The sequence below is a fragment of the Cupressus sempervirens genome, chromosome 11 (genome assembly GCF_028749045.1).
Source record: "Cupressus sempervirens isolate cs-2001-9-10 chromosome 11, ASM2874904v1, whole genome shotgun sequence".
In the NCBI taxonomy this organism is placed as follows: domain Eukaryota; kingdom Viridiplantae; phylum Streptophyta; class Pinopsida; order Cupressales; family Cupressaceae; genus Cupressus; species Cupressus sempervirens.
This window is the reverse complement of record NC_143128.1, coordinates 381968273-382040361: the sequence shown is the minus strand read 5'-3', so window position 1 is coordinate 382040361 and position 72089 is coordinate 381968273. Positions and strand designations below refer to the sequence as shown.

Genomic DNA, 72089 nt, shown 5'->3' with positions numbered 1-72089 from the left:
TTATTCAACCTTTCAAAATAAAGAGATGAGGGTCTCTTAAATAGACTTTCCTGAAATTCATCAACGGTTGAAATCGATTTCAATCAATGGTTAGGATTAAAGGTGAAGTTCAGTCATAAAGGGAGATTTCCAAATTAAAGGGAGTTAACAGATTTAATTTGAGTAAAATAAGGAGTTAACTGATTCAATTTGAGTAGAAAAAGGAGTTAACTGATTTAACTCATTTTTGATCAATAATGAACTGGAAATTTCCCTTTTTGAACTGAAGAGAGATTTTGTTGAGATATTTAATTTAATAAAATCAGATATGCTCTCATAATTACTTTTTCTATTTTATTAAATAATCTTTAATTAATTAGAGACACTTTTCTGATTTAATTAAATAATTTGATTTAATTAATTAGGAATGGTTTCTCATTTAATTAAATAACTTTGTTTAATTAGTTAGAAGTAAGTACTCCATTTTATTAAATAATTTCGTTTAATTATTTCAAAATTCTTTTCAAAACTAGTCAACTCAAGTCAACCGTAGTTAAATCTGGTAAACTTTTAGTAAAACCTGATCTTTGCGCATGTGAATATGAGCAAATGTGAGTATGAATTCCAGCAACAATTCGATGCAAATTCTCATTCAACCTTTCAAAATGAAGAGATGAGGGTCTCTTAAATAGACTTTCCTGGAATTCATCAACGGTTGAGATCGATTTCAATCAACGGTCAGGATTAAAGGTGAAGTTTAGTCATAAAGGGAGATTTCCAAATTAAAGGGAGTTAAAAGATTTAATTTGAGTAAAATAAGGATATAATTGATTCAACTTGAGGAGAAAAAGGACTTAATTGATTTAACTCATTTTTGATCAATAGTAAACTGAAAATTTCCCTTTTTGAACTCAAGAGAGATTTTGTTGAGATATTTAATTTAATAAAATGAGATATGCTCTCATAATTACTTTTTCTATTTAATTAAATAATCTTTAATTAATTAGAGACATTTTTCTTATTTAATTAAATAACTTCATTTAATTAATTAGGAATGGCTTCTCATTTAATTAAATAACTTTGTTCAATTAATTACAAGTAAGTACTCCATTTAATTAAATAATTTCGTTTAATTATTTTAAAATTCTTTTCGAAACTAGTCAACTCAAGTCAACCGTGGTTAAATCTGGTCAGCTTTTGGTCAAACTTGATCTTTGCGTATGTGAATATGAGAAAATGTGAGTATGAATTCTAGCAACAATTTGATGCAAATTCTCATTCAACTTTTAAAAATGAAGAGATGAGGGTCTCTTAAATAGACTTTCCTGGAACTCATCAATGGTTGAAATCGATTTCAATCAACGGTCAGGATTAAAGATGAAGTTCAGTCATAAAGGGAGATTTCCAAATTAAAGGGAGTTAAAAGATTTAATTTGAGTAAAATAAGGAGTTAACTGATTCAATTTGAGTAGAAAAAAGAGTTAACTCATTTAACTCATTTTTGATCAATAGTGAACTATAAATTTCCCTTTTTTAACCGAAGAAAGATTTTGTTCAGATATTTAATTTAATAAAATGAGATATGCTCTCATAATTACTTTTTCTATTTAGTTAAATAATCTTTAATTAATTAGAGGCACTTTTCTTATTTAATTAAATAATTTCGTTTAATTATTTTAAAATTCTTTTCGAAACTAGTCAACTCAAGTCAACCGTGGTTAAATCTGGTCAACTTTTGGTCAAACTTGATTTTTGCGTATATGAGTATGAATTCTAGCAACAATTCAATGCAAATTCTCATTCAACCTTTCAAAATGAAGAGATGAGGGTCTCTTAAATAGAATTTCCTGGAATTCATCAACGATTGAGATCGATTTCAGTTAGCGGTCAGAATTAAAAGTGGGGTTTAGTCATAAAGGGAGATTTCCAAATTAAAGGGAGTTAACAGATTTAATTTGAGTAAAATAAGGAGTTAACTGATTCAATTTGATTAAAAAAAGGAGTTAACTGATTTAAGTCATTTTTGATCAATAGTGAACTAGAAATTTCCCTTTTCGAACTGAAGAGAGATTTTGTTGAGATATTTAATTTAATAAAATGAGATATGCTCTCATATTTACTTTTTCTATTGAATTAAATAATCTTTAATTAATTAGAGACAATTTTCTTATTTAATTAAATAACTTCATTTAATTAATTAGGAATGGCTTCTCATTTAATTAAATAACTTTGTTTAATTAATTAGAAGTAAGTGCTCTATTTAATTAAATAATTTTGTTTAATTATTTCAAAAAAAAATTCCAAACTAGTCAACCGTGGTTAAATCTGGTCAACTTTTGGTCAAGCTTGATCTTTGCGTATGTGAATATGAGCAAAAGTGACTACGAATTCCAGCAACAATTCGATGCAAATTCTCATTCAACCTTTCAAAATGAAGAGATGAGGGCCCCTTAAATAGACTTTCTTGGAATTCATCAACGGTTGAGATCGATTTCAATCAATGGTTAGGATTAAAGGTGAACTTCAGTCATAAAGGAAGATTTCCAAATTAAAACGAGTTAACAAATTTAATTTGAGTAAAATAAGAAGTTAACTGATTCAATTTGAGTAGAAAAAGGAGTTAACTGATTTAACACTTTTTTTTATCAATAGTGAACTGGAAATTTCTCTTTTTGAACTGAAGAGAGATTTTGTTGAGATATTTAATTGAATAAAATGAGATATGCTCTCGTAATTACATTTTTTATTTAATTAAATAATCTATAATTAATTACAGACACTTTTTTTATTTAATAAAATAACTTCATTTAATTAATTAGGAATGGCTTCTCATTTAATTAAATAACTTTGTTTAATTAATTAGAAGTAAGTACTCCATTTAATTAAATAATTTCGTTTAATTATTTCAAAATTCTTTTCAAAACTAGTCAACTCAAGTCAACCTTCGTTAAATCTGGTCAACTTTTGGTCAAACTTAATCTTTGCATGTGTGAATATGAGCAAATATGAGTATGAATTTCAGCAACAATTCGATGCAAATTCTCATTCAACCTTTCAAAATGAAGAGATGAGGGTCTCTTAAATAGACTTTCCTAGAATTCATCAATGGTTGAGATCAATTTCAATCAACGGTTAGGATTAAAGGTGAAGTTTAGTCATAAAGGGAGATTTCCAAATTAAATGGAGTTAACAAATTTAATTTGAGTAAAATAAGGAGTTAACTGATTCAATTTGAGTAGAAAAAGGAGTTAACTGATTTAACTCATTTTTTATCAATAGTGAACAAGAAATTTTCCTTTTTGAACTGAAGAGAGATTTTGTTGAGATATTTAATTTAATAAAATGAGATATGCTCTCATAATTACTTTTTCTATTTAATTAAATAATCTTTAATTAATTAGAGACATTTTTCTTATTTAATTAAATAACTTCATTTAATTAATTAAGAATGGCTTCTTATTTAATTAAATAACTTTGTTTAATTAATTAGAAGTAAGTACTCCATTTAATTAAATAATTTCGTTTAACTATTTTAAAAAAAAATTGAAACTAGTCAACTCAAGTCAACCGTGGTTAAATCTGGTCAACTTTTGGTCAAACTTGATCTTTGCGTATGTGAATATGAGCAAACGTTAGTATGAATTTCAACAACAATTCGATGCAAATTCTAATTCAACCTTTCAAAATGAAGAGATGAGGGTCTCTTAAATAGACTTTCCTGGAATTCATCAACAGTTGAGATCGATTTCAATCAACGGTCATGATTAAAGGTGAAGTTCGGTCATACAGGGAGATTTCCAAATTAAAGGGAGTAAACAGATTTAATTTGAGTAAAATAAGGAGTTAACAGATTCAATTTGAATAGAAATGTAACGCCCCGCCAAGGGATCCAAAAGAATTAACCTAAAGTTTCACTAAGTTTGATAAACATTTTTTTTTTTTTTTTTAAAGTAAGAAAGTATGACAAACACATCAAACACATAGTAGCGGAAGCAACAACATGAAATCATCGACAAACATACATTGTAAGTTACATTTCTTAAAGGTCCCAAGACGTTGAGTCACGTTTAAATTTAATTAATTCTAAGTCTAACAACTATCACATACATATGAAAGAATAATCAAAAATTTCAATGTCCATAATATACATTTGTTCCGAATGCTCCTTGGCAAATTAATTCGGAATGCTCAATCATCCACTGTACATGTCACAGGGTATGAAAGGCTTAAAAGAATATACATATGTAAAGATCAAGATACAACATCCTCAAATCCATGATACAAAGTACAGTAAAAATATATGAAACTAACTATTCACCATACATGATACATCCATACATCCATAATGATAAAACATCTATCATAAAATCTAACCATCCACCATAATAATCCAAGAACATAGTGAAGGTAAATGCCAATCACGAAATCTCCAGCCACGGTCCCCATGGAACGGATCTCAATGGTAAGAGTAAAAGCACTACCACCCGACCGCGTGGAACCTAAATGGTCCACTCCCACCGCGCTGAGGAGATAGTCTCAAGTCCCAAATAGGATAACAAAACCTATAATCATAAATACTCTCTAAGTCCAGGAAATCCTATAAGTATGCTAACTCAAGGGTTCCTAAAAAGATTGACATCTAAATCCCAGAGGTACTACAAGACACGTAGGAAACCTAATATGCAAGCGGGAAAGTGTCATCGCAAAAGTCATGTAGAAGTTACCCGAGCAATCCCTTAAGAATCCCGGGTCCCTACTGATCCTGCGGCCACTAGTATCCTCTCGTACTGACGAGGCATACTATGGAATGCAAGGTCGTAACCAAGCGTTCTCTCTACCCCATCCTAGTCTGTACTAGCACTCATGGCATGGGAGAGAACATACAATTATCTTGTTAGGTTCATTTTCTCTCATTTATTGTAAATGTTTTCACTTATTAAAAACAACTTACAATGGGTTTCTCAAGGCAGCCTCTTAGGGCTCCGACCCCCATTGCAAGCCACTTCCCGACTCTACACATAGATAACCTACCCTAGCTCATGAACTCGTAAATCAAAGAATCATAATAAAACCACCTCAGTCCTATACGAGCAACTAAAAAACATCATAAAAAGATAATCCACAAAATTACATTAGTTCTTCATGAGCAACAGATAACATCAAATAGTAATCATGTAATCACAACAGTTCTCTATCAGCAACTGAAGGCATCAATGATAAGTCACAAAATCCAATGGTTCTCTAATGAGCAACCAGACAGAAATACAAGTATAACTGATCGAGACTCAGAAATGGTTAAGTTAGGTATTCTCAAATACATACACCTCAGCTTCACACAAGGAAACTAGAAAGCAACAACAAACAGTAACACAATCATGTCATAGAGCACTTCATCACATTACCATGGTCAGGTTAAGAAAGATCGAGACCAAATCATCATGACATCACATTCACAACCCCCGAGCCTCTGGTAACAACCTAAACTGGTCAACGCTAAACCAACCCCAAAACATTCAAAGTACAAAGACAACATCAAAGTCTCAGAGATTGGATCTGAAAGTATATTGTTTGAGTTAAGGTAAGGTTTATGTTTCAGTTTAATGTCAAATTCAAGTAACTAAGTTTTCTCAACTACCCTTTACAATTATCCTTTTCTATAATAACTTTCATTAAATCAATATCCAAATTTATAATTTAGTCAAATAAAATTCATTATTAATTAACTTAATTAAACTAATTTTTAATTAAATTAATCAATAATCATTTGATCTAATTACTTATTTTAATCTAACCATTAATTGTTAATTTATTAATATTTAAGCAAAATTATTAATAAATTAAAATTTACAAACTATATCTATGCATTTAATATTTATTTATTAAATATTAACAAAGTTTAAACTATTATAAAATTAAATATATTATAATTTTATTATTTAATAATTTTAAATAAATAACATTTTTTTTTAATAAATTATAAAAATTATAAAAAAAATAAAAACGAAAACAAAGTTTTTATATTTTTTTTTTATCACACAACGTTTATAGCCCGTCGGCTTGGCCGCAGGCCTGCGGTCGCAGGGCCTGCGGCAGCAGGTACTCTGTACCTGCCGTCGTAGTACCTGCAACGTAGGTACTGTCAGCCTCCGACAGTGGGGGGCGGGTACGGGGTGATTCCCTCCCCCCCACTATATATTATTATATTTTTTTTTATATATTTTTTTTTTATATTTTATTTTATTTTATTTTAATATAAATAAAATAAGTTTTATTTTAAAAATTAATTTTGTTTAATTTTTAATAAAAACAATTTCTTCCAAAGGATAAATATGTAATATATAAATATATATATTTATATATATATATTTATTTTTTTATTTTTTTATCTAGAACTTTTCAATTTTAAAAAAATCAAAACCCCTACTAAATTAAATTTTAATTTCTAAATCAAGAAAACAAGGGTTCTAATAATTCATCCAGTCTCCATGGATACAGAAATTATTGAAGAGTAATTAATAAATTCACAATATTGAACTGTTAAAACTTTCATCACAGAGAATTTAGATCTACAAACCCCAGACACGAAGAAGACAGGAAGGGATAGTTGCATATTTAATGGATAGTCAAAACACAAGACCCTACCTGATCCTGAAGCTATTGTGCAATCTCCAGGAACTGTATGCGAATTCGCTCCTCTCAATAACCTTCCCCTCGAAGACTTTCTTCGTATCAGCCTTCTGAAATTTGCTTCCAAAAATTGTCTCCCCAAAAATTCCCATCCAAATTCGTCTCCCTCAAAAATGAACCCCCAAAGTTGTGATAAACGATTTCTCCTCAATTTGGGGCACTAATTGTGCGTTTACCCGAGAAGACTCTTTGCACAACTCAGTTAACTCCAATTTAACTTTTATTATCTTTTCTTATTCTTTTGCATTCAACTTTCATGCACATTAAGTTGAATTATTAAATAACTTTATTTAAAATTTCACTTGACTTCTATTCTTAATTGATTTATTACTTTAAATCTTATGTGTACTTTTAAGAAATTAAAATAACATTATTAATTTTTATAATTTAATCTTTTAATTTAATTCTTAAATTTTAACTCATGTTTAGATCATGCGATCTAGAATTCTTAATAAATTAATATCTTTCAACTTTTAATTTATTTTAGAACTTAATTGATAACATATTTAATTAATTTAAATAACAATAATATTTAACATTTATTTAAAAATGAACTCCAAATATATTATTATTAAATTAAATAAATATTATCCTATTCTAAATATATCTTGAACTTTAACCTCCAACTTTAATTCTTTTATTTAATTAATTAATTAATTAAATATAAAGATATCATAATAATTCTTTATTAAATTAAATCATTAATTAGTCTTTTTAATTAGACTTAATTAATAAAAAATACACCAAGGACTCATAAAGCAACATACGAAAATCCATCATAGAAAAATACATACCAAATCAAACAAAAGGGTTATAATCACAAAATTACATCATTTGATGCATTTGGAAGGTACTTAACTCAGATACTTGTCCTAATTATCAATTAGGACAATTGGCTAAAGGGTTTAGGATTTGGACTTAAGAGTTTATCTCCCCTCTCTTACCATTGAGACAGTGTGATAGGGTACGCTCATCCTGACAATTCAGGGAAGTCGATACCCGGTACCTGCAACCTGCATAAAATTCACGCATGTACAAACACAATATTCTAAGCTAAACAGACAATGGCAGGAAGTGGTGCATCGTGTAGATCCCGACTAGCAGGTGACTACGACTCCCTTCCTTAACCATATCAGAAACACCATACATAAATAAAACAACACGCACACCATACACATGCAGTATGGGGTAAGTATCCATAAGAAGCACATAAAATATTAAGCCATCTAACTAATCATCATCGATAACTGAAACCATTGAATAATCATCATACATGCATGAAATATAGAGTACCAAGTAATCTCATCATATAATAAACTGAGTGTAAACATCATCTGATAATATCTAAAATAATAATACTACTCATCAAACATAAATTAGCCTAAAAGAGTTTGGCAATCATATCATAAATGTAGCTCGAAAATGTAAACTAGGGGCAGGCACTACAAGAAACAAGAGTTAACTGATTTAACTCATTTTTTATCAATAGTGAACTGGAAATTTCTCTTTTTGAACTGAAGAGAGATTTTGTTGAGATATTTAATTTAATAAAATGAGATATGCTCTCATAATTACTTTTTCTATTTAATTAAATAATCTTTAATTAATTAGAGACACTTTTCTTATTTAATTAAATAACTTCATTTAATTAATTAGGAATGACTTCTCATTTAATTAACTAACTTTGTTTAATTAATTAGAAGTAAGTACTCCATTTAATTAAATAATTTTGTTTAATTATTTCAAAATTCTTTTCGAAACTAGTCAACTCAAGTCAAACATGGTTAAATCTGGTCAACTTTTGGTCAATCTTGATCTCTACGTATGTGAATATGAGAAAATGTGAGTATGAATTCCAGCAACAATTCGATGCAAATTCTCATTCAACCTTTCAAAATGAAGAGATGAGGGTCTCTTAAACAGACTTTCTTAGAATTCATCAACGGTTGAGATCGATTTCAATCAACAGTCAGGAGTAAAGGTGAAGTTCAGTCATAAAGGGAGATTTCCAAATTAAAGGGAGTTAACAGATTTGATTTGAGTAAAATAAGGAGTTAACTGATTGAATTTGAGTAGAAAAAGGAGTTAACTCATTTAACTCATTTTTTATCAATAGTGAATTGGAAATTTTCTTTTTTGAACTGAAGAGAGATTTTGTTGAGATATTTAATTTAATAAAATAAGATTTGCTCTCGTAATTACTTTTTCTATTTAATTAAATAATCTTTAATTAATTAGAGACACTTTTCTTATTTAATTATATAACTTTATTTAATTAATTAGGAATGGCTTCTCATTTAATTAAATAACTTTTATTAATTAATTAGAAGTAAGAACTCCATTTAATAAAATAATTTCGTTTAATTATTTTTTAAAAAAAAATTCGAAACTAGTCAATTAAAGTCAACCGTGGTTAAATCTGATCAACTTTTGGTCAAACTTGATCTTTGCGTATGTGAATATGAGCAAATTTGAGTATTAATTCCAGCAACAATTTGATGCGAATTCTCATTCAACTTTTCAAAATGAAGAGATGAGGGTCTCTTAAATAGACTTTCTTGGAATTCATCAACGGTTGAGATCGATTTCAATCAACGGTCAGGATTAAAGGTGAAGTTCAGTCATAAAGGTAGATTTCCAAATTAAAAGGAGTTAACAGATTTAATTTGAGTAAAATAAGGAGTTAACTAATTCAATTTGAATGGAAAAAAGAGTTAGCTCATTTAACTCATTTTTTTATCAATAGTGAACTGGAAATTTCTCTTTTTGAACTGAAAAGAGATTTTGTTGAGATATTTAATTTAATAAAATGAGATATGCTCTCATAATTACTTTTTCTATTTAATTAAGTAATCTTTAATTAATTAGAGACACTTTTCTTATTTAATTAAATAACTTCATTTAATTAATTAATAATGGCTTCTTATTTAATTAAATAACTTTCTTCAATTAATTAGAAGTAAGTACTCCATTTAATTAAATAATTTCGTTTAATTGTTTCAAAAAAATTTTCGAAACTAGTCAACTCAAGTCACCAGTGGTTAAATCTGGTCAACTTTTGGTCAAACTTAATCATTGCGTATGTGAATATGAGCAAATGTGAGTATGAATTCCAGCAACAATTCGATGCAAATTCTCATTCAACATATCAAAATTTTGAGATGAGAGTCTCTTAAATAGACATTCCTGGAGTTCATCAACAGTTGCGATCGATTTCAATCAACATTCAGGAGTAAAGGTGAAGTTCATTCATAAAGGGAGTTAACAGATTTACTTTGAGTAAAATAAGGAGTTAACTGATTCAATTTGAGTAGAAGGAGTTAACTCATTTAACTCATTTTTTATCAATATTGAACTGGAAATTTCCCTTTTTAAACTGAAGAGAGATTTTTTTAAGATATTTAATTTAATAAAATGAGATATCCTCTCATGATTAATTTTTCGATTTAATTAAATAATTTTTAATTAATTAGAGACACTTTTCTTATTTAATTAAATAACTTCATTTAATTAATTAGGAATGGCTTCTCATTTAATTAAATAACTTTTTTTAATTAATTAGAAGTAAGTACTCCATTTAATTGAATAATTCCATTTAATTATTTCAAAATTCTTTTTGAAACTAGTCAACTCAAGTCAACAGTGGTTAAATCTGGTCAACTTTTGGTCAAACTTAATATTTGCGTATGTGAATATAAGCTAATGTGAGTATGAATTCCAGCAGCAATTTGATGCAAATTCTCATTCAACTTTTCAAAATTAAGAGACGAGGGTCTTTTATATAGACTTTCCTGGAATTCATCAACGGTTGAGATCGATTTCAATCAACGGTCAAGATTAAAGGTGAAGTTCAGTCAAAAAGGGAGATTTCCAAATTAGAGGGAGATAACAGATTTAATTTAGTAAAATAAGGAGTTAACTGATTCAATTTGAGTAGAATAAGGAGTTAACTTATTTAACTCATTTTTTATCAATAGTGAACTGAAAATTTCCCTTTTTCAATTGAAGACAGATTTTGTTGAGAAATTTAATTTAATAAAATGAGATATGCTCTTGTAATTACTTTTTCTATATAATTTAATAATCTTTAATTAATTAGAGACACTTTTCTTATTTAGTTAAATAACTTCATTTAATTAATTAGGAATGGCTTCTCATTTAATTAAATAACTTTGCTTAATTAATTAGAAGTAAGTACTTCATTTAATTAAATAATTTTGTTTAATTATTTCAAAATTCTTTTCGAAACTAATCAACTCAAGTCAACTGTGGTTAAGTCTGGTCAACTTTTGGTCAAACTTGACCTTTGCATATGTGAATATGAGCAAATGTGAGTATGAATTCCAGCAACAATTCGAAACAAATTCTCATTCAACCTTTCAAAATTAAGAGATGAGGGTCTCCTAAATAGACTTTCTTGGAATTCATCAACGGTTGAGATCGATTTCAATCAACGGTCAGGATTAAAGGTAAAGTTCAGTCATAAAGGGAGATTTCCAAATTAAAGGGAGTTAACAGATTTAATTTGAGTATAATAAGGAGTTAACTGATTCAATTTGAGTAGAAAAAAGAGTTAACTGATTTAATTGATTTTTTATCAATAATGAATTGAAAATATCCCTTTTTGAACTGAAGAGAGATTTTGTTGATATATTTAATTTAATAAAATGAGATTTTCTCTCGTAATTACTTTTTCTATTTAATTAAATAATCTTTACTTAATTAGAGACACTTTTCTTATTTAATTAAATAACTTCATTTAATTAATTAGGAATGGCTTCTCATTTAATTAAATAACTTTGTTTAATTAATTAGAAGTACTCCATTTAATTAAATAATTTCGTTTAATTATTTTTAAAAAAATTTGAAACTAGTCAACTCAAGTCAACCGTGGTTAAATCTGGTCAACTTTTGGTCAAACTTGATCTTTGCGTATGTGAATATGAGCAAATGTGAGTATGAATTCCAGCAACAATTCAATGCAAATTCTCATTCAACCTTTCAAAATGAAGAGATGAGGGTCTCTTAAATAGACTTTCTTGGAATTCATCAACGGTTGAGATCGATTTCAATCAACGGTCAGGATTAAAGGTGAAGTTCAATCACAAAGGTAGATTTCCAAATTAAAAGGGGTTAACATATTTAATTTGAGTAAAATAAGGAGTTAACTAATTCAATTTGAGTATAAAAAGGAGTTAGCTCATTTAACTCATTTTTGATCAATAGTGAACTGGAAATTTCCTTTTTTGAACTAAAGAGAGATTTTGTTGAGATATTTAATTTAATAAAATGAGATATGCTCTAATAATTACTTTTTCTATTTAATTAAGTAATATTTAATTAATTAGAGACACTTTTCTTATTTAATTAAATAACTTCATTTAATTAATTAGGAATGGCTTCTCATTTAATTAAATAACTTTCTTCAAGTAATTAGAACTAACTACCCCAATTAATTAGATAATTTCGTTTAATTGTTTCAAAATTTTTTCGAAACTAGTCAACTCAAGTCAACCGTGGTTAAATCTGGTCAACTTTTGGTCAAACTTGATCTTTGCGTATGTGAATATGAGCAAATGTGAGTATGAATTCTAGCAACAATTCGATGAAAATTCTCATTTAACCTTTCAAAATGAAGAGATGAGGATCTCTTAAATAGACTTTCTTAGAATTCATCAACGGTTGAGATCGATTTCAATCAACGGTCAGAATTAAAGGTGAAGTTCAGTCATAAAGAGAGATTTACAAATTAAAGGTAGTTAACGGATTTAATTGTAGTAAAATAAAGAGTTGACCGATTCAATTTGAGTATAAAAAGGAGTTAACTGATTTAACTCATTTTTTATCAATAGTGAACTGAAAATTTCCCTGTTTGAACTGAAGAGAGATTTTGTTGAGATATTTAATTTAATAAAATCAGATATGTTGTCATAATTACTTTTTCTATTTAATTAAATAATCTTTAATAAATAGAGACACTTTTCTTATTTAATTAAATAACTTCATTTAATTAATTAGGAATGGCTTCTCATTTAATTAAATAACTTTGTTTAATTAATTAGAAGTAAGTACTCCATTTAATTAAATAATTTCATTTAATTATTTCAAAATTCTTTTCGAAACTAGTCAACTCAAGTCAACCGTGGTTAACTTTGGTCAACTTTTGCTCAAACTTGATCTTTGCATATGTGAATATGAATAAATGTGAGTATGAATTCCAACGACAATTCGATACAAATTCTTATTCAACCTTTCAAAATGAAGAGATGAGGGTCTCTTAAATAGACTTTCTTGGAATTCATCAACGGTTGAGATCGATTTCAATCAGCGGTCAGGATTAAAGATGAAATTCAGTCATAAAGGAAGATTTTCAAATTAAAGGGAGTTAACGGATTTAATTTGAGTAAAATAAGGAGTTAACCAATTCAATTTGAGTAGAAAAAGGAGTTAGCTGATTTAACTCATTTTTTATCAATAGTAAATTGGAAATTTCTCTTTTTGAACTGAAGAGATATTTAATTTAATAAAATGAGATATGCTCTCATAATTACTTTTTCTATTTAATTAAATAATCTTTAACTAATTAGAGACACTTTTCTTATTTAATTAAATAACTTCATTTAATTAATTAAGAATGGCTTCTCATTTAATTAAATAACTTTGTTTAATTAATTAGAAGTAAGTACTCCATTTAATTAAATAATTTTGTTTAATTATTTCAAAATTCTTTTTGAAACTAGTGAACTCAAGTCAACCTTAGTTAAATCTGGTCATCTTTTGGTCAAACTTGATCTTTGCGTATGTGAATGTGAATAAATGTGAGTATGAATTCCAGCAACAATTCGATGCAAATTCTCATTCAACCTTTCAAAATGAAGAGATGAGGGTCTCTTAAATAGAATTTCCTGAAATTCATCCATGGTTGAGATCGATTTCAATCAACGGTCAGAATTAAAGGTGAAATTCAGTCATAAAGGGAGATTTCTAAATTAAAGGGAGTAAACGGATTTAATTTGAGTAAAATAAGAAATTAACTGATTCAATTTGAGTAGAAAAAAGAGTTATTTGATTTAACTCATTTTTTATCAATAGTGAATTGGAAATTTCTATTTTTGAACTGAAGAGAGATTTTGTTAAGATATTTAATTTAATAAAATGAGATATGCTCTCATAATTATTTTTTCTATTTAATTAAGTAATCTTTAATTAATTAGAGACACTTTTTTTATTTAATTAAATAACTTCATTTAATTAATTAGGAATGGCTTCTCATTTAATTAAATAACTTTCTTCAATTAATTAAAAGTAAGTACTCCATTTAATTAAATAATTTTGTTTAATTGTTTCAAAATTTTTTTCGAAACTAGTCAACTCAAGTCAACCATGGTTAAATTTGGTCAATTTTTTGTCAAACTTGATATTTGCGTATGTGAATATGAGCAAATGTGAGTATGAATTCCAGCAACAATTCGATACAAATTCTCATTCAACATTTCAAAATTAAGAGATGAGAGTCTCTTATATAGACATTCCTAGAGTTCATCAACGGTTGAGATTGATTTCAATCAACGTTCAGGATTAAAGGTGAAGTTCAGTCATAAAGCGAGTTAACAGATTTAATTTGAGTAAAATAAAGAGTTGACTGATTCAATTTGAGTAGAAGGAGTTAACTGATTTAACTCATTTTTTATCAATATTGAACTGAAAATTTCTCTTTTTAAACTGAAGAGAGATTTTTTTGAGATATTTAATTTAATAAAATGACATATGCTCTCATGATTACTTTTTCTATTTAATTAAATAATCTTTAATTAATTAGAGACACTTTTCTTCTTTAATTAAATAAATTCATTTAATTAATTACGAATGGCTTCTCATTTAATTAAATAACTTTGTTTAATTAATTAGAAGTAAGTAATCCATTTAATTAAAAAATTTCATTTAATTATTTCAAAAAAAAAATCAAAACTAGTCAACTCAAGTCAACCGTGGTTAAATTTGGTCAACTTTTGGTCAAACTTGATCTTTGCGTATGTGAATATGAGCAAATGTGAGTATGAATTCTAGCAACAATTCGATGCAAATTTTCATTCAACCTTTCAAAATGAAGAGATGAGGGTCTCTTAAATAGATTTTCTTGGAATTCATCAACGGTTGAGATCGATTTCAATCAGCGGTCAGCATTAAAGGTGAAGTTCAGTCATAAAGGGAGATTTTAAAATTTAATGGAGTTAATAGATTTAATTTGAGTAAAATAAGGAGTTAACTGATTCAATTTGAGTAGAAAAAGGAGTTAACTGATTTAACTCATTTTTTATCAATAGTGAACTGAAAATTTCTCTTTTTGAACTGAAGAGAGATTTTGTTGAAAAATTTAATTTAATAAAATGAGATATGCTCTCGTAATTACTTTTTCTATTCAATTAAATAATCTTTAATTAATTAAAGACACTTTTCTTATTTAATTAAATAACTTCATTTAATTAATTAAAAATGGCTTCTCATTTAATTAAATAACTTTGTTTAATTAATTAGAAGTACTCTATTTAATTATATAATTTTGTTTAATTGTTTCAAAAAAAAATTCGAAACTAGTCAACTCAAGTCAACCGTGGTTAAATCTGATCAACTTTTGATCAACTTTGATCTTTGCATATGTGAATATGAGCAAATGTGAGTATGAATTCCAACAACAATTCGATGCAATTTCTCATTCAACCTTTCAAAATTAAGAGATGAGGCTCTCTTAAATACACTTTCTTAAAATTCATCAACGGTTGAGATCGATTTCAATCAACGGTCAAGATTAAAGGTGAAGTTTAGTCATAAAGGGAGATTTCCAAATTAAAGGGAGTTAATAGATTTAATTTGAGTAAAATAAAGAGTTAACTAATTCAATTTGAGTAGAAAAAGGAGTTAAGTGATTTAACTTATTTTTTATCAATAGTGAATTGGAAATTTCCCTTTTTGAACTGAAGAGATATTTTGTTGAGATATTTAATTTAATAAAATGAGATTTGCTCTCGTAATTACTTTTTCTATTTAATTAAATAATCTTTAATTAATTAAAGACACTTTTCTTATTTAATTAAATAACTTCATTTAATTAATTAGGAATGGCTTCTCATTTAATTAAATAACATTGTTTAATTAATTAGAAGTACTCCATTTAATAAAATAATTTTGTTTAATTATTTCTAAAAAAAATTTGAAACTAGTCAACTCAAGTCAACCGTGGTTAAATCTGGTCAACTTTTGGTCAAACTTGATCTTTGCGTATGTGAATATGAGCAAATGTGAGTATGAATTCCAGCAACAATTCCATGCAAATTCTCATTCAACCTTTCAAAATAAAGAGATGAGGGTCTCCTAAATATACTTTCCTGGAATTCATCAACGGTTGAGATCGATTTCAATCAATGGTTAGGATTAAAGGTGAAGTTTAGTCATAAAGGTAGATTTCCAAATTAAAAGGAGTTAACATATTTAATTTGAGTAAAATAAGGAGTTAACTGATTCAATTTGAGTAGAAAAAGGAGTTAGCTCATTTAACTCATTTTTGATGAATAGTGAACTGGAAATTTCCCTTTTTGAACTGAAGAGAGATTTTGTGGAGATATTTAATTTAATAAAATGAGATATGCTCTCATAATTACTTTTTCTATTTAATTAAGTAATCTTTAATTAATTAGAGACACTTTTCTTATTTAATTAAATAATTTCATTTAATTAATTAGGAAGGACTTCTCATTTAATTAAGTAACTTTCTTCAATTAATTAGAAGTAAGTACTCCATTTAATTAAATAATTTCGTTTAATTGTTTCAAAATTCTTTTCGAAACTAGTCAACTCAAGTCAACCGTGGTTAAATCTGATTAATTTCTGGTCAAACTTGATCTTTGCGTATGTGAATATAAGCAAATGTGAGAATGAATTATAGCAACAATTCGATGAAAATTCTTATTCAACCTTTCAAAATGAAGAGATCAGGGTCTCTTAAGTAGACTTTCCTAAAATTCATCAACGGTTGAGATCGATTTCAATCAACGGTCAGGATTAAAGGTGAAGTTCAGTCATAAAGAGAGATTTCCAAATTAAAGTGAGTTAATGGATTTAATTTGAGTAAAATAAGGAGTTAACCAATTCAATTTGAGTATAAAAAGGAGTTAACTGATTTAACTCATTTTTTATTAATAGTGAACTGGAAATTTTCCTTTTTGAATTGAAGAGAGATTTTGTTGAAATATTTAATTTAATAAAATGAGATATGTTGTCATAATTACTTTTTCTATTTAATTAAATAATCTTTAATTAATTAGAGACACTTTTCTTATTTAATTAAATAACTTCATTTAATTAATTAGGAATGGCTTCGCATTTAATTAAATAATTTTTTTTAATTAATTAGATGTAAGTACTCCATTTAATTAAATAATTTCGTTTAATGATTTCAAAATTCTTTTCGAAACAAGTCAACTCAAGTCAACCGTGGTTAACTCTGGTCAACTTTTGGTCAAACTTGATCTTTGCATATGTGAATATGAATAAATGTGAGTATGAATTCCAGCGAAAATTCGATGCAAATTCTTATTCAACCTTTCAAAATGAAGAGATGAGGGTCTCTTAAATAGACTTTCTTGAAATTCATCAACGGTTGAGATCGATTTCAATCAGCGGTCAGGATTTAAGGTGAAGTTCAGTCATAAAGGGAGATTTCCAAACTAAACGGAATTAACGGATTTAATTTGAGTAAAATAAGGACTTAACCAATTCAATTTGAGTAGAAAAAGGAGTTAACTGATTTAACTCATTTTTTTATCAATAGTGAATTTAAAATTTCCCTTTTTGAACTAAAGAGAGATTTTGTTAAGATATTTAATTTAATAAAATGAGATATGCTCTCATAATTACTTTTTCTATTTAATTAAATAATCTTTAATTAATTAGAGATATTTTTCTTATTTAATTAAATAACTTCATTTAATTAATTAGGAATGACTTCTCATTTAATTAAATAACTTTGTTTAATTAATTAAAAGTAAATACTCCATTTAATTAAATAATTTTGTTTAATTATTTCAAAATTCTTTTCGAAATTAGTTAACTCAAATCAACCGTGGTCATATTTGTTCAGCGTTTGGTCAAACTTGATCTTTGAGTATGTGAATGTGAGTAAATGTGAGTATGAATTCCAACAACAATTCGATGCAAATTCTCATTCAACCTTTCAAAATGAAGAGATGAGTGTCTCTTAAATAGACTTTTCTAGAATTCATCAACGGTTGAGACCCACTTCAATCAGCACTCAGGATTAAAGGTGAAGTTCAGTCATAAACAGAGATTTCCAAATTAAAGGGAGTTAACAGATTTAATTTGAGTAAAATAAGGAGTTAACTGATTCAATTTGAGTAGAAAAAGGAGTTAACTGATTTAACTCATTTTTTATCAATAGTGAACTGGAAATTTCCCTTTTTGTACTAAAGAGATATTTTGTTGAGATATTTAATTTAATAAAATTTGATATGCTCTCATAATTACTTTTTCTATTTAATTAAATAATCTTTAATTAATTAGAGACACTTTTCTTATTTAATTAAATAACTTCATTTAATTAATTAAGAATGGCTTCTCATTTAATTAAATAATTTTGTTCAATTAATTAGAAGTAAGTATTACATTAAATTAAATAATTTCGTTTAATTATTTCAAAAAAAATCTAAACTAGTCAACTCAAGTCAACCGTAGTTAAATCTGGTCAACTTTTGGTCAAACTTAATCTTTGCGTATGTGAATATGAGCAAATGTGAGTATGAATTCTAGCAACAATTTGATGCAAATTTTCATTCAACCATTCAAAATGAAGAGATGATGGTCTCTTAAATAGACTTTCCTCGAATTCATCAATGGTTGAGATCGATTTCAATCAACGATCAGAATTAAAGGTGTAGTTCAGTCATAAAGGAAGATTTCCAAATTTAATGGAGTTAACAGATTTAATTTGAGTAAAATAAGGAGTTAACTGATTCAATTTGAGTAGAAAAAGGAGTTAACTGATTTAACTCATTTTTTATCAATAGTGAAGTAAAAATTTCCTTTTTTGAACTGAAGAGAAATTTTGTTAAGAAATTTAATTTAATAAAATGAGATATGCTCTCATAATTACTCTTTCTATTTAATTAAATAATCTTTAATTAATTAGAGACACTTTTTCTATTTAATTAAATAACTTCATTTAATTAATTAGGAATGGCTTCTCATTTAATTAAATAACTTTGTTTAATTAATTAGAAGTAAGTACTCCATTTACGTAAATAATTTCATTTAATTATTTCAAAATTCTTTTCGAAACTAGTCAACTCAAGTCAACCGTGGTTAACTTTGGTCAACTTTTGCTCAAACTTGATCTTTGCATATGTGAATATGAATAAATGTGAGTATGAATTCCAACGACAATTCGATACAAATTCTTATTTAACCTTTCAAAATGAAGAGATGAGGGTCTCTTAAATAGACTTTCTTGGAATTCATCATCGGTTGAGATCGATTTCAATCAGCGGTCAGGATTAAAGTTAAAATTCAGTCGTAAAGGGAGATTTCCAAATTAAAGGGAGTTAACGGATTTAATTTGAGTAAAATAAGGAGTTAACCAATTCAATTTGATTAGAAAAAGGAGTTAACTGATTTAACTCATTTTTTATCAATAATGAACTTGAAATTTCCCTTTTTGAACTGAAGATAGATTTTGTTGAGATATTTAATTTAATAAAATTTGATATGCTGTCATAATTACTTTTTTTATTTAATTGAATAATCTTTAATTAATTAGAGACACTTTTCTTATTTAATTAAATAACTTCATTTAATTAATTAGGAATAGCTTCTCATTTAATTAAATAACTTTGTTTAATTAATTAGAAGTAAGTGCTCCATTTAATTAAATAATTTCGTTTAATTATTTTAAAACTCTTTTCAAAACTAATCAACTCAAATCAACCGTTGTTAAATCTGGTCAATTTTTGGTCAAACTTGATCTTTGCGTATGTGAATATGAGCAAATGTGAGTATGAATTCCAACAACAATTCGATGCAAATTCTCATTCACCCTTTCAAAATTAAGAGATGAGGGTTTCTTAAATATACTTTCCTGGAATTCATCAACGGTTGAGATCGATTTCAATAAACGATCAAGATTAAAGGTGAAGTTTAGTCATAAAAGGAGATTTTCAAATTAAAGGGAGTTAATAGATTTAATTTGAGAAAAATAAAAAGTTAACTGATTCAATTTGAGTAGAAAAAGGAATTAATTGATTTAACTCATTTTTTATCAATAATGAACTGCAAATTTTCCTTTTTGAACTGAAGAGAGATTTTGTTGAGATATTTAATTTATTAAAATGAGATATTCTCTCATAATTACTTTTTTTATTTAATTAATTAATCTTTAATTAATTAGAAACACTTTTTTTATTTAATTAAATAACTTTATTAATTAATTAGGGATTGCGTTTCATTTAATTAAATAACTTTATTCAATTAATTAGAAGTAAGTAGTCCATTTAATTAAATAATTTCATTTAATTATTCCAAAATTCTTTTTGAAACTAGTCAACTCAAGTCAACTGTGGTTAAATCTGATCAACTTTTGGTCAAACTTGATCTTTGCGTATGTGAATATGAGCAAATGTGAGTATGAATTCCAGCAACAATTCGATGCAAATTCTCATTCAACTTTTCAAAATGAAGAGATGAGGGTCTCTTAAATAGACTTTCCTCAAATTCATCAATGGTTGAGATCGATTTCAATCAACAGTCAGAATTAAAGGTGAAGTTCAGTCATAAAGGAAGATTTCCAAATTAAAAGGAGTTAACAGATTTAATTTGAGTAAAATAAGGAGTTAACTGATTCAATTTGAGTAGAAAAAGGAGTTAACTAATTTAACTCATTTTTTATCAATATTGAACAGAAAATTTCCCTTTTTGAACTGAAGAGAGATTTTGTTGAGATATTTAATTTAATAAAATGAGATATGCTCTTATAATTATTTTTTCTATTTAATTAAATAATCTTTAATTAATTAGAGACACTTTTCTTATTTAATTAAATAACTTCATTTAATTAATTAGGAATGGCTTCTTATTTAATTAAATAATTTTATTCAATTAATTAGAAGTAAGTACTCCATTTAATTAAATAATTTCGTTTAATTATTTCAAAATTCTTTTTGAAAGTAGTCAACTCAAGTCAACTGTGGTTAAATCTGGTCAACTTTTGGTCAAACTTGATCTTTGCATATGTGAATATGAACAAATGTGAGTATGAATTCCAGCAACAATTCAATCCAAATTCTCTTTCAACCTTTCAAAATGAAGAGATGAGGGTCTCTTAAATAGATTTTCTTGGAATTCATCAACGGTTGAGATCGATTTCAATCAACGGTCAGAATTAAATTCAGTCATAAAGCAAGATTTTCAAATTAAAGGGAGTTAACTGATTTAATTTGAGTAAAATAAGGAGTTAACCGATTCAATTTGAGTAGAAAAAAGAGTTAACTCATTTAACTCATTTTTTATCAATAGTGAACTGGAAATTTCCCTTTTTGAACTGAAGAGAGATTTTGTTGAGATATTTAATTTAATAAAATGAGATATGCTCTTATAATTACTTTTTCTATTTAATTAAATAATTTTTAATTAATTAGAAATACTTTTCTTATTTAATTAAATAACTTCATTTAATTAATTAGGAATGGCTTCTCATTTAATTAAATAATTTTATTTAATTAATTAGAAGTAAGTACTCCATTTAATTAAATAATTTTGTTTAATTATTTCAAAATTCTTTTCGAAACTAGTCAACTCAAGTTAACCGTGGTTAAATTTGGTCAACTTTTGGTCGAACTTGATCTTTGAGTATGTGAATATGAGCAAATGTGAGTATGAATTCTAGCAACAATTCGATGCAAATTCTCTTTCAACCTTTCAAAATGAAGAAATGAGGGTCTCTTAAACAGACTTTCATGAAATTCATCAACGGTTGAGATCGATTTCAATCAACGGTCAGGATTAAAGGTGGAGTTCAGTCATAAAGGGAGATTTTCAAATTAAAGGGAGTTAACAGATTTAAATTTAGTAAAATAAAAAGTTAACTGATTCAATTTGAGTAAAAAAAAGAGTTCACTGATTTAACTCGGTTTTGATCAATAGTGAACTGAAATTTTTCTTTTTTGAACTGAAGAGAGATTTTGTTGAGATATTTAATTTTAAAAAATGAGATATGCTCTCATAATTACTTTTTCTATTTATTTAAATAATATTTAATTAATTAGAGACACTTTTCTTATTTAATTAAATAACTTCATTTAATTAATTAGGAATGGCTTCTCATTTAATTAAATAACTTTGTTTAATTAATTATAAGTAAGTACTCCATTTAATTAAATAATTTTGTTTAATTATTTCAAAATTATTTTCGAAACTAGTCAACTCAAGTCAACCGTAGTTAAATCTGGTCAACTTTTGGTCAAACTTGATCTTTGCGTATGTGAATATGAGCAAATGTGAGTATGAATTTCAGCAACAATTCGATGCAAATTATCATTCAACCTTTCAAAATGAAGAGATGAAGGTCTCTTAAATAAACTTTTCTGAAATTCATCAATTATTGAGATCGATTTCAATCAACGGTCAGGATTAAAGGTGAAGTTCAGTCATAAAGAAAGATTTCTAGATTAAAGGGAGTTAACAGATTTAATTTGAGTAAAATAATGAGTTAATTGATTCAATTTGAGTAGGAAAAGGAGTTCACTGATTTAACTCATTTTTTATCAATAGTGAACTGAAAATTTTCCTTTTTGAACTGAAGAGAGATTTTGTTGAGATATTTAATTTAATAAAATGAGATATGCTCTCATAATTACTTTTTCTATTTAATTAAATAATCTTTAATTAATTAGAGACACTTTTCTTATTTAATTAAATAACTTCATTTAATTAATTAGGAATGGCTTCTCATTTAATTAAATAACTTTTTTTAATTAATTAGAAGTAAGTACTCTATTTAATTAAATAATTTCTTTTAATTATTTCAAATGTAGTGTCTGCCTCTAGTTCGCATTTAGTATTCGTTGCTGAACTCTTTTAGAGCTAGTTTTATGTTGTTGATTAGTAGCATTTTTTTGAGACTATAAGATATTGTGCTATGGATTCAGTTGATATGTAATGAGATTACTTAAATTTTGCATTTCATGTATGCATGATGATTATTTTCAATATTTGCAGTTATTAATGATGATTAGTAAGATGATTTATTATCATGTGTTTTCTTATGGATACTTACCCTATACTTGCATGTGTATGGTGTGCGTGTTTGCTTTTGTATGTCGTGTCTGATATGGTGAAGGAAGGGAGTCGTAGTCACCTGCTAGTCGGGATCTACATGATGCACCACTTCTTGCCACTGCCTGTTTAGTTTAGTATATTGTATTTGTACATGCATGATTTTTATGTAGATTGTAGGTACCGGGTATCGACTTCCCTGAATTGCCAAGATGAGCGTACCCTATCACACTATCTCAATGATAAGAGAGGGGAGATAAATTCTCAAGTCCAAATTCCAACCCTTTAAGCCATTTGTTCTAATTGAAAAATTAGGACAAGTATATGAGTTGAGTACCCTCCGAATACGTTGGATGACATAATTCGTGATTTAAACCCTTGGTTTGATTTTTTATGTATTTTGGCTATGAGGGGTTTTCATATTTTTACTTTATGAGTCTTTGATGTATTTTTTATTAATTAAGCCTAATTAAAAAATAATAATTAATGGTTTAATTAAATGAAAAATTAATATGATATTTTAATATTTATTTTATTTAATTAATTGAAAAATTAATTAAATAAAATAATTAACTTTGAAAATAAAAAGTTTAAAGTTTAAATTTGGAATGTGACAATATTTATTTTAATAATAATATATTTGGAGTTCATTTTTAAATAAATGACTAAATAATATTATTATTAAAGGTAACAAATATTTTAGCAATTAAGTTTTGAAAATGAAATTTAAAAGTGGAAAATATATTTAAAATTATTAAAAGATTCTAGATTTCATGTGATTAAAATATAAATATATTAAGATTGAAAAGTGGAATTATTAAAGTAAGTGCATGAGATTTAATACATAAATAAATTAAATTGGAAAGAGTAAAAGTAAATATTAAATTAATTAATGTGCATTATATTAATATTTGCTCACATAGGAGTTAGCAAATTCTCGAAAGATGTCATATAGACAACATAGGAGTTTGCACTCTAAGAATGCATAAATTGTCTACACTTAGGAGTTAGCATTTTATTTGAGCACATGTTGTCTACAACCTTATGACTCATTTAGAAGGTTGGAGAAGACTCATGCTTGGTTGTCATGCTTATCTTCTAATTGTTTCTAGAGACACTCTAGATGTATCTTAGAGGCTTTTAAATAGAGGTTCTCCTAGTGTGTTTGGACAAGCTGAATGGAAGCTACAAGCTACAAGCTTCAAGCTAAAATGGAAGCTTCAAAGCTTACATTCATTGAGAAGATCATATGCTTCTACATGCTCATATATTTTCTACATGCTTCTATGCTTCTTTTAGCACTTTTAGTCACTTGGAGGATTCGGTTAGCTTGAATCATGGAGGAATTGCGAATGATGGAGAAGGAAGGGATTTTCTATAGACTTCTGAGGCATGGCGGATTAGCATCAGTGTCCAAGTGCACTCGTGATATTCACATATTCTCTTTGCACTATTTATCTTCTTGTCTTCATCATGTCTGTTATATGTGTCTGTATATTCTTGTGAATGAATCTACAATTAAATTAGAATCTAGATATGTAGAGTTGCAAAGAAAATATTAAAAAACCCTAGATCCAATTAAGGAAGAAATTAGATCTAAATGGGTTTGGGTTCGAATTAGAATCAAATTGATTAATAGATTTGAAAAAAGGATTTCTTAATCTATAGTCAAACCTATTTAGAAATTAATGAACAATTATTTTAAAAAGAAATTCTTAATTCGTCACAAATTGTCTTGTCACTTCCCCTTGAATAGATCTGAACTCAGTCATTCATAACTTTTTATTGTGATCAAATTTAGTGGATCGCTCCGGTCAAAAGTGGCGCAACTTGGCCCTCTCCAATATATTTCAATTTCAGCCCAATCCAACGGTTCATTAGAGAGATATGACCGTTGTACTGAGACTATTTTATTCAAAGACAGATATTTCTCCATTTCTCATAACCAAGAGTTCTTTATGCTTAAACTTCACAAAAATAATGTATCAAAGCATGGAATAAATTAAGATATTATTGCAATCTTCCCTTATTAGAATCTTATTAATATGCATTAGTTTTATATGGTTTATTATCTAATCTAATTAAATCAAATTTAATTAAGATTGGTTAATAGTAGAAGAAGTGTAATTAATTATTAGTCAGTCTAAGTAAATAGATTTTTTAATGAGAGAAAATTAAAAGAAAAGAGATTTTAATATAGTTTATATAGTGGACTTTTTATAATGTATATTGAATACTATTTAATATATATTAAACAATTTTAGAATTGTTTAATGAAGATGATAATGTTAAGAATTTGGAGATTATTCATGTTAAAATCTACAATGAGTCTTATTGGTTTGTGATAGGGATCTTTTTCAAACAACGTTTATATAGACAAAATATTATTAGAACAATTAGAAAATGGAGTCTAATGGTTGATTTTAATATTGATTAAATAATTGTAAGATGATAATTTATATTATGTTGATTTAAATTTAGAAACTCTAAATGATATTGAATTAAGACTGAATTATTATGTTATTGGTTAATACGTTTGAATACCTTAATGAAGTTAACAGTTAGCCAAATATTAACTAATGAGTTTATGGAAGGATTCTATAGATCGAGTATTTATAGTTTGAGGAGTTTATTATTTATTAATGTTTGTAAGGACTAGCAAACTATTAATAAATAATGGTTTAAATAGATATCAACAAATTTGATTAGAATTAATCTAGTGGAGATTATTTATTGATTGAAGTTTTGTAAAAGATAATAATTTTTGGAGTTGGATTATAATTGATTTTAATCAATTGATATTTATTGAGTTGTCAATATAATTATATTATGCGATAGAGTTTTAACTTGAAATGATTATCATTAATACGAAATCGTTAAGAAAGATGAATGTAGTCATTATGGATAAGATTTCCAAAATAACTTATTAATATTATTATTATTAAAATATTAATATTTTTTTATTGGATTGAAGTTGACTTTGACGTACAAACTATTGTTAGTCAACTAATACTCATTGGGTTGATGGTTTGGTTGTGAAATTATTAATTAAATCAATTAACTAGAGCTAATTGGATTTTAATTAATAATTAAGTTATGTAATAGAGATTTAATTGATATAATTCTTTTAATAAGATTGTAGAAATACTGATATCAAAGTTGATAAGTCATATTCCGATGACTTGAATAATGACTTTAGATATTTTAATGGTGTAGACTTAGTACTATATAATTGAGAATTATTAGGATGATAAAAGGTCGATGATTGTGAACCGATATTAATTGATTGTTCTAATAAAGTTATAATCTCTTATTCGAAGAATGATAACTGGTCCTCTTATAATATAACGAATAATGATCTTTGATTATGTTAAAAAGTTGAAGTAACATTAAAGAAGAGTTAATCAATCAGAATATGGATCATAGTTAAATATAGAGGGCAATTTAATTAAAAATCAATGATGATCAGTTTAGTGAATATTTATCTTTAATTTATTCTTAGAATGTAATTCTTAATAATGGAAGGATAATGCTATCGGAGAACAATTGGGTTGACTTGTAGGTCAAATGATGAAACTTAAGACACTAGAAAGTATACTTGTAAACAGAAAATTGGAAACCCCTACACATTATTCAACTATGTGAATTTAGTAAACCAAAACATGTGTTTGCATCGTGTATTCTATATGCTTCTTGTTTTGGATTTTGGGTTGACTAGTGTTTACCAGTCCTAGGTTGTGACCAAAGGCTCAGGGGTTATGAGATGTGTTGGCATGTTGATCTTAATTGATCTTGATCTTTGTAAGCCCAACCATGATAATGTGATCGTATGCTCTATGAAATGTTTGTATTTACTGATTATTATTGTTCATCAGTCTTCATGTGTGAAACTGAGATGTATGTGTATGAGACACCTGAGCTAATTATTTTTGAGTCATCAATCAGTTATCCTTGGATTATTTTTTAGTCACCATGATGGGACTGAAATTTGGATTTATTTCTTGATGATGTGATGTTGTGAATGTTTTGACTCAACCATTTTGGAGTCTTCGATCAGTATGATTTTGAGATATTCTTGGTTGTTGGTTGAGAACCAATGAATATTGTGATTTATCTTGAGATATATTTTGGTTATTGAGAACCAATGATTATTATGATTATCAGTGATGCCTTCAGTTGCCAATAGAGAACTGTTGTGGTCATGATTTTCTATGGATGCTTTTTAGATACTCATGAAGATTTGATGATTCTTATCTTGGAGATTTGATGATTCTTATTATGGATATTTGATGCTTATATTGTGGATATTTGATGATTCTTTTTATATTATCTTTTAGATTTTCTTTACAGTCGCTTGTACAGGACTGTGGTGATATTATGATTCCATGAGCTTAGGGTAGGTAATCTACTTGTAGTGTTGGAAAGTGGCTTGCAATGGGGGTCGGGGCCCTAAGTGGCTGCCAGGGTAACTCATTGTAAGTTTGGTTAATAAGTGATAACATTTACACACTAAATGAGGATTAAATGAACCTAAAAAGATAATTGTTTTGATGTTTTCGCCCATGCCTTGAGTGCTTGTACAGGCTAGGATGGGAGTAGTGAGAACGCATGGTTGCGACCTTGCATTCTGTAGTATGCCTCGCCAGTATGAGAGGATACTAGTGGCCGCATGAGATCAGCATGGACCCGTGGAGTTTAGCTAACTGCCAGGATAACTTGTACGTGATAATTGCGATGACACTTTCCCGCTTGCATAGTAGGTTTCCTACATGTCTTTGTGTGCCTCTAGGATTAGATGTCAATTTTTTGCTTGGAACCTTTGAGTTAGTATACTTTTAAGATTCCTAGACTTATATAGATTTATACTTTGTGGTTTTGATAACCTGTTTGGGACTTGAGATTGTCTCCTCAACACAGTGGAAGTGGACCACTTAGGTTCCACGCGGTCGAGTGGTAGTGTTTTATCACTCTTATCATTTGAGATCCGTCGGAGACACCGTGGTTGATGCTTTCTTGGTTGGTATTTATCTTCATTATGTTCTTGGATCATTATGATAGATGATATACCTTATGATGGATGTATTTATTAGTATGTTTCTTATATTGATGATTTGCATATGTTAGATGATGTTATCTTATGCTTTACTTTGCATGTTGGTAGGATGTTTTTAGGAGTGACATTCCTACTATGTTAATACCGATGATTTCTTTGGTGCTTTGGAATGTTAAGCACGGAGGGATGGCTAGGATCCACGATAGTCTAATGATGCTATTAACGGTTGGGAGGAACCGTGCACTTAGTTATTATGTTTGTGATTTATGGTTATCTTTTATGATGGATGTTTATATCTTTTGTAATGATGTAACATGTATAATATGTGGTTTCATTTACTTTAATTGCATCATGGATTAATATTGGATGATGATGTACTTTACTTACAAGTATGTTTATTCTTTTAAGCTTTTCATACCTTGTAACATGTACAGTGGATGATTGAGCAATCTAAAATGGGATTACTAAAAATGACACTTGTAATATTATTTAAGAACATTGGATGTATCATTGTTATTTCATAAGGATGTGATGTTAGATGAATAGTTAATTTAGATGTGAATCAACATTAAGAGATCCTTAAAGAATGTAATCTGTTATTTTATTTTCAGTTGAATGTTACTATTGCTTCCACAAATGTTATGAATAGTTTTGCTTTTATGTTTTCAAAAAAAAAATTGTTTAGCAAACTTAGTCAAAAAAAATTTGGATCCCTTACCGGGGCATTACATCAAAATTCTTTTCGAAACTAGTCAACTCAAGTCAACCAATGTTAACTCTGGTCAACTTTTGGTCAAACTTGATCTTTGCGTATGTGAATATGAGCAAATGTGAGTATGAATTCTAACAACAATTTGATGCAAATTCTCATTCAACCTTTCAAAATGAAGAGATGAGGGTCTCTTAAATAGACTTTCCTAGAATTCATCAACGGTTGAGATCGATTTCAATCAACAGTCAGGATTAAAGGTCAAGTTCAGTCATAAAGGGAGATTTCCAAATTAAAGGGAGTTAACAGATTTAATTTCAGTAAAATAAGGAGTTAATTGATTCAATTTGAGTAAAAAAATGAGTTAACTGATTTAACTCATTTTTTATCAATAGTGAACTGGAAATTTCCCTTTTTGAACTGAATAGAGATTTTGTTGAGATATTTAATTTAATAATATGAGATACCCTCTCATAATTACTTTTTCTATTTAATTAAATAATCTTTAATTAATTAGAGACACTTTTCTTATATAATTAAATAACTTCATTTAATTAATTAGGAATGGCTTTTCATTTAATTAAATAACTTTGTTTAATTAATTAGAAGTAAGTACTCCATTTAATTAAATAATTTCGTTTAATTATTTCAAAATTCTTTTTGAAACTAGTCAACTCAAGTCAACCGTAGTTAAATTTGGTCAACTTTTGGTCAAACTTGATCTTTGCGCATGTGAATATGAGCAAACATGAGTATGAATTCCAGTAACAATTTGATGCAAATTCTCATTCGACCTTTCAAAATGAAGAGATGAGGGTCTCTTAAATACACTTTCCTGGAATTCATCAACAGTTGAGATTGATTTCAATCAACGGTCAGGATTAAAGGTGAAGTTCAGTCATAAAGGGAGATCTCCAAATTAAAGGGAGTTAACAAATTTAATTTGAGTAAAATAAGGAGTTAACTGATTCAATTTGAGTAGAAAAAGGAGTTAACTGATTTAACTCATTTTTTATCAATAGTGAACTGAAAATTTCCCCTTTTGAACTGAAGAGAGATTTTGTTGAGATATTTAATTTAATAAAATCAGATATGCTCTCATAATTACTTTTTCTATTTAATTAAATAATCTTTAATTAATTAGAAACACTTTTCTTATTTAATTAAATAACTTCATTTAATTAATTAGGAATGGCTTCTAATTTAATTAAATAACTTTGTTTAATTAATTTGAAGTAAGTACTCCATTTAATTAAATAATTTCATTTAATTATTTCAAAATTCTTTTCAAAACTAGTCAACTCAAGTCAACCATGGTTAAATTTGGTCAACTTTTAGTCAAACTTGATCTTTGCATATGTGAATATGAGCAAATGTGAGTATAAATTCCAGTAACAATTCGATGCAAATTCTCATTCAACCTTTTGAAAAGAAGAGATGAGGGTTTCTTAAATAGACTTTCTTGGAATTCATCAACGGTTGAGATCGATTTCAATCAACGGTCAAGATTAAAGGTGAAGTTCAGTCATAAAGGGATATTTTCAAATTAAAGGGAGTTAACAGATTTAATTTGAGTAAAATAAGGAGTTAACTGATTCAATTTGAGTAGAAAAAGGAGTTAACTCATTTAACTCATCTTTTATCAATAGTGAATTTAAAATTTCCCTTTTTGAACTGAACAGAGATTTTGTTGAGATATTTAATTTAATAAAATGAGATATGCTCTCACAATTATGTTTTCTATTTAATTAAATCATCTTTTATTAATTAGAGACACTTTTCTTATTTAATTAAATAACTTCATTTAATTAATTAGGAATGGCTTCTCATTTAGTTAAATAACTTTGATTAATTAATTAGAAGTAAGTACTTCATTTAATAAAATAATTTTGTTTAATTATTTTTAAAAAAAATTTGAAACTAGTCAACCATGGTTAAATCTGGTCAACTTTTGATCAAACTTGATCTTTGCATATGTGAATATGAGCAAATGTGAGTATGAATTCCAGCAACAATTCGATGCAAATTCTCATTCAACCTTTCAAAATGAAGAGATGAGGGTCTCTTAAATAGACTTTCTTGGAACTCATCAAAGGTTGAGATCGATTTCAATCAACGGTCAGGATTAAAGGTGAAGTTCAGTCATAAAGGGAGATTTTCAAATTAAAGGGAGTTAACAAATTTAATTTGAGTAAAATAAGGAGTTAACTGATTCAATTTGAGTAGAAAAAGGAGTTAACTGATTTAACTCATTTTTTATCAATAGTGAACTGGAAATATCTCTTTTTGAACTGAAGAGAGATTTTGTTGAGATATTTAATTTAATAAAATGAGATATGCTCTCATAATTACTTTTTCTATTTAGTTCAATAATCTTTAATTAATTAGAGACACTTTTCTTATTTAATTAAATAACTTCATTTAATTAATTAGGAATAGCTTCTCATTTAATTAAATAACTTTGTTTAATTAATTAGAAGTAAGTACTCCATTTAATTAAATAATTTCGTTTAATTATTTTAAAATTCTTTTCGAAACTAGTCAACCGTGGTTAAATTTGGTCAACTTTTGGTCAAACTTGATCTTTGCGTATGTGAATATGAGCAAATGTGAGTATGAATTCCAGCAACAATTTGATGCAATTTCTCATTCAAACTTTCAAAATAAAGAGTTGAGGGTCTCTTAAATAAACTTTCCTGGAACTCATCAATGGTTGAGATCGATTTCAATCAACGGTCAGGATTAAAGGTGAAGTTCAGTCATAAAGGAAGATTTTTAAATTAAAAGGAGTTAAACAGATTTAATTTGAGTAAAATAAGGAGTTAATTGATTCAATTTGAGTAGAAAAATGAGTTAACTCATTAAACTCATTTTTGATCAATAGTGAACTGGAAATTTCCCTTTTTGAACTGAAGAGAGGTTTTGTTGAGATATTTAATTTAATAAAATGAGATATGCTATCATAATTACTTTTTCTATTTAATTAAATAATCTTTAATTAATTAGAGACAGTTTTCTTATTTAATTAAATAACTTCATTTAATTAATTAGGAATGGCTTCTCATTTAATTAAATAACTTTGTTTAATTAATTAGAAGTAAGTACTCCATTTAATTAAATAATTTTATTTAATTATTTATAAATTCTTTTCGAAACTAGTCAACTCAAGACAACCGTGGTTAAATCTGGTCAACTTTTGATCAAACTTGACCTTTGTGTATGTGAATATGATCAAATGTGAGTATGAATTCCAGCAACAATTCGATGCAAATTCTCATTCAACCTTTCAAAATGAAGAGATGAGGGTCTCTTAAGTAGACTTTCCTGGAATTCATCAACGGTTGAGATCAATTTCAATCAACGATCAGGATTAAAGGTGAAGTTCAGTCATAAAGGGAGACTTTCAAATTAAAAGGAGTTAACAGAATTAATTTCAGTAAAATAAGGAGTTAACTGATTCAATTTGAGTAGAAAAAGGAGTTAACTCATTTAACTCATTTTTGATCAATAGTGAACTTAAAATTTCCCTTTTTGAACTGAAGAGAGATTTTGTTGAGATATTTAATTTAATAAAATGAGAGATGCTCTCATAATTACTTTTTGTATTTAATTAAATAATCTTTAATTAATTAGAGGCACTTTTCTTATTTAATTAAATAACTTTATTTAATTAATTAGGAATGGCTTCTCATTTAATTAAATAACTTTGTTTAATTAATTAGAAGTAATTACTCCATTTAATTAAATAATTTCAATTAATTATTTCAAAAAAAAAATTGAAACTAGTCAACTCAAGTCAACCATGGTTCAATCTGGTCAACTTTTGGTCAAACTTGATCTTTGCGTATGTGAATATGAGCAAATGTGAGTATGAATTCCAGCAACGGGGATCTTTTTGTTGAGGAACATCATTTTAACATCGTGTCCGTCATCTAGAATGCAACTCGTCTGGGACAGGAGGAAAGACGCACCAAGTTCCTATCCCAGAGTTGGAAGTAGGCTTGGGGACCCAAAATGAAGTTGAATTGGGGAACGAGGATGCGCGATTGAAAATGGGCTCCAAGAACTAAAAGAGTAGTGCAAATATAATGACGATACGGTCTAAGAAGTAAAAGAAGGGTGCAACAACGGGACTTCTCGGGAGGTCACCCATCCCAGTATTTCTCCGGCCCACGCGCACTTAACTACGGAGTTCTGATGGAATCTGGTGCACTAATGCTAGTATGATCGCACCTGGCATGAAATTGTTGCGTCCTCACCTTAGGGCATGCATCAAGTTGCACCTCATCTGGGATGCACCTTATCCAGCACTCCAAACGTGCCTTATGGGGCACCTAGAATGCACGAGCAAGTAAAGAGCACTCCGACATGAAGAATGCACCTTATGGGGCACTCAGAAGGCACCAATAGGAAGAAAGGCGCAAGTTTCCATGGGGATAACATCTCCTAATGAATCCACGTTGTTGAGAATTTCAAGAAGAACAGAGGTGGGGGGTGAAAAGTTACGACCCTCGGAAGTTTTCGAATACCATGAGTTGTAACGTATAAGCTTCTGTCCATCATAAGAATGCATTGTTATTGTATCGACTGTTTCAGCCACACGGGGATCACTTTGTTGAGGAACATCATTTTAACATCATGTCCGTCATCTAGAATGCAACTTGTCCGGGATAGGAAGAAAGACACAACAAGTTCCTATCCCGGAGTCGGAAGTAGGCTTTGGGACCCAAAATAAAGTTGAATTGGGGAATGGGGACGTGTGATGGAAAATGGGCTTCGAGAACTAATAGAGTAGTGCAAATATAACGACAACATGGTCTAAGAAGTAAAAGAAGAGTGCAACACCGAAACTTCCCGAGAGGTCACCCATCCCAGTACTACTCCGGCCCAGGCGCGCTTAATTGCGGAGTGCTAATGGGATCCGGTGCACTAACGCTGGTATGATTGCACCCGACATGAAACTGTTGCGTCCTCACCTTAGGGCATGCATGGGGTTGCACCTCATCTGGGATACACCTTATCCAGCACTCCGAACGTGCTTTATGGGGCACTCAGAATGCACAAGCAAGTAAAGAGCACTCCGACATTAAGAATGCACCTGATGGGGCACTTAAAAGGCACCAATAGGAAGAAAGGCGCGAGTTTCCATGGAGATAACATCTCCTAATGAATCCACGTTGTCGAGAATTTCAAGAAGAAGGGAGCAGGGAGGTGAAAAGTTACGACCCTCGAAAGTTTTCGAATACCATGAGTTGTAACGTATAAGCTTCTGTCCATCATAAGAATGCATTGTTATTGTATCGATTGTTTTAGCCACACGGGGATCACTTTGTTCAGGAACATCGTGTTAACATCGTGTCCATCATCTAGAATGTAACTCGTCTGGGACAGGAAGAAAGATGCAGCAAGTTCCTATCTCGAAGTCGAAAGTAGGCTTGGGGACCCAAAATGAAGTTGAATTGGGGAACGAGGACGCGCGATCGAAAATGGGCTCCAAGAACTAAAAGAGTTGAGCAAATATAAAGACGAGACGGTCTAACAAGTAAAAGAAGGGTGCAACACTGGGACTTCCCAGGAGGTCACCCATCATAGTACTATTCTGGCCCAAGCGTGCTTAACTATGGAGTTCTAATGGGATTCGGTGCACTAACGCTGGTATGATCGCACCCGACATGAAACTGTTGCGTCCTCACCTTAGGGCATGGATCGGGTTGCATCTCATCTGGGATGCACCTTATCTAGTACTCCGAACGTGCCTTGTGGGGCACCCAGAATGCACAAGAAAGTAAAGAGCACTCTGACATTAAGAATGCGCCTTGTGGGGCACTCAGAAGGCACCAATAGGAAGAAAGGCACGAGTTTCCACGGGGATAACATCTCCTAATGAATCCACATTGTCGAGAATTTCAAGAAGAACGAAGGTGAGGGGTGAAAAGTTACGACCCTCAGAAGTTTTTGAATACCATGAGTTGTAACGTATAAGCTTCTGTCCATCATCAGAACGCATTGTTATTGTATCGACTGTTTTAGCCACACGGGGATCACTTTGTTGAGGAACATCGTTTTAACATCGTGTCCGTCATCTAGAATGCAACTCGTCCGAGACAGGAAGAAAGACGCAACAAGTTCCTATCTCGGAGTCGAAAGTACGCTTTGGGACCCAAAATGAAGTTGAATTGGGGAACGGGGACGCGCGATCGAAAATGGGCTCCGAGAACTAAAAGAGTAGTGCAAATATAACGACGACACGATCTAAGAAGTAAAAGAAGGGTGCAACACAAGGACTTCCCGGGAGGTCACCCATCCCAGTACTACTCTGGCCCAAGCACGCTTAACTGCGGAGTTCTAATGGGATCCAGTGCACTAACACTAGTATGATCGCACTCGACATGAAACTGTTGCATCCTCACCTTAGGGCATGCATCGGGTTGCACCTCATCTGGGATGCACCTTATCCAGCACTCCGAATGTGCCTTATGGGGCACCCAGAATGCACGAGCAAGTAAAGAGCACTCCGACAATAAGAATGCACCTTATGGGGCACTCAGAAGGCACCAATGGGAACGAAGGCGCGAGTTTCCACGGGGATAACATCTCCTAATGAATCCAGGTTGTCAAGAATTTCAAGAAGAACGGAGGTGGGGGGTGAAAAGTTACGACCCTCGAAAGTTTTCGAATACCATGAGTTGTAACGAATAAGCTTTTGTCCATCATAAAAATGCATTGTTATTGTATCGACTGTTTTAGCCACACGTGGATCACTTTGTTGAGGAACATCGTTTTAACATCGTGTCCGTCATCTAGAATGCAACTCGTCTGGGACAGGAAGAAAGACGCAGCAAGTTCCTATCCCAGATTTGAAAGTAGGCTTGGGGACCAAAAATGAAGTTGAATTGGGGAACGGGGATGTGCGATCGAGAATGGACTCCGAGAACTAAAAGAGTAGTGCAAATATAACGACGACACGGTCTAAGAAGTAAAAGAAGGGTGCAACACCGGGACTTCTTAGGAGGTCACCCATCCCAGTACTACTACGGCCCAAGCGCGCTTAACTGCGGAGTTCTGATGGGATCTGGTGCACTAACGCTAGTATGATCGCACCCGACATGAAACTGTTGCGTCCTCACCTTAGGGCATGCATCGGGTTGCACCTCATCTGGGATGCACCTTATCTAGCACACCGAACATGCCTTATGGGGCACCCAGAATGCACGAGCAAGTAAAGAGCACTCCGACATTAAGAATGCGCCTTATGGGGCACTCAGAAGGCACCAATGGGAAGAAAGGCGTGAGTTTCAACAGGGATAACATCTCCTAATGAATCCACATTGTCGAGAATTTCAAGAAGAACGGAGGTGGGGGGTTAAAAGTTACGACCCTCAGAAGTTTTCGAATACCATGAGTTGTAACGTATAAGCTTCTGTCCATCATAAGAACGCATTGTTATTGTATCGACTGTTTCAGCCACACGGGGATCACTTTGTTGAGGAACATCGTTTTAACATCGTGTCTGTCATCTAGAATGCAACTCGTCTGGGATAGGAAGAAAGACACAGCAAGTTCCTATCCCGGAGTTGAAAGTAGGCTTGGGGACCCAAAATGAAGTTGAATTGGGGAACGGGGACACGAGATCGAAAATGGGCTCCGAGAACTAAAAGAGTAGTGCAAATATAACCACGACATGGTCTAAGAAGTAAAAGAAGGGTGCGACACCGCTACTTCTCGGGAGGTCACCCATCCGAGTACTACTCCGGCCCAAGAGCGCTTAACTACGAAGTTCTGATGGGATCCGGTGCACTAACGCTAGTATGATCGCACCCGACATTAAACTGTTGCGTCCTCACCTTAGGGCATGCATCGGGTTGCACCTCATCTGGGATGCACCTTATCCAGCACTCCGAGCGTGCCTTATGGGGCACCCAGAATGCATGAGCAAGTAAAGAGCACTCCGACATTAAGAATGTGCCTTATGGGGCACTCAGAAGGCACCAATAGGAAGAAAGGCGCGAGTTTCCACGGGGATAACGTGTCCTAATAAATCCACGTTGTCGAAAATTTCAAGAAGAACGGAGGTGGGGGGTGAAAATTTATGACCCTCGAAAGTTTTCGAATACCATGAGTTGTAACGTATAAGCTTATGTCCATCATAAGAACGCATTGTTATTGTATCGACTATTTCAACCACATAGGGATCACTTTGTTGAGGAACATCGTTTTAACATCGTGGCTGTCAGCTAGAATGCAACTCGTCTGGGACAGGAAGAAAGATGCAGCAAGTTCCTATCCCGGAGTTGGAAGTAGGCTTGGGGACCCAAAATGAAGTTGAAAATGGGAACGGGGATGCACGATCGAAAATGGGCTCAGAGAACTAAATGAGTATTGCAAATATAACGATGACACGGTCTAAGAAGTAAAAGAGGGGTGCAACAGCGAGACTTCCCGAGAGGTCACCCATCCCAGTACTACTCCGGCCCAAGCACGCTTAACTGTGGAGTTCTGATTAGATCCAGTGCACTAACGCTGGTATGATCGCACCCGACATGAAACTGTTGCGTCCTCACCTTAGGGCATGCATCGGGTTGCACCTCATTTGGGATGCACCTTATCCAGCACTATGAACGTGCCTTATGGAGCACCCAGAATGCACGAGCAAGTAAAGAGCACTCTGACATTAAGAATGCGCCTTATGGGGCACTCAGAAGGCACCAATAGGAAGAAAGGCGCAAGTTTCCACGGGGATAACATCTCCTAATGAATCCACGTTGTTGAGAATTTCAAGAAGAATGGAGGTGGGGGGTGAAAAGTCATGACCCTCGAAAGTTTTTGAATACCATGAGTTGTAACGTATAGGCTTTTGTCCATCATAAGAACGCATTGTTATTGTATCGACTGTTTCAGCCACACGGGGATCACTTTGTTGAGGAACATTGTTTTAACATCATGTCCGTCATCTAGAATGCAACTCGTCCGGGACAGGAAGAAAGATGCAACAAGTTCCTATCCCGGAGTCGGAAGTAGGCTTGGGGACCCAAAATGAAGTTGAATTGGGGAACGGGGATGCTCAATCGAAAATGTGCTCTGAGAACTAAAAGAGTAGTGCAAATATAATGAGGACACAATCTAAGAAGTAAAAGAAGTGTGCAACACCGAGACTTCTCGGGAGGTCACCCATCCCAGTACTACTTCGGCCCAAGCGCGCTTAACTGCGGAATTCTGATGGGATCCGGTGCACTAATGCTTGTATGATCGCACCCGACATGAAACTGTTGCTTCCTCGCCTTAGGGCATGCATCAGGTTGCACCTCATTTGGGATGCACCTTATTCAGCACTCCGAACGTTTCTTATGGGGCACCCTGAATGCACAAGCAAGTAAAGAGCACTCCAACATTAAGAATGCGCCTTATGGGGCACTCAGAAGGCACCAATAGGAAGAAAGGCACGAGTTTCCAGGGGGATAACATCTCCTAATGAATGCACGTTGTCGAGAATTTCAAGAAGAACGCAGTTGGGGGGTGAAAAGTGATGGAGCTCGAAAGTTTTCAAATACCATGAGTTGTAACGTATAAGCTTCTATCCATCATAAGAACGAATTGTTATTGTATCGACTATTTCAACCACACAGGGATCACTTTGTTGAGGAACATCGTTTTAACATCATGTCCGTCATCTAGAATGCAACTCGTCCAGGACAGGAAGAAAGACGCAGCAAGTTCCTATCCCGGAGTCAGAAGTAGGCTTGGGGACCCAAAATGAAGTTGAATTGGGGAACAGGGACGCGCAATCGAAAATGGGCTCCGAGAACTAAAAGAGTAGTGCAAATATAACGATGACACGGTCTAAGAAGTAAAATAAGGGTACAACACCGGGACTTTTCGGGAGGTCACCCATCCCAATACTCCTCCGGCCCAAGCGTGCTTAACTGCGGAGTTCTGATGGGATCTGGTGCACTAAAGCTGGTATGATCGCACCCGACATGAAACTGTTGCGTCCTCACCTTAGGGCATGCATCAGGTTGCACCTCATCTGGGATGCACCTTATCCAACACTCTGAACATGCCTTATGGGGCACCCAGAATGCATGAGCAAGTAAAGAGCACTCTAACATTAAGAATGCACCTTATGGGGCATTCAGAAGGCACCAATAGGAAGAAAGGCGCAAGTTTCCACGGGGATAACATCTCCTAATGAATCCACGTTGTCGAGAATTTCAAGAAGAACGGAGGTGGGGGGTGAAAAGTTACGACCCTTGGAAGTTTTCGAATACCATGAGTTGTAACGTATAAGCTTCTGTCCATCATAAGAATGCATTGTTATTGTATCGATGGTTTCAGCCACACGGGGATCACTTTGTTGAGGAACATCGTTTTAACATCGTGTCCGTCATCTAGAATGCAACTTGTCCGGGACAGGAAGAAAGACGTAGCAAGTTCCTATCCCGGAGTCGGAAGTAGGCTTGGGGACCCAAAATGAAGTTGAATTGGGGAACAGGGACGCGTGATCGAAAATGGGCTCTGAGAACTAAGAGAGTAGTGGAAATATAACGACTACACGGTCTAAGAAGTAAAAGAAGGGTGCAACAGCGAGACTTCCCGAGAGGTCACCCATCCCAGTACTACTCTGGCCCAAGCACGCTTAACTGTGGAGTTCTGATTAGATCCAGTGCACTAACGCTGGTATGATCGCACCCGACATGAAACTGTTGCGTCCTCACCTTAGGGCATGCATCGGGTTGCACCTCATTTGGGATGCACCTTATCCAGCACTATGAACGTGCCTTATGGAGCACCCAGAATGCACGAGCAAGTAAAGAGCACTCTGACATTAAGAATGCGCCTTATGGGGCACTCAGAAGGCACCAATAGGAAGAAAGGTGCGAGTTTCCACGGGGATAACATCTCCTAATGAATCCACGTTGTCGAGAATTTCAAGAAGAACGGAGGTGGGGGGTGAAAAGTTACGACCCTCGAAATTTTTCGAATACCATGAGTGTAATGCCCCGCCAAGGGACCCAAAAGAATTAACCTAAAGTTTGTCAAACATTTTTTTTTTAAAACATGAAAGTAAAACCTTTCATAACGTCTGCGAAAGCAATAGTAACATCCAACTTAAAGTAAACATAACATAATAGATTACATTCTTTAAAGATCCCCTAACGTTGAATTACATCTAAACTAACTATTCATCTATCATTACATCCTCATGAAATAAAAATGATACTTCCAACATTCTTAAACCATATACAAGTGTCCTTTTTGTAAGTACATTTTAGTTTAGCTCAATCATCCACTATACATGATACAAGGTATGAAAGGCTTAAAAGAATAAATATCCATGTAAAGAAAGTACATCATCATACTAACTCTAAACCATGGTGCAATAACATAAATGAAACCACATGTCATACATGATACATCATCTCAAAAGATATAAACATCCATCATAAAAGATAACCATATATCACAAACATAAATAACTAAGTGCACGGTCCCTCCTAACCGTAAATAGCATCATTAGACCATCGTGGATCCTAGCCATCCCTCCGTGCGTAACATTCCAAAGCATCGAAGAGATCATCGGTATTAACATAGTAGGAATTTCACTCCTAAAACATCCTACTAACATGCAAAGTAAAACATAAGATAACATCATCTAACATATGCAAATCATCAATATAAGAAACATACCAGTAAATACATCCATCATAAGGTATATCATCTATCATAATGATCCAAGAATAGAATGAAGATAAATACCAACCAAGAATGCATTAGCCACGGTGTCTCAGATGGATCTCAAATGATAAGAGTGGAAATACACTACCACCCGACCACGTGGTACCTAAGTGGTCCACTCCCACCGTGCTGAGGAGATAATCTCAAGTCCCAAACAAGCTATCCATAACACATAGAACATATCTCTATAAGTCCAGGAATCCTAAAGGTATACTAAGTCAAAGGTTCCAATCACAAAATTGACATCTAATCCCAGAGGCACAATAATAAGTACACCACTAGAGGTACATAAAATCTATAGAGGAGACTTAGGCTACATACTAGGGAGTGTCATCACATGGCTACTTGAGTTACCCTGGACTGGTCTCTCATTAGACCCCGGACCCTCAAGCGTTGAGTTACCCTGGACTAGTTACTCTGAACCCCGGACCCTCAACGTGGCACATGTGGAAACCAAGAAGCCCTCTCAAGAAGATGAGGCACTTCTCTCATGCATGGGTGGTTTAAATATCTCTAACTTATCTTTTTAGTGTGTTTTCCCCCCATAAATTTTAATTACTAGATTATCACTTATTACATAACTTGCATTAGGTTACCCTGGTACTGACCACTTTGGGCCCCAGACCCCTATGCAAGCCACTCCCATAGTCATGTACCTAGACAACCTCTTCTAAGCACATAAATCCATAGTTGTGTCCCATACCACAACACTCATAAAGATCAAACTTGGTTCCTTAATAGGCAACCTGATAATAAGATGGTTCTCCCATCCAAGAACACATAAAAGCTCCACAAAATAAATCTCATAAATATAATCTCCAATATAAATTACAATATCCATTGGTTCTTAACAAGCAACCAAGAATATCTCAAAGCAATACTGATCAAAGACTCCAAAATGGTTGAGTCAAACATGTCACAACATGACATCATCAAGAAATAAATCAACATCTTAGTCCCATCATGGCGACTGAAAAATAATCCAAGGATAACTGATCGATGACTCAAAAATGATTAAGTCCAATGTCTTAGATACAAATAACTCAACTTCACTCAAGAAGACTGATAAGCAATAATAATCAGTAATACAATCATCTCATAGAGCATACCATCACATAACCATGGTTGGGTTTATAAAGATTAGAATTAAGACATCATCATGACATCACAATCATAACCCCTGAGCCTCTCGTAGACATCCTATAACTGGTCAACACTAGTCAACCCAAAACCCAAAACAAGAAGCATATAGAATACACAATGCAAACACATGTTTTGGTTTATTAAAATCACATAGCTGAATAATGTGTAGAGCTTCAGTTTTCGTTTCAAATATAAATGTGTAAGGTTCTTCATTTGACCTACACGTCAACCTATTTGTTTCCCCGATAACATAATCCTTCCATTATTTAAAATTACATTCTAAGAATAACTTAAGGGTAAATACTTTACTCATTAAACTGATCATCATTGACCCTTAATTAACTTGTTCTCTTTATTTAACTAAGATCCAAATTCTTATTGATTAACTCTTCTTTAATGTTACTTCCACTTTTCAACATAATTAGAGGATCATTATTCATTAAATTATAAGAGAGCCAATTATCAATCTTCGAATAGAAGATTATAACTTTAATACAATGATCAATTAAATCAATCAATTAACATAGGTACACAATCCATGACTCTTTAACATTCTAATGGTTAAAACTCAATTAAATATCTCTAACACTTAAGCTTCTTAATTATAATCATTATAATAATTAAATCGTCACTAATATCCGTTAAAATATCTAAGTCATTATTCAAGTCATTAGAATAAGACTTATCAACTTTGATATCAATATTTTTTTAACAATCTCGTTAAAAGAATTATATCAATTAAATCTCTATTACATAATTATTAATTAAATCCAATTGATTTAATTAATAATTACACAACCATACCATCAACCTAAATAATATCAGTTGACTATTAACTAACAATAGTTTGTACGTAAAAGTCAACTTCAATCCAATACACAAATATTAATATTTCAATAATAATAATAAGTTATCTTGGAAATCTTATCCATAATGACCACATTCGTCATACTAATATTTTCCTAACAATTTCGTATTAATGATAATCATTTCAAGTTAAAACTCTATCGCATAATATAATTATATTGACAACTCAATGAATATCAATTGATTAAAATCAATTATAATCTAAATCCAAAATTTAATATCTTTTACAAAACTTCAATCATTAAGTAATCTCTACTAGATTAAATCTAATCAAATTTATTGATAACTATCTACACCATTATTTATTAATAGTTTGTTAGACCCAACAAACATTAATAAATAACAAACTCATCAAAACTATTATTGATTGATCTTAAAGAAGCCCTTCAAACTTCATTGGTTAATATTTAACTAATTATAATTTATAAGTTATAAGTCAACTACTATTTTCAAATTTAAAGTATTTTCTAGGTAGAAGAGATTCCTGATTCCACCCATTTTTATATTTAAATGATAGGTGCAATTACTCGTAGTGATTGATTATTTTAAACTATCAAAATAATGCTTATCAATTTTCAATTAATCAATCTATTGCATAACTTAATTGATAACTCAATGATTATTATCAAGCAAGAAGACTTCCTTTAACCCTATAGTTATCCCGTTTAAATAGTATAATCTTCGTAATATTTTGAAATCAACCTTTCTAAACTCAACTAAGGGTAAATATTTGAATTATTATAATTTAATGTTCTCTCAAGAGATGATTCTGATTTAATCATAATATAATGAATTTCCTTTCCTCTATCTCGACCAATTAGTCTCGTTAAAACTATTTATACCATCACTCATTAATAATCTTATCCATTAAATAATGATCTCATTAATAATTCAATTATTTAATTCCACTTATTAATATATCTTTTCTTTTAATTTTCTCTCATTTAAAAATCCATTTACTTAAATTAACTAATAATTAATTACACTTCTTCTACTATTAACTAATCTTAATTAAATTTGATTTAATTAGATTAGATAATAAATCATATAAAACTAATGCATATTAATAAGATTTCACTAAGGGAAGATTGCAATAATATCTTTAAATCATTCCATGCTTTGATATATTATTTTTGTGAAGTTTAAGCATAAAGAACTCTTGGTTATGGGAAATGGAGAAATATCTGTCCTTAAATAAAACAGTCCCAGTACAAGGGCCATATCTCCTAAATGAACTATTGAATCGGGCTAAAATTGAAATATGTTAGAGAGGGCCAAGTTGCGCCGATTCTAACTAGAGTGATCAAATAAATTTGATCACGATAAAAAGTTATCAATGACTGAGTTCGAGTCTATCCAAGGGGCAGTGATAGGACAGTTTGTAATGAATTAAGAATTTCTCCTAAAAAGTAATTGTTCTCTAAATTTACCCATTCATCCATCTAATAGGTTTGTCCGTACACATCTGAAAATATAATTGATAGAAAGATTACATCTAACCACTCAAATTTTCAACTTAGAATTTTTATTTTAATTTCAAATCTTGTCTATCTAATTTCACAATATAAATTCGAACCCAAACCCGATTCAGATCTAATTTCTTCCTTAATTGGATCTAGGATTTTTATATTGTTTTCTTCTCAACCAAATAAAATATCTAGATTCCAATTTCAAATTGCAAATTCAATCACAAAGTGTATTCAGACACATATAACAAGCACGATGAAGACAGGAAGAGAAATAGTGCAAAGAGAATATGCGAATATCACGAGTGCACCTGGACACTGATGCTAATTTTTCCATACCTCAGAAGTCCATAGAAAATCCCTTCCTTCTCCATCATTCGCAATTCCTCCAAGATCCAAGCCAACCAAATCCTCCAAGTGACTAGAAGTGCTAGAAGAAGCATGGAAGCATATAGAAGCATATGAGCATGTAAAAATATATGAGCATGTAGAATCATATGAGCATGAAGAAGCATATGAGCATGAAGAAGAATATAAGCATGTAAGCTTGAAGCTTCCATTTTTAGCTTAAAGTTTGTAGCTTGTAGCTTGTAGCTTCCATTAAGCTTGTCCAAACACACTAGGAGAGCCTCTATTTAAAGGCCTCTAAGATGCATCTAGAGTGTCTCTAGAAACAACTAGAAGATAAGCATGACAACCAAGCATGAGTCTTCTCCAACCTTCTAGATAAGTCTTAAGGTTGTAGACACCATGTGCTCAAATAAAATGCTAACTCCTAAGTGTAGACAACTTATGCATTCTTAGAGTGCAAACCCCTGTGTTGTCTACATGACAACTCTCAAGAATTTGCCAACTCCTATGTGATCAAACATTAAAATAATGCACAATATTTAATTTACTCTTTCCAATTTAAATTATTTATTTATTAAATCTCATGCACTAACTTTAATAATTTCACTTTTCAATCTTAATATATTTATATTTTAATCACATGAGATTTAGAATCTTTTAATAAATTTTAAATATATTTTCCACTTTTAAATTTCATTTTCCAAATCTTAATTTGCTAAAATATTTATTAGCTTTAATAATAATATTATTTAGTCATTCATTTAAAAATGAACTCCAAATATATTATTATTAAAATAAATATTGTCACATTCCAAATTTAAACTTTAAACTTTTATTTTCAAATTTAATTATTTTATTTAATTAATTTTTCAATTAATTAAATAAAATAAATATTAAAATATCATATTAATTTTCCATTTAATTAAACTATTAATTAAATCTTTAATTAGGCTTAATTAATAGAAAATACTCCAAAGACTCACAAGGTAAAAATATGAAAACCCATCATAGCCAAAATACATACAAAATCAAACCAAGGGTTAATATCACGAATTACGTCATTCGACGTATTCAGAGGGTACTCAACTTGGATACTTGTCCTAATTTTCAATTAGAATAAATGGCTTAAAGGGTTGGGATTTAGACTTGAGAATTTATCTCCCCTCTCTTATCATTGAGATAATGTGATAGGGTACGCTCATCCTGGCAATTCAGGGAAGTCGATACCCGGTACCTGCAACCTGCATAAAAACCATGCATGTACAAGCACAATATATACTAAACTAAATAGGCAATGGCAGGAAGTGGTGCATCGTGTAGATCCCGACTAGCAGGTGATTACGACTCCCTTCCTTAACCACATCAAACATGTCATACATAAGAACAAACACACACACCATACACATGCAAGTATGGGGTAAGTATCCATAAGAAAACACATATGATAATAAATCATCTTACTAATCATCATTAATAACTGCAAACACTGAAAATAATCATCATGCATACATGAAATGTAAAGCCTAAGTAATCTCATCACATATCAACTGAATCCATCGCACAATATCTGATAGTCTCAAAACAATGCTGCTAACCATCAACATAATACTAGCTCTAAAAGAGTTCAACAATGTTAGCAAAAATGTGAACTAGGGGTAGGCACTACATCCACCCCCCCCCCCCCCCCCCCCTGGGATTAGGCTTACTCCTGGAAGCCTATAAGAATGACAAAATCAAGATACCCACTATGCGGGTCCCATTGAACCCTTTTCCTCGATAGGGAAATATGATTCCATTGAGGTTATTACAACACACTTAGAGCAATATGATTCTGGTTTAATAGTAAACCAAAAATCACATTGATCCAACATCCATTCTATTATCAACTACTAAAATAGATTCCCTAATACATTCTAAACAAGAGCAACTTAATGCTTGCAAAGATAATCAAGGGCACTCAAAAGGCACAAATAGGAAGAAAGGCGCGAGTTTCCACGAGGATAACATCTCCTAATGAATCCACGTTGTCGAGAATTTCAAGAAGAACGGAGGTGGGGGGTGAAAAGTTATGACCCTCGGAAGTTTTCGAATGCCATGAGTTGTAACGTATAAGCTTCTGTCCATCATAAGAACACATTGTTATTGTATCGACTATTTCAGCCACACAGGGATCACTTTGTTGAGGAACATTGTTTTAACATTGTGTCCATCATCTAGAATGCAACTCATCCGGGACAGGAAGAAAGACGCACCAAGTTCCTATCTCGGAGTCAGAAGTAGGCCTTGGGACCCAAAATGAAGTTGAATTGGGGAACGGGGACACATGATCGAAAATGGGCTCCGGGAACTAAAAGAGTAGTGCAAATATAACGATGACATAGTCTAAGAAGTAAAAGAAGGGTGCAACACCGAGACTTCCCGGGAGGTCACCCATCCCAGTACTACTCCAGCCCAAGCGCGCTTAACTGTAGAGTTCTGATGGGATCCGGTGCACTAACGCTGGTATGATCGCACCCGACATGAAACTGTTGCGTCCTCACCTTAGGGCATGCATCGGGTTGCACCTCATCTGGGATGCACCTTATCCAGCACTCTGAACGTGCCTTATGGGGCACCCAGAATGCACGAGAAAGTAAAGAGCACTTCGACATTAAGAATGCGCCTTATGGGGCACTCAGAAGGCACCAATAAGAAGAAAGGTGCGAGTTTCCATGGGGATAACATATCCTAATGAATCCACGTTGTCGAGAATTTCAAGAAGAACGGAGGTGGGGGGTGAAAAGTTACGACCCTCGGAAGTTTTTGAATACTATGAGTTGTAACGTATAAGCTTCTGTCCATCATAAGAACGCATTGCTATTGTATCGACTATTTCAGCCACACAGGGATCACTTTGTTGAGGAACATCGTTTTAACATTGTGTCCGTCATCTAGAATGCAACTCATCCGGGACAGGAAGAAAGACGCACCAAGTTCCTATCTCGGAGTTAGAAGTAGGCTTGGGGACCCAAAATGAAGTTGAATTGGGGAACGGGGACGCACGATCGAAAATGGGCTCCGAGAACTAAAAGAGTAGTGCAAATATAACGACGACACGGTCTAAGAAGTAAAAGAAGGGTGCAACACCGAGACTTCCCGAGAGGTCACCCATCCCAGTACTACTCCGGCCCAAGCGCGCTTAACTGCGGAGTTCTGATGGGATCCGGTGCACTAACGCTGGTATGATCGCATCCGACATGAAACTGTTGCATCCTCACCTTAGGGCATGCATCGGGTTGCACCTCATCTGGGATGCACCTTATCCAGCACTCTGAATGTTCCTTATGGGGCACCGAGAATGCACGAGCAAGTAAAGAGCACTCCGACATGAAGAATACGCCTTATGGGACACTCAGAAGGCACAAATAGGAAGAAAGGCACGAGTTTCTACGGGGATAATATCTCCTAATGAATCCACGTTGTCAAGAATTTCAAGAAGAACAGAGGTGGGGGGTGAAAAGTTACGACCCTCGAAAGTTTTCGAAAACCATGAGTTGTAACGTATAAGCTTTTGTCCATCATAAGAATGCATTGTTATTTTATCGACTGTTTCAGCCACACGGGGATCACTTTGTTGAGGAACATCATTTTAACATCGTGTCCGTCATCTAGAATGCAACTCGTCTGGGACAGGAAGAAAGATGCAGCAAGTTCCTATCCCGGAGTCAGAAGTAGGCTTGGGGACCCAAAATGAAGTTGAATTGGGGAACAGGGATGTGCGATCAAAAATGGTCTCTGAGAACTAAAAGAGTAGTGCAAATATAATGACGACACGATCTAAGAAGTAAAAGAAGGGTGCAACACCGGGACTTCCCGAGAGGTCACCCATCCCAGTACTACTCCGACCCAAGCGCACTTAACTGCGGAGTTCTGATGGGATCTAGTGCACTAACGCTGGTATGATCGCATCCGACATGAAACTATTCCATCCTCACCTTAGTGCATGCATCGGGTTGCACCTCATCTGGGATGCACCTTATCCAGCACTCCGAACGTTCCTTATGGGGCACCGAGAATGCACGAGCAAGTAAAGAGCACTCCGACATGAAGAATGCACCTTATGGGGCACTCAGAAGGAACAAATAGGAAGAAAGGTGAGAGTTTCCATAGGGATAACATCTCCTAATGAATCCACGTTGTTGAGAATTTCAAGAAGAACGGAGGTGGGGGGTGAAAAGTTATGACCCTCGGAAGCTTTCGAATACCATGAGTTGTAACGTATAAGCTTCTATCCATCATAAGAACACATTGTTATTTTATCGACTGTTTTAGCCACACAGGGATCACTTTGTTGAGGAACATCATTTTAACATCGTGTCCGTCATCTAGAATGCATCTTGTCTGGGACAGGAAGAAAGACACAGCAAGTTCCTATCCTAGAGTCAGAAGTAGGCTTGGGGACCCAAAATGAAGTTGAATTGGGGAACGGGGACGCGCGATCAAAATTGGGCTCCGAGAACTAAAAGAGTAGTGCAAATATAACGACGACACGGTCTAGGAATTAAAAGAAGGGTGCAAACACCGAGACTTCCCAGGAGGTCACCCATCCGAGTACTACTCCGGCCCAAGCGTGCTTAACTGCGGAGTTCTGATGGGATCCGATGCACTAACGTTGGTATGATCGCACCTGACATGAAACTGTTGCGTCCTCACCTTAGGGCATGCATCGGGTTGCACCTCATACGGGATGCACCTTATCTAGCACTCCGAACATGCCTTATGGGGCACCCAAAATGCACGAGCAAGTAAAGAGCACTCTGACATTAAGAATGCGCCTTGTGGGGCACTCAGAAGGCACCAATAAGAAGAAAGGCGTGAGTTTCCACGGGGATAACATCTCCTAATGAATCCACATTGTCGAGAATTTCAAGAAGAATGGAGGTGGAGGGTGAAAAGTTACGACCCTCGAAAGTTTTCGAATACCATGAGTTGTAACGTATAAGCTTTTGTCCATCATAGGAACGCATTGTTATTGTATCGACTGTTTCAGCCACACGGGGATCACTTTGTTGAGGAACATCATTTTAACATCGTGTCCATCATCTAGAATGCAACTCATCCGAGATAGGAAGAAAGATGCAGCAAGTTCCTATCCTGGAGTCCGTAGTAGGCTTGGGGACCCAAAATGAAGTTGAATTGGGGAACGGGGATGCGCGATCGAAAATGGGCTCCGAGAACTAAAAGAGTAGTGCAAATATAACGACAACACGGTCTAAGAAGTAAAAGAAGGGTGCAACACTGGGACTTCTCGGGAGGTCACCCATCCCAGTACTACTCCGACCCGAGCGCGCTTAACTGCGAAGTTCTGATGGGATCCGGTGCACTAACGTTGGTATGATCGCACCCGACATGAAACTATTGCGTCCTCACCTTAGGGCATGCATCTGGTTGCGCCTCATCTGGGATGCACCTTATCCAGTACTCTGAATGTGCCTTATGGGGCACCCAAAATGCACGAGCAAGTAAAGAGCACTCCGACATTAAGAATGCGCCTTATGGGGCACTCAGAAGGCACCAATAGGAAGAAAGGCGCGAGTTTCCACGGGGATAACATCTCCTAATGAATCCACGTTGTCGAGAATTTCAAGAAGAACGGAGGTGGGGGGTGAAAAGTTACGACCCTCGAAAGTTTTCGAATACCATGAGTTGTAACGTATAAGCTTCTGTCCATCATAAGAACGCATTATTATTGTATCGACTGTTTTAGCCACACGGGGATCACTTTGTTGAGGAACATCATTTTAACATCGTGTCCGTCATCTAGAATGCAACTCATCCAGGACAGGAAGAAAGACACACCAAGTTTCGATCCCGGAGTCGGAAGTAGGCTTGGGGACCCAAAATGAAGTTGAATTGGGGAACGAGGACGCGCGATCGAAAATGGGCTTCGAGAACTAAAAGAGTAGTGCAAATATAACGACGACACGATCTAAGAAGTAAAAGAAGGGTGCAACACCGGGACTTCCCGAGAGGTCACCCATCCCAGTACTACTTCGGCCTAAGCGCGCTTAACTGCGGAGTTCTGATGGGATCCGGTGCACTAACGCTGGTATGATCACACTCGACATGAAACTGTTGCGTCCTGACCTTAGGGCATGGATCAGGTTGCACCTCATTTGGGATGCACCTTATCCAGCACTCCGAACGTGCCTTATGGAGCACCCAGAATGCACGAGCAAGTAAAGAGCACTCTGACATTAAGAATGCGCCTTATGGGGCACTCAAAAGGCACCAATAGGAAGAAAGGAGCGAGTTTCCACGGGGATAACATTTCCTCATGAATCCACGTTGTCGAGAATTTCAAGAAGAACGAAGGTGGGGGGTGAAAAGTTACGACCCTCGGAAGTTTTGGTGATGTAAGACTCATTATTACTTGACAATACCTATTATGTGCTAGTAAACATATGAATACCTATTACAACCTATAACAGATGTGATGACCTAGTAGGAGTCCCTAGGTCCCCTTAACATATATATGGATAAAAATACCTAGAAATGTATCATGAGGTCGTTATGTGTCATTTGGTAATGTAAGAATCATCATTACCTAATAAGACCTATTATATCCTAATAATACATATTAAGACTTATTATAACCTATAAAAAATAGTATGACCTATTACGACTCCTATGTCCCCTTAAGACACACATGTATGGATAACGTATTGAAAAACACAGTTGACATAAGTGATCTTAATGTGTTGTTTGGTAATGTAAGACTCATTATTACCTGACAATACCTATTATGTGCTAGTAAACATATGAATACCTATTACAACCTATAATAGACGTAATGACCTAGTAGGAGTCCCTAGGTCCCCTTAACATATATATGGATAAAAATACCTAGAAATGTATCATGAGGTCGTTATGTGTCGTTTGGTAATGTAAGAATCATCATTACCTAATAAGACCTATTATATCCTAATAATACATATTAAGACTTATTAGAACCTATAAAAAATAGTATGACCTATTACGACTCCTATGTCCCATTAAGACACACATGTATGGATAACGTATTGAAAAACGCAGTTGACATAAGTGATCTTAATGTGTTGTTTGGTAATGTAAGACTCATTATTACCTAAAAATAATTAGTTGTTAAAATGAACATTATCAATATCTAAGTGTGGTTCATTCGGTTAGTAGAGGGCCTATGTTATGGTTAGAATGTGGTATGGGTTATGATTGTAGTTAATACAGGGTTATGTTAGAATGTGTATTTAATGTCAAAATTAATTTCACCATAAGATATTATTGTTTCACCTCTAGATCCATCAGATTATGTTAGAAACTGAATAATGTCCCCTAAAGGTTTGCTAAAGTTTTTAGTAATATTTTTCTACATGTTCACCTCATAACCTAATATTTTTCTATATTTTAACCTAATGTTTTTCCTAATGTTTTTCTATATTTTAACCTAATATTTTTCTTAATGTTTTTCTATATTTTAACCTAATGTTTTTTCTAATGTTTTTCTACACTTTTAACTAATATTTTTCTATATTTTAACCTAATATTTTTCCTAATATTTTTCTATATTTTAACTTAATGTTTTTCTACACTTTTAATTACTGTTTTTCTACGTTTTTATCTCATGTTTAACTACATTTTTGCTAACAAATTAATTTAAATATCATTCTAAAATAATCTAAAATAATTAAAATAATTTAAACTATTAAAAAATAAACAATTTTAAGCATTTCACTCACAAAATAGGTCAAAAATAACTATTTTAAGTACGATTAACATCTATTAATCAAAAAATACGTTTAAAAACTATTAAAAAATGGGGAGGGAAAAACCACTAACCAGTTACGGCCGAAACCCTTAACCCGCTCTCCAAACATCCAAGAATCGCAACAATAACAATGATAGCCGCTAGAGGTTTGTGGCAGTTTTTATTTCAGCTCGGAGTTTCGGCTGGAACCCTTTCGACCGAACGAGTTTCAGCCGAAACAGTATGCGCCACGTAGGCTTGCAAAACTGCCACGTGTGTACGACCAGAGCCATTACAGCCGAAAGAGTTTCGGTCGAAACGGTACAAGATATCACAAACGGTGACAGAGCTTTGTGCTTTTACCCTCCAACGACATAAATACCTTTAAAAAAGAACATATACATGAGGAAAGAGTACTACCTAAAAGGTTTGCCTACTTTACCCTTGTTGATGCCAATTAAACCATTGTGTATTTGTTCGGCTAAATAGGAAGCAAAATCAAATATGTAGCTCATTCCATATTGCAAAATTTGGGCCATCATGAAAACTATGGATGCTAGGACATGTTCTTGTTCATCCATGCCAAATATTTTACAGAGAGAAATATATAAAGCATGTGTCCTAGTGTTTGTTAGGATTAACCTCAGATAGAAATAACAGTTACATGAAAATCTAACCAATATTACAAAAGAGTAGATCACATAAAAGAGAACAAAAGACACAAAGATTTAACGTGTTCACCCAATCCCTAGGTTATGTCCACCAACAACACGTCCAATATTATTATTATCTAGTGATTACAACTTGATTACAATCCATAATCCCTTACAACTCAATACCACTGCAAGAAGCTACAATATCAACATTAGATCATGAAATCCCTAACCCTAAGCCTTTTTATACAAGCTTTACAACTTACAAAATTAGGGCTAGAATAAGTTGTCCAATAGGAAAAATAGCAGCCGACACCTTTTACAATATAAGGGCATTTTTGGCTTCGAGGGTGGTACCCCCGAAATAAAAAAGAGACCAAACAACATCAAAAGTGCAAATAAACTACACCATCACAATGAGCTCGAAATCATCTTTTTGGCACTTCTTTTAGATCAAAAAATAGAGTCTAGATGAGCAAGTTATGGCCAAAAAACCACATGCAAGTCCAAAAAAAGTGCTAGAAAAGAAAAAATATTGTTGCCATGGGATTTGTGCCTCAAAAAGTGTGCCCACCAACACTAAAATTGCCCCAAGAAGCATGCTAGTTCCATACAAAAATGTCTCAATTTACATGCACACAAAATCTTAATTTGCATGCCAGAAAATCTTGAGTTTTGTGCAAAAATCACAAAATCTCTTCCTTGAGAAATGTTTCAAATTTTTCAATTTTTTAATTAAAAAAAACCTTTGTTTGTATGCAAAAATTAGAAACTTAATACCTTGGGAATCGTGCCAAGAATTAGATAATTGACACCTCGGGATATGTGCCAAATTTGGGAGCAATAATTTTTAGCCTCAAATTCCAATCATGTCCAAATTGGACAAATTTTATATGAAAATAGGGGTTTTTGTGCCCTCTAAGTTCAATGGTGATTTTTTTTGGGCTCAAAGTGCATTGAAAATGGTGACCCCCAAATTCAATACAAAAACTTTGAATAATGGAACCCTCTGAAAGAAAAAACACAAATCTAAAAGCCAAGAAAAATTTCTCATAAACAAAACACCAACATGAAGATCTAGAGCTCTAATACCATGTAGAAGTTGATGAAAGATCAACCCCATAGCTCCCAATAATCACCTCCATAGCTTTTTGCTTCTCTCTTCTGTGATAGATGTTTGCATGCAGGTGATTTTTGGGAGCTATGGGCTTAATCTTTCATCAACTTCTACACCACTTGATAAGTGTCACAAGCTCGCCTTGTGACAAAAAATAAAGAAACTACATCTTTGCATAGCGACGGAGCAAGAGCCATAGATCTCAAATAAATCGAAAGGTTTCAAAATAGCTTTTTGCTTGGGTTAAGATTGACATAATTGACAAACCCAAACCAAATAAGATATAACTATAGGTAAGGTAAAACCAAAGAAATAATAGGGGTTAACTCATGCTGCAAAGGAAAACCCATAATCGAAGGATTAGAACTCAAAGAGGGATTTAAAACATTTATATCACAACTAGGGTTTACTTTAATCTCCCACCTTGGACAAGAAAGACATGACCGTTTGAAATTCAAAATTCAAAAAACATGCTAAAACAAAGGGACTTAGGGAGAGGCTAACATTACCATTGCAAGGATGCTTCATAGTAACTAAAGTCCTCTTCTTGAGGGCAACATTCTTTTGCATACACAGGTCAAAGTTTTCCATTTTTCTTTTGATAATGATTTAAAACCCCTCATTTTAAAGGATATTTTGATGATTATTTAATCATAGAAGAATGGTAAAAATTAATTGATAAGGGTAAATAATGGGGTTTTAAAAAATACATTCCTAGTAAAAAATTTATTGTGATCGACAATGCTGACACGACACACCCTTTGGTTCTACATGAAATGTCTTTGACCCAAGCTATGAACCAATAAGGCCACAAATGAGAGACCTCTTTCTCATTTAGCAAAGTGAAGGCCCAAACCCACAAGCACATTGGATCAACAAAGGCACAAGCTCAATATCATAAGCAACATGGTTGTATCTTGGTGGGAATAAAAACACCAACAGTTGACCAACAAATTAAGTGGTGAATCCCAAATAATAGAATTTAATTAATATTATAAAATTCTTTAATTATGAAGAATTAGAAGAATAAAATTAGGCAAGATTAAATAATAAAATATTAAAACTAGTTTTAGATTTAAAAAAGTTAGTGAAAAGTGTTGTTTTGAGCTTAAGAGGATTTTCAATGTCTACTAGATCCATAAAAAGGTCTCACTTTAACACACGTACTAATCACAATGGTGGCCCCATTGCTTGTAAGTTGGTTGAACAATTCAATGTGGATCTTGGTAAAAGAATTATTATTTTGTCTAGCTTCATCTCCTTAAACAAGGAGCTTAAGCTATAAACTTTTAGGTTGCCTTTTGTCCTTGATAAAAATACTATTATTGGTTGCACACTCCATTGTGTCTCTCTAACGCCTTTGTTGTTCAAATTTCTCACTCCTCCTTAGGCTTTTCCATTTGTTAGTCTCACATCTAAGATGATGCGAGCTAGTCCTTAATTAGGTTGTCAAGAATTTTGCATTTCAATTGCTTTAAAAATATTTCAAGTGGGTTAGACTCTTTGATATGGTATGCTTTCTTACATCCAATTCATTTTGTCCACATGGTTGTCTTGAATTTTTTTCTCACATATTTCTCTATTTCCTAAACAATCTTACATGTTAATGTCCCCATTAACTCATCCATTTGGTGTTCTAATTCATCAACATATTATACACCTGAGTTATTGTAACACGAAAGAAATTGTATTCTTGAAAGAGATATCTCAAGTTCAAATCATGTTGGAAATATGATATTTACATCTCATTTCTAATAAAACTAGGTGCCTCCTATGTTAATATAGTAGAAACAAGAAAAATAACAATTTTCATTTTCCTTTTTTTGAACTTTCCTCTATAACCATTTTAAACCAGCAATGATTCTCCAACTTATATTTTTCTTTATAACCTATAAATTGTCAATATTCTTAATAGAAAAATATTAACTATAATTTTTGGTTTAAAATTACCTAAACAAATTACCTAATTCTCCTTACTTTCACCATATTCAATATGTGACTTGGATCACTTTCCGTTTTTTAATTTTTAAATTATTTTATATATATATAAATAAAATAAAATAATTAGTCGATAGGATTTCACCTGGGTGAGAGCCCACCAGATTTTCCTCATGCTCCTACTTGTGAATTTTTTTCGAAATCAAAAACTTGATTGGAAATGTTTATCGTTTTTGGCTATTATTTTGAAGGAAGTAAAAGAAATATTATTTGTTTTCATATGACCATGATGTGTTATTACATAGTTGTGCATGTCAAATTTGGAAGTTTTTGTTAGTTGCATATATGCTTCATACTGCTTGTGAGTACACCACCTCTTTTTGAGTATTCATATAGTTATATGCACTAGTCACGGGATATGTACAAAAGAGATTTGATAAAAAAACATTTGGAAGTAGAAACAAAAGGAAACATGGAATGTCATCTCTTGGTGAACTCAAAGATCTTGAGTTGAAGGATGTGTTGCATAGTCTGATTACTACATGCAAACACCCTGAAGACTACATATCTCTAAAAAATGTGCTTTCTTGTTCATGGGCGATAGAGACTGAGAATCAATGTTGAAAACACAACTTGGAGGGTCAGGGGTAAGTGATAACCAATGCTCAACTTACCTTTGAAGAAATCTCCCCCACCAAGATATTCTTTTAAGTGAAGGGCTCAGGAGGGCTTTCAAAAATTATTGCCATAAATTATTACATAAGTGGGAGTCCTCATCATATGTGCTTCACAGGTCTTTACATTTACTCTGCAACTCGTCAATCAAGTCTTGCTAAAAACCTTTTATGAAAATCTATTCTAGGCTTTCATTGTTCTTGGCTCATGTGATTTTTCATTAGTTCTTATACGAAGATTTTTTTGAAAGACTTGCATTGAGTTTGGAAAGGCGTGCATAAATTTGGAAATATGAACCAAAAATCTTTGCTATGAATGGGCTAAATCAAATAATACAACCTTGTTTGTACTACAGTTTTGTTTTCCCACTCACCAAAGTCTTTGACCAGAAGTAAGATAGGATTAGAGAGAATAAAGTAGGATTTAACGATAATCCTTCATTAGACAAACCATTCTAATGGATATTTTAGAAATTCAAGTTTGCTTGAATTGATTGTATCTGTTATGGATCTTGGCTAACTACTTTTTGTTTGTCCTAGGTGCTTACAAATTTTATGCCACACATGGAGTGTTGTACACACTACATTGAAAATGTCATGAGCCTAACTAGGTAATCCATCATTTTTACAAATAAATAATTTGTTGTCACATTTATGATCAAACTTCTAGTTTGTAGTTCTCGCAATGCATTTGCATGTATGTCAATCAGTTGTGTTGCTCCATCAAATGTTGTTGCCCACAACTCACCATTGCGATCTTGTAATTGTATGCCCACCATGTACTTGTAGTCGCATTCCTTGAATTCCTTTTTGTATTTCACACGATACCGTTGTTCATTTCATTTTGAGATAACTTTTTCTTACATTACTTTCCTCTCATTTGGTCGGGGCAAGGTGGGTAGGGGATCTTGTCTGTGTTGATATCTATAGTAGTTGCTTTTAGCATGCAGTTCAGAGCATGAGGATTGTGGTTGGTCTATTCACGTATATCACCAATTGTCATTCTTATTATTGGAAGAGACAGTGAAACATACTTGACTGATAGCTCACCAACATCCTTGATATTTTCATCGAACCACATTTTCAATTCTTTCTCTGGTGTTTGAACATTGATTATTAGATATGTATTACTTATAGTGCCGATTAATTTTTTGTTAATTATGTAACACTCCCACCCTTGATCACGAAAATTATGATCTTGCAAGTAATGCCTTTCTTGAATTGGCTGCCCACGGTCAAAATATATCACCGTGCAATTCATTTTCTATAATAGCTTGCTGATATATTTCTATAATTATTTTAGTATGAAGAGAGACATGACCTCATAGAACTATCAGCTATACCCTTGCACCAATCCTCGGTGCAATATCTATCCCCATCATGTGAGAAGCAAACTTAACAAGGTTCTAGTGTGAAGGAAAAAGGGAAGGGTGGAAAATAACGCCCTTCCATTTTGAGTCGGGTAAAAATGGACGGTAGCAGGTGGAAAAGTCATAAAGGTAAAGTTAAAGTAAAGGCAGGGGATGCAAGAATAATTATAATATAAATAGCTGTTGTTGGCACGTGGAAGGGAGATAGAGAGGTGCTAAGATAAATAAGTAGAGATGAATCAACGTTGGCTTGCCTTAATTGGGTGCAGTTGTTTAACACAGGAATATGTGAAGCCGTGACGACACGTTTGGCGTGAGCCTGCTTCCCCTGTTCTCAACTCAAAACATTCCAAGGCTACCCTCATCATTTCACACAAATTATGGCTCCCCAGGATGAGCCTATCACTTTGCTCGGAATTACGCTCTCCACAAGGCCCAAATGGCAACAGCTCCTCATTTGCTCTGCCGGATTCTTCTTCGGATATTTAGTCAATGGCGTCTGCGAGGTAATTTCTGCATTCTTTGCTTTGGACAATGGCTGCATTTCTGTGAATCTTGGATTACTTTTTGAGAGTTTCCGGCTGTTGTTTTGTAAGAGGGAAGATTCATGTGTTTGGATATGATTTTATCAACGACCTTTACCGATTTTGTGAAAATTTGATCATATTTTGGACAACTTGCTGTAAATTTGAGCATTCTTTGCATGTGATAATGACGGCATGTATTTTTTTTGAGAGTTTCTCTGCTATTGTTTTTTAAAAGTGCGCACATGTATTTTAAGATTTTCTGCTCTTGTTTTGTAGTTAAAGGAGGTGCGTGGATGTAATTTTATCTATGATCTTGGATTTTGTGAAAATTTGGACGTACTTTGGAGAATTTGCTATAAATTTGAACATTCTTCCCAAAACTTACTATAAGTTTGAACAGATTTAAACATTATTTGCGTTGGAGAATGATTACCTCTGTATGAATCCCAACATAATTTTGGAGAGATTTTCTGCTCTTGTTTTCAAGTGTATACGTGTATTAAGATTTTCTGCTCTTGATTTTGAAGAATGCATAAAATATATGTATGCTAATTTTTCAGAAAAGAAATATATCAAATACTTGAAAGTTTGATCACGTTTTGAAGAGATTGCTGTAAATTTGAACAAATTTGCATCGCAGAAGGAACTTTAGGGTAGGGATTTACTGGACTTCGAACGGAAAATAATCTAAGATAATGCGGTTCAATGAATTTTGACCATGATTTACTTCACAAAGCTTTGGGAAAGTGCTCAATATTTAATGCCCTTCATAATTTACATTGTCTGCAGGAATACGTTTATAGCAGGCTGCAGTTCAGGTATTTGTCATTCTGAACCGAGAATATCTTTAGCGAGTTCCATTTTGCGTTTCTAGATCGATCTCCTTGCTCTTTGTTTTATGTATTTTCCTCATATCTTGTGTCGGTTGTGTATATTTTATGAGATAACCTGAGCAGACTGTAAGCAGATTGTGTGCTGTTGTGTTGCAGCTATGGATGGTACTTCACATTTGTGCAAAGCTTCGTCTACTTAGGTCTCATTTATTTGCAGGGATTCAGAATGAAGCAAGTTGTAAATCCATGGAAAACATATGTGAAGCTTTCGGGCGTTCTTATGGGATCCCATGGACTAACCAAGGGTTCCCTCGCTTTTCTCAACTATCCTGCTCAGCTCATGTTCAAATCAACCAAGGTACTTTGCATTTACAGTTCTTCCTCTTCCTAACAGGCTACACGGGCAGTCTGGATCTTATATTTACGGTCACATGTATGGTAGTAAATGTTTTGGGTAAATAATTGAAAAGCATTATAGAAATTCAAGCACTGGTTGCTTGCCCTGTTTTTTTTGGAGTGCTAGAATGTCTGCTTTTCTAATTATTTAATTAAATTAAATTCCCCATCGCTCCTTTCTCTAGCTGTACAACGAGAGCGCGATTGTCGGGCAGTCACTTTATTGTTGTTAGTGGAAAGTTAGTAGAAATAATTGTTGGGGCCCGAGAATAGAGCGGTTTCTTTGATTTTGTTTGAATAATGATCTCTGATCTCTCTTAAACATATGTGAGCAGGTTATTCCAGTGATGGTGATGGGAGCTTTTATACCTGGCTTGAGGAGGAAATATCCCGTCCATGAATACATATCTGCTCTGCTGCTTGTTGCGGGCTTAATCATTTTCACCCTTGCAGATGCTCATACTTCACCAAATTTCAGCATTGCGGGAGTGATAATGATCTGTGGAGCTCTAATAATGGATTCCTTTGTAGGCAATCTACAGGAGGCAATATTTACTATCAATCCATCCACTTCACAGGTGCGATTCTCTTTAACCTTTTGCACATATTCAACAAGTGAAGACCCTCTTTTAGAGTGCTATACATTTTCGTAGGGTCAGAATTCAGGGAGAATCAGTTACGTATGATTTTATTGATTCAATTTGCCCTTCTGGTTTGAAATGAATAGATGGAAATGCTCTTCTGTTCAACAATGATTGGGCTCCCTATGTTGGCCATCCCCATGCTTGCAACGGGCGAGCTATTCAAAGCTTGGAGCTCCTGCTCACAGGTAAACATCAAATACTCAATTTCCCTCTAAAATTTTGGTAAAGGAATGAAATTGGGAGCAGAGGCGTGCTGAAGAGTTTAGATTGAACAAAAATGCAGCACCTGTACGTGTATGGCGTGCTCGTATTTGAAGCCATGGCGACCTTCGTGGGCCAGTTGTCGGTGCTCTCTTTAATCGCCCTCTTCGGTGCCGCCACAACTGCCATGGTAATAACTAAATCACTAATCACTCATGTTTCTGGGGGCATCTTATCCCCCCATTACCGTTAATGTGCGCGTCTTTTGCCATGGTAATAACTAAATCACCAATCACTAAAAGCGTGCGTGATGAAATTATGGCGCTTCAGGTGACAACTGTGAGGAAGGCGGTTACACTTCTGCTGTCGTACATAATCTTCACAAAGCCTTTAACGGAACAGCACGGCACGGGCTTGCTCCTCATTTCCATGGCGTTTCTTCTCAAAATTATACCCATGTCCAATTCCAATTCCACGCTTCCCAAGTCATCCCGATCAGATGACAATGACGAGGAACAAGGGGTATCTTAATTTCCTGATTTCAGATGAAAAAACCCCTAATTGAAAGATTTTAGAAAATTAATCTACCCCTAATTTTAGCGGCGTGGTCATTGAATCGTTTACCCACATTGAGAGATTTAGGATAACCACTCCACCTCTGCTCACAGTTTCGCCAGAGAATGCTAAAATAAAGGTAACAGCAAGGGTTTTGGGGGATTCACAATATAGCTAACACCATTTTTTTTTCAAATAAAGCGATTGTATTATCAAGAAGCATGTTTTAAACCGACAATTTGGTTTTAGAGAAATGATTTTGCATAAATTTGTAAAAGCGATGCTGAATGATTGCTATGTAATATAATTAATTTTTAGCATGTCGTGGAAGATTCGGGGAAATATGATTTTCAGTGATTTGTCCTTTGGTTTTGAAAACTGTAACCGCTCCGGGTGTACAACTGAAAAGTTGCACAAGGCAGGTTTGATCCTGCTGAAAGTCGAATTGGAAGTAGACTAGTTAAGTGGACGATGATACCTACCTTGTTTTGAATGGATTCTTTTATGAATGTCCACGTTACGCGCGTATATACTGCCACTTCTTTGTTTTGAGGGCTTTTAAGAAACGAATAGGTACTTGAAATTTAAAAGAAGAATAGAAAGACTTCTGAAATTAAAGAGGCAAAGACTGATTTAAGATTTTTAAAGTGTTTAAAATTGAGAGGCAAATATAGGTTTATAGAACCGTAGATCTATTTTTTCTTTTCTTTTCATGGCATAAAGGAATAAATGACTTTTTAAATGTTTTGGATTATTATATGTTTCATTCTTTTAACTTTTACTTTTTACTTGTCTTTTGGTGAAAAAATAGATGATTGTTTTAGTGATTGATTTGTCAAATTTTGTATTAATCATATATATATTTTAAAATATTAATCTGTATGTAATTAGAATATAATGTACAAATAGTATGGATAAGATCCAATGCATTTCTTGTAAACAATTTTATGACAACAAAATTAATATTAATTATTGTAAATAAATTTATTTTAAGATAGACAATAATAAAATAATTGTATATACTTATTTCAATATATATATTCATAGTTGATGTTTTAGAGAAAAGATATTTGAATACACTAATTTGTCTCTCAAAATATCACACGTAACAATTAGTCTAAAAATTTGAAGGCAAGAAAAAAATTAATCATATAGCGGAAAGAAATTATGAAATTTACTACAAGATAGGCCAAACACTAGAATATTCACCGTGAAAACAAAGCCCTATCTTTAAAAAATATTTCCTTTAAAAAGAGATGTCAAAGAATATGTACCTCGCTAAGGAGGAGAATAGATACGTGGCCAAGGAGGAGCTTCACATTGAATGGTAGCACAAACTGAAAGTTAGTAACTACAAATATAAAAAATGCCCAGAACATAGAAAATTATAGAAAGAAGAAGAATGAAGATGTTTGGAGTCTTCCATACAATGACAAAAATTATGTACTATTAATTTTATAATGAGAGTAGACATCCTCTCCTAAAGTATAATGTTGAACACCATTTTTATCTAGAGAGTACATAACACACCACTCTGACTTGGGATTTTCATAACTTGAAGAATATGAACTTTGTATAACTCTATTTTGATGTTTTATTGAGAATGGAATCCCTACAATAAATACAAACCTATTGCAAACCCTTTATAAAAATATATAAGGTTGTTGCAATACAATGCAAATCCAATATTGATGAACAAAAAAAGCCCAAATAATATAAAAGACAAGAAAGCCATAAGGCAAAATGAGTCATAAAATATAATGGAGAAAATGGAGAAAACTACACTGGTTTTATTTCCGACACAACCCAAAAAACACCAAAGCTTTGTGAGTATTCCAAAAAGCAAGTATGAAATATAAAACAAGTGCAATATAATGTCTTAGTACTTGCCTTAGCTTTAATAGTTTCTAGTATAAATTTAATGTTAAAATAATAAATGTATCATAGTATATAAAATATTTTAATCAACACAAATTTTATAAAATTAAATTCTATATATATATATATATATATTATAATATAAAAATAAAAATATTTTAATAATAATAATATATAATAGTGTTCCTTAAAATATTATATAATATAAGTGTAGATAATATTTTTAAAAATATTTTAGTTGAAAGAAAAAAATTAATTCTTAAAAATAGAATATTGAAAGTATAAACATCTAAACTAACTTACTCGCAAATAAAAATATTTAACTTCAATCCTGTGCATATAAGACCCAAAATGATTCACCCAATCAAATCATCAAAATATATTTAATAGAAATTATGTAGTTAAAAAACTTGCATCTAACTATATGCATTTTATAATTAAATTTGAAAATGCTAAATTAAAACTCGTAAAAACAATAAGTTTTAATCACGATTAGTTATGAAATGCAAATTTGCACAATAAAATGCATATATGGCTGCTCAATAAAATGCATATATGGTGGAAGTTTAATGAATATAATGCAACGATTAAGGTCAAATTAAATGCCGGTCTTTTATTTAAGCCACTTTCCTTTCACATAGCAATAAAAGAATTTGAATGGATTTTTAAAAATGTTTAAACCACTAGCAAAAATAGTAATAGCCAATAAAAAAATAGTATTTAAGTGTGAAAAATATGTATTTTAATAATAATATTAAGAGACATTTAACATTTGGTAATGTTTTTAGATTTTTTAAAAAAGTAATAATAGTATAAATAGGGCAAAACCTATAGTCTAGGCAGGAACTAATAAATGTAAATATAGATAGCTAAATAATTGGTTTATATGTACAATGTTGTCAATTTAGTGCAGATATATATAGTGCAAGTAGGAAGTGTACTTAAGTGGGTCAATTGTATTTGGGAATCTCTAAATAGGTATATGCTTATAGAGACAATTAAAATTACCATCAAAATCTAAAATGTAGGGTAAGAGCACTAATCTATTGTGTACCAATATTTATAATTAATTGATTATTTTTTAGATTCATGATTGACCTATTTGTGCACCACTATTTGACTCTTGGGACATGTATATTTATAATTAATTGATTTTTTTTTACTTTTTTAGATTCATGATTAACCTATTTGTGCACCACTATTTGACTCTTGGGACGTGTCCATTAATATTGTTCATTTTGAGTGAGCTATTATTGGTGCAATAAGGATTATTGTTAATGCCTAGAAATCAAAACCTTAGCTTTGAACAAATAAGTTCCATACTTAGGGGAAAATCACTTTAGTTTGGTCTCTAGAATCACACGAAGTTTAGCTACTACACTTTCCCTAGTTTAGTTTTTGTGAATGCACAAAGCTAGCTATAACACATATACCTTTTATAGATGAATAGTTATGCCAATAGTTAGAAATTAGGCCATGTATACAACCTTTACAATCTTGAGAGAGGAGTACATTTACCTTGACAGTAGAGTATATTTACTTCTACTACTCCATTATTCTTCCTCACACTATTTTCCATTCAATCTACATTTACCTTGAGAGTAGAATGTATTTCCTTCTACTATTTCATTATTCTTTCTCACACTATTTTCCAATCAATCTACTATTATAATATCTTGTAAATATTTCTTTTCTTTTCTTTCTTTTAAAAATACTCTAAAACACTTTCTTTTCTATATTTTTAATAAGTTAACATTATGAGTCTTGTATCTATTTGATCATTTTTTGAAGCATTTAGACAATTGTGTCATTTAATTTAACATCCAAATGAATATACTTTAGTTAAAAGAAATTATATTGATTTATATTATTTACAATTGATAATGTGAACATTAAATAGAACAATGTTTGTGAATGGTCTTTGTGGGGTTAATCCTATCAAGCGAGATAGATAATGTGAAATAGGTAGCTCCAAATTTGGGATAGATGAAGGTAAACATTGATGGAGCAACGAAGGGAAATCCCAAGCCTTCTGAAGCTAGAGTAGTAGTCCAAAATTTTGAAGGTGACATTATAGCAATAGGAACTAAGAAAGTATAGCATGGAATAACTAACTGGCCCAACCTTAAGAAGCTTATAAAAGTGTGTTACTAGCCAAAACTCTTGGGGTGGGGAAGTTCCATTTGGAGAGAGATTCTTTAGGGATTATAAATGCCTTCATCTAAGGATCAACTTTATCTTGGACTACTAATAAATTTATTCTAGCTACATGTAACATATTGAAGATTTTTAAGATTTTAAAATTACTCATATCTATAATGTTGGAAATGATGTAGTCCATAAGATGTCAAACTTGGAAATTTCATTGAGTGCAATGATGGAAGATAATGTTTGGAAAATTTTGACGATCTCACATGGGAAGAGGAAAAAAGAATTACAATGCATTAGTAAGAAATATTATCATTTTTCACAAGAAATGAAGGTGAATATGATAGTTTGATTTAGGTCCATTTATTGCTTTAGGTCATATTAAAGGGGAAAGAGCATTGTCAAAGACATCACAAAACTCCATGATTTGACCTGCTGGAAGAGTTACGAGTGCATGGAAAAGGAAAAAGACCATGAATCCAATAGGCTACCAAGTAGTGCTATGCCAAGTGATTCATGGAAAAGAAGAGGAGACTAGAAAGGATAGAAGGTAAAATATTATGCTACTTCTACTCATTCTAGAAGAGATTTCAACATAAAGATGGAAATTGATGGTCTATCAAGTTGTGTTATGCTATTCAACTCTACCTTAAAAAAAAATGCAAAGGAATAGGTCAAATAGTATAGGATTTGTGTTCATCTAGTTCAACCAATTCCACAACATAACCAAGGAAACATAATTTTAAAGGAAATTTTAAAGCAATCATAGGGCAACCTACCTTAAGGAAAACATTGTCTATTTAGAGAGTCTACAAAAAAGGGATTAGTCCCATGGAAAACATCACTTTAATAGGGATACTTTTAAGGGATCAATCATAAGTAAAGCATAGTCCCCATAGGGATTTGTGAGTGGGATAATTTCTAAAGAAACGATTCTCCTTAGGGATCAATGATGATTAAGGTTGCATAATGTAAAAGGAGGTTGCATACATACCCCCCTCATTATGACAAAAACATATGAATAAGGAAGTAGCATAAGGAATATAAAATAGTGCTACCTTCTTCTAATCAGAGATATCATTAAAACAATAATATATAACATAACCTTAGCAAATAGTAAAGACTCTTGTTAGCGAAGAAATAGATGCTTGTGAAATAATATCGACAAGTGGAAAGAAACCTTTGATAGAAAGAGATACTGGCCACAAGACATCTACCTTCAGGAAGATTTCTTGAGAAAAGATAACATCTTAAATATAAAGAAGGGGAAGAGAAAAAGAATGCATCCCCTTAGCCCCTTGTTACTAGGCATAACTCTTGATGAAGGATGGAAAACTTTGAGCCCCAAATACAGGGTACTTTTTAGGATGAACATACTTTTACAAGTAAGGAAGATGTTTTGATTAGGGATACATACCTCTCGCACAAGAGTAAACCCTAAATTAAAACAAAAATCTATATAAGATATGTGACTACCAATGAAAGTGCATCCTTAGAGAGAGAAAAGAAAGTGAAAAGCATATTGCCTCTCAATCATAGAGGTGAGGGAATAGAAAACACATTATGCATACTAAGATAATGGTTAATTGTAATAGACAAAGACTTCCAAGAAAGCAAGATATTATAAAAAAAGATATTGATCTCTCAAGAATGAGAAATATCTTAGGAGAAAAAAAGTCCATGCAAGGAAGGACGTCACATTAGAATTGATGCAAACAATAAGGAATTAATGTATATTTTGTAAAAAGAAAGAGGAACACCTTATACTCCCTATGTGAAAGATCATTTATGTGGTAAGACACGATGAAATGGACTAAAATCATTTTACCCACATTGGGAAGTTATGAAAAATCACTTTACCATTTCTCACAATTTCACTGGATAATGCTAAATATAGGTAATGATGAAGGTTTTGGAATTCACAATAGCTAACACATTTTTTTCAAATACAACGATCAAATTTTTAGAAAGCATGTAGGATGCATGGGAATAGCTTTAAATCACCCTATTTGATTTTAGAAATATGGTCTTCTATAATTTTGTAAAAGCAATGCTATATAATTTCTATGTAATATATTTAGTTTTTAACAAGGCGTGGGATATTCAATGAATTATGTTTCCACTGATTTTTCCTTTGGTTATGAAAAGGAAAGAATCTATAACCAATCCACATGTACACCTAAGAAGTTGTCCAAGGGCTTAATCATGTTCAAAATTAAATTGAAAGTTATTGAAAGTAGAGTAGTTAAGGATGGTGATACCTACCTACCCTATTTTGAATCAATTACCAAGTTCATGTATGTTCTTTCCCCCTATTTGTTCGAAGGGTCTTAAAAAATTTCAATTTCATTGATAAATAGGTATTTTAAATTTAAAGGAAGAATAATTGAAATATTTTTTAAATTAAGAGGCAAAGATTGATTTAAAGTTCGATTCTTTTAAAAAAAATTTAAAACTGGGATGCAAAGATTGGTTTATAGAACAATAGATCTAATATTTTTATTCCCTTGAGGAATAGAATAGAAGGCTTCTTAAAAAGATTGGACTAATGAATTGTTCCATTTTTTCCACCTTTTCTTTTTTGAATAAGTGTATGTTGAAGTCAATGAAAGATCAACCCCATAGTTCCCAAGAATCATCTGCATGCAAACACTTGTCATAGAAATAGACAAGCAAAAGCTATGGAGCCTGGAATTTCTAGATCCATAGTTGAGACATTCTTGATAAGCAAAAAGAGAGATTGCAATTTATCAAAAGTGAATCAATGTAATTATTTCAAAGAGAGATCATCTATATAAAGGAGATCAAAAGCCTAACAAGTAACTAACTTAGGTTGCATGATAATAATTAATAAAAAGAATTAATTATTATATGCCAAAGTTTAGCTTAAGTAAACTACAGATAATAAGTGAGTTTATAATTGAATCAATATGATTTAATTAATAAGAAAAAACTTTATTACTCTAACACCCCCCCTTAAGATAAACTTAGTGAGTAACTAAAAACTTAGAAGCTACTAATGAAAGTAAATTTGGGTCCCCATAACAATGCTTGATGAGGTACCCAAGCACAGCCAAATCTTTGTAAAGAGGAGAAATAGAGAAAACCACATGGGAAAACCCCTAATCCAAAAAGAGATGGAAATAATTTTGAAAAGAACTAGTGAAGGACTAAAAAAAGTCTCCAAACTAGGGAATGTCCCATAAGAGAGGAACAAAAGATGATCATGAAGAACACCACTGACACATGTAGAAGTTGCAAAGATCTATCAAAAGTAATTGCTGGTTTGAAGATCCTCCATTGAATTAAATCTTAGCTAGGTAGAGAAGACTATTATCTACATCGAATTAGGAGGCATACAAAGCCAAACAACTGAACTTGAAGATACAAATGGCATAAAACACCAAAGACCAAAGAGTTGATCAATCAAACATGGAAGGATGCAACCAAAGTAGGAACAAAAAGAAGAGTGTCTATATGGTAAATGATCCATATAAGAGTGTAAGAAGAGTTTCTATTGGGAAAATGATCCATATAAGAGTTTGTATGAAAGGATACTGGTGCCGCATATAGACACTAGGGGGTTGGAGTCTAGAGAGACTATCAGGGTAACCTTCGAGTTGGCTCATTGGATGACACTTGCCCACTTACATAGTAGATTTCTTATGTGTCATTGTTGCCTTTGGGTTTAGATGTCATTTGTGTCTTGGTACCTTTGAGATAGATTGCTTTCAGGTTTTCCTAGATGTTGGTTGTGACTTTTAGGATTTTTATCCTATTTGGGACTTGAGATTATCTCCTTAGCATGGTGGGAGTGGACCATTTAGGTTTCACGAGGTTGAGTGGTAGTATTTTTTACTTATACCATTGATATTCGATAGTTCAATGTCATTGCTAGAGTTCCTTGTTTTGTATTACCTTTCATTATGTTCTTGTATACTATGATGGATGGTTATACTCTATTGCATTGTATTTGATTTCAGGTATCTTACGAGATGATGTAAATTATTTTATGATGTATTATTCTTTAAACTTTTCATACCTTATGACTTGTACAATGGATGATTATGCATTTTGATTATTGTGAAGTGGCATTTGATATAATTGTATATTATTTAAAAGGAGCTATACTTGTAGTTATTCTTTAATGTGGATTTGATATATATTGGATTTAGGATTAATTAAACTTAAATGTGATTCAACATCATGGGACTCTTAAGAGATTAAATATGTTTTATGGATTGTGTTATGTATGTGATTATTGCTTCCTCTATATTATATCTATTGTTTATTATCTTGAAAAAAAATGTTTGGAAAACTTAGTGAAACTTTAGGTTAATTTCTTTTGGGTCCTTGGCAGGGCGTTATAATTTCTCAATACCCTACATTTCCTAATGAAATGCTTGTATGAATTTTGAGAGTTCAGATCTTTGTATAAGTTGGATATGAGGACTCTAACTAGGCCATCTACAAACTGACCGGAGACATTGGATGAATATGCTATATAATTTTTTTATTAATGATTGTTCATTATAGTTTATTGTGATTGACAAGCCATTAGTTTCAGCCTTTTAATGGTTTAATGATTGGATTTGATCAATATGGCATGAAAGGATGAAATAAGGTTAATTCAATGTGTTCAGCCCTGTAACACAAATGGAGAGATTGGATTCACAAAGTTTCAAGGTTTGATTTTATGAGTATAGTTAAAACTATCTATGAAAGTTATAAAAGATCTTACTTGTTCTGATCATTCACAAAAGGTGTTTTTTAATGTTGAAATAGAATGTTGTCCATCTAATACAAGAGACCATGGACTCGTAATGGTTGCAAAGTTGAATCATCTATGCATTCATTAAAGTTGCAAGGTTGACTAATAGATTGTAATCAAAGTTGCATCATTGTATATTTTTTAATTTGTTTAATTGAAAACTAGTATAAAATGTCTAAAAGCATTGAGTTAGTTGGATAGTAGTGAATGTAACACTATATGTGTGTTGAAGAATTCTGTGGAAGATAATTGATTAGTGACAAGGATTTATGAAGACTAATGTTATTGTTATGGACATGAAATTATGTGATTAGGAAAAGGAAAGGTACCATGGAAGATATGATGTAATATTATTTCAATATAAAAGTCTACTTTCTGGATTTGAGATTGTTGAAGGAATAGGGCCCAAATAGTTTGTAAAAGAAGGCCTAATAGGCCTTAAGGCTTGATCTTGTGATGAGAATTAAAAGTACGATTGAAAGCATTTGTAATGAGTGTGAGTTGTTAGCTATGGCTACTGATAGTCTTATTTGGTAATGGTGAATATGGTGAAAATGTGATTTTATATATATTAGATTGGTGATCCTAATTGAATTGGTGAACATATAATATATTATGATAACCAATAATGTCATACATGAACAAACATATCATATATTAACCAATAATGCCATAAGTCTAATAATGTCATTCATCAAATATATGTCATACGTCAAATATAAAATGTCATATATACGTCAAATGTATATCGAATATGTCCACTAACATATGTCCACTAATGCCTATACATGTGTGTCTATCAACTATATCTTCTCCTTCCTATGAGGGGAAATAAAAAAATCCATAAAGGTCTTTGGTCATTATGTGGAGGGAGATAATGGGGATGACGAGGTCTTCCTCACACGCCCAGTCATCCTCTTGTTTAGGCTCTTCTGTAACTCGAGCTGATACAAACAAAGTAGATATAAATCAATAATTATTATACATTGAAATCAAATATATGTACACACAAAATTAATTATTTTCTTACTGCCATCAAATAGTCACTCTATACATCCACCTCAAAGGCTTGTAGATGATTGGGTGTAATAAGGCCCTACAACAATTCAATCAATATAATCACTTATAAATAAAATTTGAAATTTTGATACTAACTATTATAAACAACAACTAAAACTATGAAAATTCTTTCATACCTTGGTAAATGGCTCTGAACTAACCATCGCTGCAGCAACTCCACGATCGATGGACTGACAAAGATGAGGAGTCTCAGATGTTAACAATTGCATGTCATATAATATAATTTATATGTAACAAAAATGTGAAACAAATATAATCAAATGAATTAAATTAACATGAAACAAATGTACCTCTACAAAGCTCATATCATGCCTAGGCTCAGAATCCCTTGTGAATGTCGATGGTCTAGTATAGAATTGATGCACATGGATAATTTTTTTTTGTCAATCCTTCATTTGATTACTTAATAAATATATGTATTAATTTAAATGATTAAATCGATACATACCTCTTGACTCATTGACAGGACCTAAAATGGGATCAGGGAATCTATGTTAGGGCTATGAACACTCTTACCCTGAATTCTGAACAACGTCGATACATGCGAATTAATTAGTCATTCACTATACATATGAAATATGATCAAATTAGTTTATTATAATTGTAATTTACATGTGTCTCGATGCCAAATGTGTCACTCAAGAACTCATTAGTGACTAGCCCATCATCCATACTGTCTCCAACATGACTGCCAAATGTGCATAAGGATCCACATGATGTGCACATGTGACTGCAACACACAAAAGACTCCTCCTCAACTAATGGACTGGCACAATGAATGAGGGTCTACATCAAAGCATTGATAGTCCCTAGGGTGTTGGTCTCTACATGTTCCTTCACAATTGAAGGAATAATCACATGCTCACCCTATGACTTGAAAAAAGGCACCCTAACTACATTGGGGTCACGACGTGCCCCCGACTTCTCAAATGATGACCCCACACCTCTACCTTGAGATTCTAATATATCAAAATAATTGGGGATCTCCCCAAGGACAAATTCACAATACAATTTCTTTAAGAAATACATTGGAGCCTCGTGATTATTACAGAGAGGGGCATCAAAGACCATCCACCATCTATCCCAAAAGTTATTTCTAATATCATCATGTATGCACCAATGGATGGGAAACCTTTTAGTTGTATGTTTAATAGTGTCTTATTCTCCAGGATTTTTAAACAATGCACAAATGTTATCTTTTGCTATTTCTTTTTTTTTA

The 72089-nt window shown here is 32.4% G+C and overlaps 1 protein-coding gene, 1 non-coding gene and 15 pseudogenes across 2 annotated transcripts; 1 reads left to right on the top strand and 16 right to left on the bottom strand.

Moving 5' to 3' along the window:
• Positions 1-32879: 32879 nt before the first annotated feature.
• LOC149529661 (5S ribosomal RNA) lies at positions 32880-32998 on the bottom strand (annotated as a pseudogene).
• A 598-nt stretch (positions 32999-33596) lies between these two features.
• LOC149529660 (5S ribosomal RNA) lies at positions 33597-33715 on the bottom strand (annotated as a pseudogene).
• A 598-nt stretch (positions 33716-34313) lies between these two features.
• Positions 34314-34432, bottom strand: LOC149529659 (5S ribosomal RNA; annotated as a pseudogene).
• Positions 34433-35030: 598 nt separating this feature from the next.
• On the bottom strand, positions 35031-35149 carry LOC149529658 (5S ribosomal RNA; annotated as a pseudogene).
• A 598-nt stretch (positions 35150-35747) lies between these two features.
• Positions 35748-35866, bottom strand: LOC149529657 (5S ribosomal RNA; annotated as a pseudogene).
• A 598-nt stretch (positions 35867-36464) lies between these two features.
• Positions 36465-36583, bottom strand: LOC149529656 (5S ribosomal RNA; annotated as a pseudogene).
• Positions 36584-37181: 598 nt separating this feature from the next.
• On the bottom strand, positions 37182-37300 carry LOC149529655 (5S ribosomal RNA; annotated as a pseudogene).
• A 598-nt stretch (positions 37301-37898) lies between these two features.
• LOC149529654 (5S ribosomal RNA) lies at positions 37899-38017 on the bottom strand (annotated as a pseudogene).
• Positions 38018-38615: 598 nt separating this feature from the next.
• LOC149529653 (5S ribosomal RNA) lies at positions 38616-38734 on the bottom strand (annotated as a pseudogene).
• Positions 38735-39332: 598 nt separating this feature from the next.
• Positions 39333-39451, bottom strand: LOC149529652 (5S ribosomal RNA; annotated as a pseudogene).
• Positions 39452-46720: 7269 nt separating this feature from the next.
• Positions 46721-46839, bottom strand: LOC149529651 (5S ribosomal RNA; annotated as a pseudogene).
• Positions 46840-47437: 598 nt separating this feature from the next.
• On the bottom strand, positions 47438-47556 carry LOC149529650 (5S ribosomal RNA). Its single transcript, XR_016359543.1, has one exon. It is a non-coding gene; the product is annotated as a 5S ribosomal RNA (ribosomal RNA).
• A 598-nt stretch (positions 47557-48154) lies between these two features.
• On the bottom strand, positions 48155-48273 carry LOC149529649 (5S ribosomal RNA; annotated as a pseudogene).
• Positions 48274-48871: 598 nt separating this feature from the next.
• LOC149529648 (5S ribosomal RNA) lies at positions 48872-48991 on the bottom strand (annotated as a pseudogene).
• Positions 48992-49589: 598 nt separating this feature from the next.
• Positions 49590-49708, bottom strand: LOC149529647 (5S ribosomal RNA; annotated as a pseudogene).
• Positions 49709-50306: 598 nt separating this feature from the next.
• LOC149529646 (5S ribosomal RNA) lies at positions 50307-50425 on the bottom strand (annotated as a pseudogene).
• Positions 50426-58094: 7669 nt separating this feature from the next.
• Positions 58095-61462, top strand: LOC149529645 (UDP-galactose/UDP-glucose transporter 4-like). Its single transcript, XM_089808480.1, has 7 exons — positions 58095-58343; positions 59154-59182; positions 59354-59555; positions 59929-60171; positions 60321-60422; positions 60521-60628; positions 60769-61462. The coding sequence occupies exons 1-7, from the start codon at positions 58218-58220 to the stop codon at positions 60967-60969; spliced, it is 1011 nt and encodes a 336-aa protein (XP_089664606.1). The 5' UTR covers positions 58095-58217; the 3' UTR covers positions 60970-61462.
• The last annotated feature ends 10627 nt before the right edge of the window (positions 61463-72089 follow it).

Bases quoted from the DNA above. Each gene is read 5' to 3' on its own strand.
- LOC149529645 (XM_089808480.1), top strand. From the start codon at position 58,218: ATGGCTCCCCAGGATGAGCCTATCACTTTGCTCGGAATTACGCTCTCC. The intron at 58,344-59,153 runs GTAATTTCTGCA...CATTGTCTGCAG, and splicing joins TAGTCAATGGCGTCTGCGAG to GAATACGTTTATAGCAGGCT. The intron at 59,556-59,928 runs GTACTTTGCATT...ATATGTGAGCAG, and splicing joins TCATGTTCAAATCAACCAAG to GTTATTCCAGTGATGGTGAT.